Source organism: Salvia miltiorrhiza, chromosome 1 (assembly GCF_028751815.1).
Source record: "Salvia miltiorrhiza cultivar Shanhuang (shh) chromosome 1, IMPLAD_Smil_shh, whole genome shotgun sequence".
Classification (NCBI taxonomy): domain Eukaryota; kingdom Viridiplantae; phylum Streptophyta; class Magnoliopsida; order Lamiales; family Lamiaceae; genus Salvia; species Salvia miltiorrhiza.
Genome location: NC_080387.1, coordinates 51,633,871 through 51,705,699, shown reverse-complemented (window position 1 = coordinate 51,705,699; position 71,829 = coordinate 51,633,871). Strand labels below are relative to the sequence as shown.

The window sequence follows — 71,829 nt, the reverse complement described above, 5'->3', positions numbered from 1 at the left end:
TTGTACTCATGTTACACGAAAAATAGGGGGTCTCACTGGAGCGCGCCCCTATATATATATATAAATATTGAGTACGAGTGAAGTTTAAAATACAAAAAATAATTATAAAAAAAGAAAAAAATATAGTATTTTTTTATAGATTTATAAAGTATTTTATAATTATAACTTTCATAGATAGAGGAAATAAGATATATATATATATATATATATATATATATGTGTGTGTGTGTGTGTGTGTGTGCGCGCGCGCACGCGCGCGCATGTGTATTTGTGTAAAATAGTATATACTCTATCCGTTCATAAAAAAATTTATTACATTGCGAACTGTACGAGTATTAATAAAATTTAATTGAAATTGTTAGTGTAATGAGAAACTCATTTTAAATGTAAGTGAAGTGATATGTATTCAACTATTATAAATAAAAATAACAAATTTTTATAAATAAATAAAAAAATGCAGCAAACTTCTCGCTAACGGATAGAGCAATTAGTTTAAGATTATAATTTTTGCGGGAAGACTAAATATGATACTTCAAACGTCTCATTTCACCTTTGTTAGAATGGTGCGCTAGTTGGCTGGTGCGTCGTTGGCTGGTTTTCCTCGGTTTGTTTTTGTGTCGTTGGTTTGGGCCAAGAGACTTGGTGGTGATGGTTCGGCCGGAACCTCTGAAGTCTTCTCCTCCACTCATCCAATGTGGTATTCTTGTTTTCTGTTTTCCTCTTCTTTGAGGCTTTGACGTTGTTTGTCACCGGCGTTTGGGGTTTTTATTTCTTTCTTTTTTCCAATAAAATTTATAATTCAGCAAACGTCTCATTTCATTTGACTAAGTTTTTTTTTTGGGTTAATTGCCCCTAAATACACCACCTTTCATTGAATTCTACAATTGCACATTACCTTTAAAATTCGCCCCTAAATACACCATTTTTTCTTGAATTCTACAATTGCACATCACCTTTAAATCCGCTGCTAAAAAGATATTTAAATTTATAAATTAACACTTTAATTTATTTTTTGGGGATTTGTTAGTCATGTGCAAAAATAGAAAAAATATAAAGGTGATGTATTTTGGGGCAGATTTAAAGGTGATGTGCAATTGTAGAATTCAAAGAAAGGTGTGTATTTAGGGGCAATTAACCCTTTTTTTTTCGAATCGTCTCATTTAGTTTGGCCTATTTCGTCATAAATGTTTATTATAAAAAAATATTACTTTTTTTAATGATCGTGTCGAAAAGAAATAGGTCAAATGAGGTGGGAGACGAAGTGAGTATATATGTGTAAAATATATAGATTACATATGATGGGGGTGGTGCCATGTGTTGGGCCTTCATTATTGAATATTGGGCCCATTGGATGGCGGCCACTCGAATCCACCCAAAATTACGACTTCACGTATTCGTCCCCCAGATGGACGGCTGTGGTTTGCCCACTTTCATAAATGGACGGTCCAGATCTTCCCGATGCCATACAAATGATGCCCTTCCTCGATCTATCACTATTCCACTGCTTGCTTAGCACGCAGGCTCGGCTCGGCTAAAGCCTTGTTGTTATCTGGCTCCGATGCCCTTAATCACGCCTCTTCTTGTTAATTACGCGATTAGTGATTATAGTCTTGTTTTTATCGTTGCGTATGTGTTTTTTTGTATTTAATTTGCATCTAATAAAAGTGTGTGTGAATGTATTGTATTTAGGGAAAATACAATAGTATAATTCAATGATAGTCCTTGTTTTGAAATTTAACTCACTAAATACTTATTCTTTTTTTTTTTTGTTGAGAGTAAGACTAGAGACTATATTAATGATATTCAATAAATTGAAATTTTTTAAGTCTAATAATATGTGTCAACTTTCTTATGTCAAATGACCTAGGTTAAATTTGATTAAAATAAAAAATAAAAAATCGGTTCATTGAGTACGTGTTTGTAAATAGTAATTTATTTAGTTGAGTTTAAAAACAAGCTATTATTGGACTTAATTTGTATGTTCAACAGGGAGTACCATTTAAAGTCCTATAACTTATTTTTTGAACTTGTAATGATTGAATATATGACAAGGAATTGCAGCTCATTTGATAAGATATTATCTTTGCAATAAATACGTTAAGAATTCAAGATGCCAAGAAATAAAAATAAGGAACAATAAAAAAGGGAAAAGAATTAACAAAGAAAAATGAGAAATTAAAAAAATACTATCATAATATAAACACGTATTGATATACACATTAATTGGAGACCATATAAGAATGAGTTGTGGATTATTATTGGTGTTCAATGTAAGAACATATAAAGTGAATTTTTTTAATAAAGCATGATGGTATGGGAAAATCTTCTTGAAAGATCTATTTAGAGATTAATGGTCATTAGTTTGCCGAGATTTGACTTGGGTCATCTCGTTTATATTTGAATAATCTGATCTCTTTCCACAAATTATTCTATTGGTCCCTCACCTTGATTATCTACGCAATTAATTCCATAATGCGCATAGTAGCAGCCAAGAATTAGAGAATCTAATTATTATTATTTTTTTAACCATAATTCAACTCAAAAATCAATGATATTATTCATCACCACTTTCTCTCACGCTCACCTCACTCAAGCCTCTTAAGCCAAAATCCCAATTTCAGGAACTGTGCTGAGTTTCCACCATCAGTTTGCAAGTGTGTGTGTTTTAGAGAGAGAACTTCTCTCTCTATAATCGCGTGTGTATATATGATGAGCTCTGGTCCTCGCTCTCACGCGGACTTGCAGAGATCACTCACATCAAGCATAAAAACACAGGGAAAAAATCCTTTCTTCCATCTCAATCTTCCAAAATTCTTCAAAATCTTTCACCCCTTTCAAGAAATTAATCAACACTTAATCAATTTTTTTTCTTTCTTGATACAAAATTTATGATGATCCTTGATGGCCCTTTTCTTCTGTAAGCTCTTTTCCTAATTCAAAACCATTTTTTTTTGTTTCACAACCTCACAAAAAAACATTTCTTTACTTTTGGCCGCTTCACATATTTTGATCTCCAAAAAGATCACAACTTTCAGAAACCCTTTTCTATAGATTTCCCACCACGAGCTTAAACCATCAGCCCGTCTGAAGATCAAATCTTGCTAGTGAAAATCGATTCTTTTTCGTGAACCAAAAAAATAAAATAAAAAAATGCAAGACCCATCTCTGTATTCACAGATCAAAGCGCAAGTGCAGCAGCAGCAGCAGCCTCAATTTCCGGAGCAAGAACACCTCAAATGCCCGCGCTGCGATTCCACAAACACCAAATTCTGCTACTACAACAACTACAATCTCTCCCAGCCGCGCCATTTCTGCAAGAATTGCCGCCGGTATTGGACCAAAGGCGGCGCGTTGCGGAACATCCCCGTCGGCGGCGGCTCACGGAAGAATTCCAAGCGGAGCTCCTCCTCCTCCTCTTCCGCCGCCTCCTCCTCCCCCTCCGCCACCGCAAAACGCCCGGCCGCTGCCGTCGCCGCCGCTTCGCCGGTCAAGAACGAGAGCACGAGCAGCAATGGCGAAACGCCGCTTAAGGGAGAGAATTTCGTGGGGCAGTTTGGGAATTTATTGGAGGCGGGCGGCAGTTTCAGCTCGCTATTGGGCTCCAACGGGGGGCATTTTGGTAATTTCCTAGACGGGTTAGGAACCAGCGGGTCCGGATTGCAGATGTCGGATCACTTCGGCGATCCGGGTTCGGGTCAGAATGTGGATCCGCGGGTTTTAGAGGGTGATCTCAGCAACAATGCTGATGGATTCTTGAGCATCCACGGCGGAGACGGCGGCGGCGGCGGAGGAGGAGACGGCGGCTGTTGGGGCGGCGGAGGCAATGGTTGGCCTGATCTCGCCATTTACACACCAGGCTCAACTTTTCTGTAGTGTGAAAAAGGTGAGCAAATTTAAGAGATCAATCACTTATTTATTTTTATTTTCAAGAATCTCTTTATATATATATATATATAATGGTGGTGGTGATTGTGTCATAGTATTAATATGGAAGTCATTTGGTGATGGAGAGATGATCAACGCTAGCTGTGAGTTGGGATCCCTCATTGTCATTGGCCATGATATTAGAATTCTATAGGTTGATATATATATATATATCTTTTTCTTTGATGATTTTGTCATTTTGTGTGTGTGTTTTGAGACTTTGTATGAGCATTACTAATAGTGGAAGTGGAAGTGCTAATATATTATGAAAATAGATTTTCTCCATTTCTACTGGCTTTATGAATATCAATGCGACCCACACTTTCTTCAGTTTTTTTGAGTAGTGTGTTTGGTTGTAGTACTATTTAATTTGATGAATTTGATATTCTAACTGAGTGATATAGAATTAATTGAGCTTTATGGATAGTTTCATGCTATCTTGAGCTCTGATTGTGAGTTATGTTTTGAGTGATTCCAATAATTTAAAATCTATATAAAATGAATTTAAATCATATAAATTCAAACCAACTCCAATCCAAATGCAGGGCAAACTCAGTTGAATGTAATAAATAAAATGACATTGGCAACTTATATTTGCTTGCACTTTGAAGTATAGTTTGATAATATATATATATATATATATATATATATATATATATATATATATATATAGGGGATGGCTAGAATAAAAACACATTTTTTTTTTGTATAAAATAGGAGTTTTAAGATGATTAGTGTTGTGGAATGAGAAACTTGAGCAATATTATTTTTCGAGTTATTTTACGAAGTTTGAGTACTTTATATATATGGCAATTTTTTTTCCTTTTATTCATATTTTTATTTTTTTCATCCACTACACTTAACACATAAAATACCAATAACTTCTTAAAACTTGTGCCGAAAAGAAATTGTTCAAGCTTTGCGGGATGGAGGGGTATAACATTTTTCTTTAGCCGGATTGACATTACATTTTTCTCCTAGAAAGATGAGACATATTTGAACTTTTGCATTTGACTTATTTAAGTGTTAGTTGCATGTTATTTATGCATGCTATCTTTTTTTTGTTCAACACATGAGATTCTTGTATTAGCTTATTGTTGTTATATGATAAAGTGGAAATGTACCAATAAACTAAGAAACCGAGTGAAACACATTTTCTTAAATTCAATAATTTCCTTTCAAATTTCGCAAATTTTGTAGAAAATTTTTGTGTATCACGGGTCAAGATTAATGAGATATTATTCATATATGGTTCAATGCCCATAATTCGTGTTGCCTTACATATATTAGACCATGAGACTACTTCACATAACTCTTCCAATCTGATTGAATAGGGTCTTTATCTAAGAAGACTCCGTCCGCCAAAAGTAGACCACTTTTACTATATTGGGCGTCCGCAAAGAGTAGACCACTTTCCTTTTATGGAAATGGTCCCACCACCCACTTTAATATTTTATCCTTACAAACACTCTTTATTTACAAAAAAACTCACCTCAAATTCAATCTCAACCACACATCTCATAAAGTGGTGGGATCCTTTCTCCACTACATCAAAATCATCATCAATTTTATTAAATCTCGTGCCCAACAAAAGTGGTCTACTTTTGGCGCACGGAGGGAGTATTTCGTAAACATCCAAATAATGAGACTCCTCTGTATAAAGAGTGAAGTCAACGGTTATCTACGAATTTACACATATTATATTAGCAAAGAACGATGAATTAAATTTTGAATCTGAACTCACTTTTAAGTTATATGGGCCAATTAGGCCCACGTCCAATTCAACCCACTTAAATGGACCACTTATTAAATAAAATATCTCGATTTTGGATCAATCCAATGTAGGGCCCATCACTTTAATAACCCAATCCAAATAAGGATGACAATTTTATCTGCGGGTTCGAGTTGGAGAGGCGTGTGTGGAGGCTATTTTGTAGTACTATTTTTTTTTAATATTAATAATCTTTTAAAAGAAACTATTAGTAAATTTCTAAATGTGGATTTGAGTGAATTAGGTTGCCACTTGCCGGGCCTCGTAAGAAACAGATTTATTGACTTTAGACTTTTAGCAATTATGACTCCCATCATAAATGTGTTTATACATTTCACGAAAGAGAGGTCTGAACACGAATCTACCACTTCCATGATCGCTAAAATGGGTAATGTTGAATAATAAGTTCAATTGTAAAATTTGAATTTTGGAACTTGGTTTAATTCAGTAAACGTAGTAACTTATAATTTTAAATAATTGTTAAATGCAGTAAAATTCAAATTTCAAAATGAACTATAGTAATAGTAGCATAAAAAGATAGATGTAAAACGAACAATTTCATGTGATTTATATGTCCCAATATCTAGGTCTTTTTATTTCCTTTTTTTTGAGACGATGCTGTTTAATAAGCCTTTTGAGTTCAAAGCATCACCTTATTTTCTCTATCTTTCGCCCCTCAAGATTATGTACTTTATAATTATATTTTATTTTTTATCAGAATTGTGTATCTTAGTGCATGCTACAGAAATTTATTAGTTTCAATTTCAAATTTGTTAGAAAGAAGTTCTGTCCACAGAAAAAGTCAACTAGAAACTATTTCATTTTCTCAACAAAATAATCCAATAGTAGATAATAAAATAAATGAAAAAGGGCAAAATGAGAGTGGACAAAAGGGCGCAGATGGGCCCCAAAAATATTAATTAAGCTGAGTCATTATATAACATATAAATATTACTCCCTCCGTCCACAATTTAATGCCCTACTTGCCTTTAAAAATTTGTCCACAATTTAATGCCCTATTGTGCTTTTTGTACCTTTTTACTCTTCTTCTTTTCCTATATTTACTACCCTTTGCCACTAATGGACCCACCTTAAAACACCTTTATCATTTTTATATTCTATATTTACTACACTTTATCATTAGTGGACCCACTCACAACACCTTTATCACTTTAGTCAACTATCTTTATCACTTTAGTCAACTACCCTTATATTTCATGCACATCGCCTTTTTCAGCTTTCTTAGTCTCCGTGCCCACACCCAAATAGGGCATTAAATCATGGACGGAGGGAGTAAAATATGTAGGTTGAAAGCTTGGACATCATAAATTATTGCATGCGTTTGGTTCACTAAATCCAACCCAATTATTCTGTTTATATGTTACCCACAGGAGTCAATATCTTAGCCGCTTTCATTGCTAATTGCTTTTTTTTTTGTCCCCTCTACAGCTCTACTTGTAATACTCCATATATTTACTCAATACGGACGTCGACTTTATGAATTTTTTCTCCTCATAAAAAATATATATTCACAACTTTTTCCTATCAGAAGTTTAATATTTTGAAACATTTTAATTTTGAAAAAAATTGAAAATGTCAAGTTCGTTGGAGTGGAGATGTTATTTTATAAAGGAGTTGAGTCCGAGTTAAATAAATATAGTATTGAGTTTAACAACATTCAAATCGTATTAATTACTGTTAAGATCTCTGGTCGCCCTATTAGATTGATTCATGTCGAATCTCAAATGCTGAAACGAATTGTTTTTGCTATAAAAATTGATTTGATCTAGATGGGGTAATTAAACACAGTTTTTTTTTTCCCACCAAGTTTCTCCCATTTGGAGCCCTATCCGTTTCTAGTAATATCAATTGATGTCAACTGAAGTATTTATTATGTCATAATATACACGTCATATATGAATCAATTTTTTATGAGAGATTTCACATAATCTCCCATGTTTGGTGGTAAAGAGGTCTTCTTTATTGCCATACAATCCAGATTTGGGTCCACAGTTTTAAAATTATTTATTCTTTTACTAAAAAATATAAATTCAAACGTCGTTCAATGAAGAAAAAATGAATAATCCTGACTTTATTTTCTATACCTGATGTGTGTTTCTGCAAAAAACTTTTAATAAAAGTTGATATATAGTTCGTGATATATGTTAGTAATATTTTAACTTCCGTTAGCTGCCAGAATCAATGCATTACCAATTTGTTTTTTTATTTAAGCCCATTTGTAAATTCTAATGATGCTTAAATTAAAGAATAACTCGAAATATCTTTTTCCATAAACTATGGGCTGAGTAAACTTATTGATGGCCCGATCGAACACATATTGGGCCCATTTTACAACTTAAATAGCCCATGGAATTTGGGAAAGAAATGGGCACGCACTTCAAAATCTACATTTTTTAACGTATAATTCAAAATCTACAATGATCATGAACAAAAAACAAATTTTGCGGAAGTTTGTTTTCTACTTTTTTGTTGAAGTCCTTTTTCTCCAGGATTGGATCGGTTGGTTTGAAAGCCGATCAAAACCGAGCTTCCAATTTAGTTTCAGTTGATAAGATGCTTATGATCGATTGATCCGATCTATATGTATTTTTCAGACAATTTGATCGATCAATTGTTTTTTGCACACCAAGAATTTGATCGGTCTGCTCAATTCATATTTTTAATATAATTTAGGTAAAGTGTATGTAATGAGCTCAATTTAGTGGGCTAAGACATAAACGTAGCAAATCATTCTTTTTAATAAATTACAAAATTTAAAAATTGAATCATATTTGAGAGCTCTTAGTTACCTTTAGTCATGACATTACTAATATTAATTGACCATATGCATATAATATGCTCATTTATAGCCTATCTAGTATTTTTTGTTTGTGTAATTGATGAAGTAAAATAGAACTGAGTCTACAAAATCCTCAAGTTCCTACAATGATTTTCTACATCGCGCACATGTAAGTATGAATTTGGCTAACTTTATTTGAACTTGAACTTACAATAAGTAGATTCTCGCCCGGATAAATTATTATATTTCTTTTCGAAAAAGTATTCCTTTTAATAATAGATTTTATCAAATTATTTGAAGGCAATGTGCTTATATTTTCTATCTCAATAAATTATTTTGATGTTGGGCTTTGTAAACAATTTGCAAAGGCTTACTTATTAAATAAGAAGCCCACTATATCTTTAAGTGGACCGAACATATATATATATATATATCTTGAGTTTTTGCATGAGTTTTTAATATATTACTTGGGGCAGTAGAATTGACACAGTACATGATTATCATTTAGTTTTAATGCATGATAGGGGTACTTCCACGTCCCCACTCTTCTCCTATAAAAATCCTCTCCATACTTGCTTCAGTTCCACACCAACTCCAGATTTTCTCCACTATTAAATTCTCTACAACCTCATCACAATTTCATTTACATCTACAAATCTTTTGCCCTCAAAACAACTCAAAATCCCAGCTTCTTACCAAGAGTAGCAGGCGACAGTTCGTAGCTCAAAATCACAGCCCTGCAAAATTTACTTCATAACAGAACTCCTCATTAAGGTTTGCCCCAGTACACTTCTTCTCAACAAACAATCATGTTCATACACCACACATAAAAGCATAATAACCATTCTTTATTTACAATCAAACAGGACATTCATAAAAGATGAATAGCATACATGAAAGATCATATCTTGTATTTTTGATGTACATATGGTTGTTACAGAAACTGCACATGAAAAAGAAAACAAGTTTACAGAATGTCTATGGATTAATTGAACCTTACATGTATTTTCTTTAATCTTTCGCTATGTGTTGTTGATGTGGGAGTCGAGTCGAGGCGAGTCAGGGCAGGGGGGGAGCGAAGGCAGCGGTGCTGCTGTGGTCACCGCGGCGGCGCGGTTACTGCTGTTGTCGCCGGTGTGGCTGTCGTCGCGGGTAGAAGGAGAGAAGGAGGAGAGGCGGGATAGAGTCGGCGGCGACGGCGGTATTTCGAGCTGCTGGCCGAAATTCAGAGGGGAGGAAGAGGCGGTTTAGGGAGAATCGGAGATGGTGGTGATGAATCGCGGCGGCGGTTGCCTATTGGCGCCGTCCGTTCGTCGATCGGGAGAGAAGGTGGCTGAGCGACGCTGCTGCTGTGCCGCGACGGCAAGGCGATGCTTCGACTGCCTCTCCCTTGAAATCGAAGGAAAGGGTTAGGGATTTTGGGGATTTCCTTTTTGAAAGAGAGAGAAGCAAGATAACGGCGACATAGCTGTCGTCGCCGGCGATGGAGAAGTGGCGAGGTGGCTGGTGAGAGAGAGGGCGGAGAGAGGAGAAGGGCGTGTGTTTTGGTTTTGGTGAGAGAGAGAGAGAGGAGGCGTAGAGAGAAGGAGAGATAAGGGGGCTTTGACTTATGAATTTTTGGGCTTGTTTGCTTATTATTTTGGGCCTATACTTTTAATTCAAGTTGGGCTGATTTAATTAAAGAGTTGGGTTGCATGCTTGTTAAGATTTTTGGCTGATTTAAATTCTTTAAATCATGTTTTACTTAAATCATTTAGTCAAGTCCTTAATCAGTTGGTTAATTTGAATAATTTAATGGTCTGATTAATTAAACTCTATAATTTGAGTTTGATTGATTATTTGTGTAATTATTTACTTTATGTGATTCTAACTTTTGATATGAATTTTCATAGTGACTAATGCAATAAAAGTATTTTGATAATTTCGATTTCTAAGATTTTCAATTGAGTTTTGAAAATCCGGGCGCAGAATATTAAGATTTAGCAGCTTTGTAGAATCGTTAGCTCATGCGATATTTTAAGGCCTATTAAGATTAGATTATCTTGTAGGTCCACTTGATAGCAGGCTTTAGCATTGGCTTTACAAGGCAAGAGAATTTGTGCATCTTTTATCTACGAGCTTGTTCTATCAAGGTGGGTTGTTATTTTCCAAAGTATGTTTTGAGTTATTAATCTCTACTTATTTTATGCAAATGAATGTCCATGTAAAATGTTTTTATCTCTCTATTGTTTAAAGTGCTCCTATGTTCTCTAACGATCGGGTCCTAGCCGGCGTAGCGATTGGATCGCCTTGGTTAGGATTGTGTACACACAAGGGAGTGGTCCATTTCTGAAACATGCATGGTAGTGGACCTCTGTGGGCTGCTCCCACATGTTCACATTATAGGCGAAGCACCAGTAGAGAGAAGACTGAAAATGGATCCACAATTTATTTTAAGTATGCATGGAATGCTTTCAAATATTTCTATGTTATACTGTTCATAGCATAAATTATTCTTTTAAATGGTTTTTTCAAATGTTTTCAAATGGCTAAACCCACTGAGTATACTAGTACTCAGCCCTGCAATTGTTTTCAAAACCTTTTGTAGGTTGAGCGGCAGATGGTGCGAAGCTGAGGGTGTTGCTGTATTTTCACTAAGGTGGATATTATTTGAGATTAGCTATTTTAATATTCATAGCCTATTTAATATGAACTTCTGATGTCATCGCTTTCCTAGCGATTATTCCTCTCATATAATATTCGCTTAGTACTAAATGTTACTCCCTCCGTCCCAGGCCAATAGGCCCAGTTGCTTTCGGCACGGAGATTAAGAAAGTCACTTTTTGGTAGGTAAATGGTGTGGTCCACCAACAATTAATGTTTTAAGTGTTCTCTTATTTTCCTTAATCACATATGTTCACTTAAACGAATTTAGCAACAATCAAATGCTTCACAGAAATTGAACAGCCATTGCGTATGATTCACACAAATTCCAAAAATCAAGAACAAAAATTCCCTTATTTCGTTCTTCTTCAACTTTCAAAACTGAGAATGAAGAACCCTAAATCAAGATCTGCAAATGAAGAACCCTAAATCAAGAACTGAGAAATCAAACTTTCAGAAACTTTCTACCAAATCAAGAACCCTAAATCAAGAGCTTAGAGGCGGCGGCGGAGACGGAGAACGGCGGCGGTGGGGGCTCCGAACCGTCCACCGACAAAGAAGAGGCGGCGGCGGCACAGCAGGGGCTGTAGTCTTGAGGCGGCGGCGGATCTGTGTGGCCGGAGCTCTGGAGAGTCAGCAGCGCCGCTCGTCGTTGAGAGAGAGAGAAGGGGGAGGGGGCGGCGGTGACGAAAATGGCGAAAGGGAAGGGGAAGGGGAAGGCTTCCCGGAGAGAGAGAGAGAGAGAGAGAGAGAGAAGAAAAATCTGGGATGAATTTTTTTTCAATGAGTAGATTAGGGTTCATATTAAGGGGGTATATCTCATTTAATTAAGTAACTATTGATTTTTATTAAAGCCCTAATTATTTCCAATTTTAGACTGGGCCTATTGGAGTGGGACGTCCCAAAAAGGAAAGCGAGCCTATTGGAGTGGGACGGAGGGAGTACCTTATTGTCTCAAACCTCCGAACTTTTGATCCTGGTTGGGAGAATTTCTATCTTAATTGTCGTATTTATTATCCTTCAATTGCGACATTCATTTATTATGAATGTGCTACCCAAATATAAGAACATATCACCTATTATATTCAAGCAAAGTCTAGAAATCTCATTAAGTAGCACGTTTCCTAGTCTCTCACAGTTTTTATTTTCATTCGAGTTTCTTTTCTTTTTCTTTTTATTTCGAGCAGCTAGAAATTTTCATTTGAGTGTTGATTTCTTACAAAAAAAGTATCAAACCATTACGTTCGCTGCGATTAAAGTATTCCATCACTTACGTAAAAAAGTGTTGAATCATTGTACGAAAAGGGAGTGCAAATTTGAATGCGTGTACACGAACACTATTATGAAAAAGTAGGCTTTAGCTATAACATTTTCGCCCTCTCAAATCTGAATCACGATCAATTTTCATTATTCATTATGGAACAAAGCAAATTAAAAAAGCACCATGATTTTGCAAAATAAGATTGAATTGACTAGTTTTTAATATGGATCTTGACATCAGCATAATTTTGTTTTTTGATTTTTCTTGCAATTCCTGGTTTTCAAAATAAAAGTAGTTAGGACAATTGAACCAAGCTAGTAGCTGAATCAACCTACACTAAAGGGAATTTTATGGCCAATTTGGCGTGAATTAATTATTACTATGTTTTTTCAAATCAAGCAGATATATTAATGATACAAATAATAATACAATCAATCATTCGAAGACATAGTAATCATCAAGCAAATCTACGTATAGTCAAGTGTCAATTAATAAATATGCTGGTAAGAAAATCAATAAAAAATCCTATAATGTACAGTCAAATTTTAGTATAGTATTCATGTTAGCTTGCATGAGAAATAAATGAAGAAAATTGATGATTCTTAGTGGCATGCAACTAATTAAAATTTCTTTCTAGAAAGCATTGGGGTGAAAAGAGATTGCATTATGTAACTGACCAAAAATAACAATAAAAAAAGTCCTAACAAATTAATATAAAAATTAAATTAATTGGCTAGGATTGGGCAAACCAACGTATTGTGCATGGGTGTGCATATTATATTCCGATAAGAAATTGCAAATTGTCGAGTGCTAGAATCAAAGACCAGCCAACTAATTAACCACGCAAATAAAAGTATCAGCACCCTAACTATATAAATAAAGTGTTAAGAACTTGAGATGAATCTAGCTAATCGAGATATGTCACAATACAAATTAAGGTTATTGCCGTATAAGCACACCAACTTTCTACTAGTTATGATTAATTTTTAACATAAATTTTAAAAAATATATGAATTTATAGATTTGAGTTCAAAATTTTTGTGGGCCACTAACTTAGAGCGCTTTGCAAAATTAGGCCACATTTTTTCGGGTTTGCAAATTTGGGCCATTTATTATTAATTTCGGCGTAAGTGGGCCACATTTTAGGCCCGATCGAGCTATTTTACACGTCAGACGTGCGTGACTTCATAGTTGGAGCCCGAACGCTGATATGGAATTTATTTCATTCTTTTATTTGGCATATTTATATACATACACATGTAAAAATAAATCATAAAATAATCATAATTAAAAAACACAAATAAAAAATGTAATTAATTTTTTTAAATACACAAATAATTGCGCCTTTGCTCGACGACACATTGGAGGGTCGAAATTAAATTGTAGGAATATATATGTTCCTCAAGATATGCTAATGCACCGTACGTGTAGAAAAATATAATAGAGAATATATATATATATATATATATATTCCTCAATATAACAATAATTATTTGTTTATTTATAAAAAGACATCTTATACTATATAATAGGAAAATATTATTTTTTTCTTCTACAAGATAATCAAAAATCTCACTATTTGAATTTTTCTCAAATTTCTTTTATTTACACTCATTCTCATTATATATACATTCTTAAATGTGTTAATGGTGCGAAATGGATAGTGAAAATCAAATGTTAGCCACCAATTTAATCGAGTTCAAAAATTTTTGTAGACCACTAAGTTACGGCACTTTGCAAAATTAAGCACATTTTTTTGGGCTTGCAAATTTGAGTCATTTATTATTAATTTCGGCATAAGTGAGCCACATTATAGTTCGATCGGGCCCAAATGTGGCCCATTTACGCCGAATTTAATAATAAATGGCCCAAATTTACATCCCGAAAAAATGTGGCCTAATTTTGCAAAGCGCCTTAAATTAGTGGCCTACAAAAATTTTGAACTCTATAGATTCGAACATGATTTACATCTTCGACCAAATTAAATTTGACGTGGCGCCGCTCGTCGATTTTGATATATTAGGCATTTACTCCAAACTCTTAATAAGAACCCATTAAATTATTAGATGTAGTCCTTGGTTTGGAATACTTGTTAGATGTAGCTCCTGTTGTTGGTGACTTGTTTTTCCATGTAAGTTTCTCTCTAGCTTGACCATTTGGTACCTCTTGTATCATATGGAGTGTTTTAATAAAATATTTTTTTTGATAAAAAAAAAGAACCCATTAAATTTTACACGTCTGATTTATAGACATTGAAATTCCAACGTATCATATCAAATTTAATTTGATTGGAGCTAGATGGTAAAATTACTACAATCAATTAGTTCACATACACTTTTAAAATTCATGTTAAAGTCTGAATTTGTTTAAATTAATTTGGGTGTATTTATACGTCAATAAATCTACAAATTAGTTGCAAGTTTGGCTTATCAATTAGAGGGTGTTTGGCTGAGCTTATAAGCTCCTCAAAACAGTTTATATATAAGTTGTTTAAGAGTTTATAAGCTCCTTCAAAGTGTTTGACAAAATAAGCTCCTCAACAGCTTATAAGCTCCAAAAATAAGCTTCGAGAGCTTATAAGCTCCCCAAAAAATAAGTTCCTCTACCTCAACTTATTTTTTTATAATCTCATATGCAACAATCTTTTTACAAATATTTTTCAACTATAATTTATTATTTTCATCATATATCATTTAAGTTCATTTTTTTTTATTTTCTCTCTCTAAAAAAATATTTTATCTCTCTAGCCAAAAAATTCTTTCTCTGGCTTATAAGCTCAATTATCTAAACACTTTGACAACTTATAAGCTCTTAAAAATGACATCTTATAAGCTCTTGAAACATCTTATAAGCTCCAAGAGCTTATAAGCTCTTTAAAATAAGCTTAGCCAAACACCCTCTTAATTATATTGAACACGACAAGCGCTTAATGTAGTTGAACATATATAACTAATCGCTCTAGTAAAAGATTCAACATTTTTTTTTTATTTTTTAAATAATATTACTAGTCAGTCTTTAATAAAATAGAGTCGAAAAATATAATAATTAAAAAGAAATACGGTTGGCCAATGAGGTCTAATTTAAATGACAAAGTTGGGGCACCCAAAAATTCTCATTTGTAAGAGATCTTGAGTTAATCTCACCTGCATGTGGGTAGTATTTCCTCTTTTGTATGGATAGTGGCCTTGCATGTGTGCGATTATTTTTCCACATTTGTGTGGTGTAAAGGTCTAGCTCGCTTGCATATGCGAGTTCCTTATTTGATTATATAGATAACTCTTGTAATTCGTAAAAAAAAAAAGAATATTGCACTTGTTTGTTGTGTTGAACTAGCCAAGCAGTGATATTATCTTACACACTCATCGAGAATATTTTCGTGAACAATATATTCTCTTCGTGTACAATATTATTGTTATTTTGGTATGTCCACAATATTTTTACCATTTCCATTTATAGCAGTAGTGTCCCCAAATACTACTCACAATAATAGTGAGATTCAAATTTCACTCACAATAATACACTATTATCAACTACTTCCTCCGTTCCAGCCTTTTGTATCCATGGTTGTAAATACAACTAAAAGTGGATACAAAAAGTTGGGACAGAGGGAGTATAATTTATCACTTTTTTAAAACTCGTGTTATCCACAAAGTGGCAACGATATTGTAGACGGAGAAAATATTAGATATATGAAAATCATCATTTCCAAAAACCGTTATATGTAATGCAAAACGAATCTTGTTTTATCTTTAGTTATAAATTTTACTTATTAAGAAAAAAAGATAAATTGTCTAATATACCCCTCTTTCATTGTTGCATTTCTTTTCCGTTGAGAAATTGCGGGTCGAATACCCTTCATTTACCTTCACAAGTTGATTTCAATTTAATTTAAGAATTTGTCATACCTAAACCATAACTCGAAAAGGTTAATTTTCAAGATAAGATTGACATCCGAAGAATCAATCAATAATTCATATATATAATAAGAAGATATAAACTGCAAGACTGAAATAAGTAGTTGAAATAATAAGATGTAATGTCGAAACTATAGCTCTTTAGTGGCTATAAAATATATGCTAAAAATAGTAGAGATCATCTCTAAAACGAAGACTACTATGTCGATATGAATATGAAGTAGTACTAAATATTTAAAACTTATCTCATAATAAAGTGAAACAATGGGCACTTGTTCAATGCGTGTAGGAATTGGCAAGTTTTGTATTTATTTACATCACTAAAAAATTATGTTGGCCACCAAATGCACTTTAATTAACAACAATGTTTATATACTAAATACGTGTAATTAATTCACAAGCTTTTTCAAAATGCAAACATGCTGAATAGGATTCCAGTGTCCACCACTGGAATGATACTGCTTCCGAAAAAAGAAGCAGAACTATCATTCCTAAAAATTTATTGCAATCATCGCTAGAATATGATCACTAATTCTATATTGTTATTACATTGATTGCCATTGTTACATTTTTCTTATCATGGCGCACACACTTATAGTTATTCTGAAATAATAGTTTGTACTTTAATTCCATGTTAATTTTTTAACTTGAATTTACAATTATTATAAATATAAGCTATACTTATTTTCATTGTTCAGTTTATAATTTGGGTCAACATTTTCGAATGATAGAGGCGGGTTGAAATTTAAACTACCCATTTTCATAATTTATCTATCAAAACTACCCACCCTTATAATAAATATACTCAATTTATCCAAAATTAAAGTGATGTTGATAGGTTTGCAATGTTTTTTGTAAAGATTCTTACACTTTCTTACACAAGTACAATTGTATAAGAAAAGTGTGAGATTTGTAGTTAAAAATTGTACAAAATATGAGAAATATGCATTTAACTCTAATTACTGTAGATTTGAAAATTTGAAAAAAATAGGGCACGTTTGTATTATAAAAACATTAATATGAAAGCGAAAAAATACTAACTTATGCATATTATAAAATAAAAAACACAAAAACTCATGTGAAACCAGTTTTATGGTGAAACCGATTTCACAATGACACTACTTCAACATACAAATGATACTTTAACATTTTAAAGTATCATTTGTATGTTGAAGTAAGTATCATTTGTATGTTGAAGTAGTGTCATTGTGAAGTCGTTTTCACCATAAAATCGGTTTCACAGGAGATCGCCTCAATAAAAAAAAAATTGAAGCTGATGACTTAACTAGCCGTCGATAACTCTTAGCCGCTGTCACTAGCCGCGGGGATAATTTTCTAGCGGCTAAGGGTTATCGACGGCTAGTGATATATTTACATCTAGAAAAATAATCTACATCTAAATATATCACTAGCCGCCGATAACCCGTAGCCGCCGTCACTAGCCGCTGGGATAATTTTTCGGCAGCTAATGACTGTGGCTAAGGGTTATCGGCGGCTAGTTAAGCCATTAGCTTCGAAATTTTTTATTTCATAATATACATAAGTTTGTATTTTTTCGCCTTTGTATTAATGTTTTCATAAAACAAACATGCCCTAATTTTTTCAATTTTTCAAACCTACAGTGTATTAGGGTTATAAAATGACGTGAGTTAGCAATAAATGCTTTTCTCAGATTTTATACAATTTTTAATTAACAATCTTACACTTTTCTTACACAAGTACAATTATGTAAAAAATTTTATTTTACAAAAAACAATGCAAGTCCATCAACATCACTTTACTTTTAGATAGATTGAGTATATTTATTATATGAGTGGGTAGTTTTAAAAGATAAGTTATGAATGTGGATACTTTCGCCCGTTAAATGGTCCAAATGAAAAACAAAACAAAAAAAAGCTTAAGATTTAGCTACTAATAAGTATCACTAAATTGATGACTGGTTCTCAGGGACAAAGCTATAAATTTATAAATAGACAAGTAAATTTATATTGTTATATTTAAAAATATATTTGGACGGATAAAACTGTATTTATACATATAAAAAAATGCAATTTAAATATATAATATTTAGAAAAAAAATTGACCAGACAATTTGTCGAAGCATGTCCAGTCTTGAATGAGAACAGAAAAGTAAGATAAACTTCTTTAATCTATATTAAAAAGCTAATATTTCAATTTGAAATCAATTTCAAATTTATTTCAAAATTGAGTGACAATTTTATAGTTATAGTAGAATTAAAAATTTATTTATAAACTATATTTTTTTTCTTTTTATTTATCTTCTTATTGTTATTTTTTATTTCTAAAATTGTAAAATTCGACTAATTATAAAATATTTATTATGCATATCAAATTAAAGCTCACGATACGAGCTTTAATTTAATATATTTTATGTAAATATTTGATTTAAAATATAAAAGTTATATTTATTTGAAGATTAAAATTAAAAAAAAAAAAATATTTCATCACTCATATTTTTTGAAAAAATCTATTTTTAAATTCTTTTTTATTTTTATTTTCATTTTTAATTTTTTTTTACATTTTCATAATATTAATTTTTATTATTGTGAACTTTTTTATTTTTTATTTTTTCAATGTTCGACTGACATATATTTAATTAAAATTAATTTTATTATATTTATAAATATAATAATTAAGTTGGTATATATCAATTATATATAAATATAAAAATATTTTTATGTGTATTAATTGCACAAGGTGTGATATCTATCTTTAAAAGGGTCATATATATTGACATTAGATTTATATTTTTGGAAGTTATACTTGTACAAATTAAAGATTACTGTGTAAATAGACTGGTCAATATTTTAGATCACGTGCATCTAATATTTGGAAATGAGTGAGAATCAATCACGTGAATTCAAAATCTACCATATCGATAACTCGAGTATTAATATATCAATTTCAAACTTGAATCCCTTTGTCGTATGTAGACTACAGTGTGGGTCATTCATCAATTCAAGTATTTTTTTTATTCACCTCGCTAAGATAAAACAATTACTACTAAAATAGCAATAAAATCGACATTTAGGTTTCAGAATAGGTATGGTCCATAATTACTTCACGTGGTCAAAATGTTTATTGACTTATTCTCGAAAATAATGACACGGTAGCCACTCCTAATACAAATTTAAAAAGATAATGTTATAGTATATAATATGACCGACAACTTGTGCATATGTGGGATTAACATTATTTTATAATTTAATTATTTCGTTAATATAAAATTAATTAGTAGTATGAAGAAAATCGATCGACTATATATGGAGTAGTTATTATTATATTATACATTATACATTATTTTCTCTAATTAGAGTTGTATATGTTAAACATATATATGTGCATAAGAATGAGAACGACTACGAAATGAGTCACTATGTGCATAAGACACTACAAAAAAACGCTAGATTTAGCTACGGAATTAGCTACGGAAATTATTCTGTAGCTATTCTGCGACGGAATTACAACGGATTAGCTACGGAAATAATTTGTTGAATTTAGCAACGGATTTAACGACGAATTTCCGTAGCAATACTTTCGCTACGGATATATTCCGTCATTAAAGTCAAAAAAATTACTAATTTTTGTTAAAAAAATTTAGCTACGGAATAACCGTAGTTAAATCCGTAGCTAAACTAAAATTTAATTCGTAGCTACGGACTCTATCCGTAGCGGGATATTGTGACTTATTAGCTACGGAATGTCCGTAGCAAAATCCGTAGCTAAGACCAAATTTCAAATCTAAAGGTGCAGCCGCGGTTTTTCTTCTTCTCATTTTCCCCTAATTGCAAACCCTAGCGTTTCTCACTCTTCCGGCGCCGTTCATCCCGTCGCTGCGGTTGCTCCGCCGTTTCTCTCAAAGTCGTCGGTAGGTACAGATCACGACATTCACATCACGTTCAGTATCGTCGATCTCTATCTCTCTCACCATCTCATTCTCATTCACAGGTGCCGCCACCGTGCTCGCTCACCGTCGCAGGCGCCGTAAGTTTCTAAGGCTTGCCTCTAAAAAATTTGTATGTTCTATATGGCATAGGTGATCTGTTAATTAGTTGTTCCACATTTCATTTTTTGATTTATTGAGTGTAACTTCGATATTTCCCTTTTGCCGTCTGGGGAGCACTTGGGAGTTTTGGGCACAATGCTGACAAATTGCGCTTCTTTTCTGGTAAACTGACAAATTGCAATCCAGAAATCTCCATTACTTGGACTAAGTTCATTGTGTGATGAAAACAAAAGAATGGCAGAAGAAAAATGGAGGGTACTATTTGGTTTAGGACAGTGTGAACAAAGTAAAAGGCATGAAATAAATGTTGTGGAATATTTGGGATGTGAATTCATGTGAAATATATGAAATCTGTTTGGAATTTTTGTGCAGGGAACTAAAGTGGAAGAAGCCCTCATTGATTAGCAATTACTATTACCAATGAATTGATGCTTGATTTTGGCCATTAATTATTTATTAGTAGTTTCTTTTACTACTAAATATACTGCAACTGTGGAAGCTGGGATTCTTTTTGTTGCGAAATAGTATATTTTTTTAGGTTGTGTGTAAATATGTATTGGTGATCAGTTTTATATATTCATACAGGGGTTAAATGGAATATACTACTAAATATGCTTGTTTTAAGACTTACATGTACATTTCTCCTATATTTAGATGTCATTTTGCGAAGCTATCATCCGTCTATCTAATTTATGACTTTTCCAGCTGAGAGCACCTTTACTGAAGAAGATGTTGCCAATTACTTCAGGTAACATCTCTATTTTTAGTGTTGATTGGTGTTCCTCCCAATTTTAAGTTTGAATTTCTCTAATTGTTCGTTGGTTCTCTTTGCAGTAACTTTGGACCGGTGCAGGATGTGAGGATGCCGTGCCAGCAACAACGAATGTTTGGTTTTGTAACTTTTGTCAGTGCAGACACTGTGAAGTTAATTTTGTCCAAGGGAAACCCCCAATTCTTTTATTTGTTAGAAAATTTTCCTAGTGTTATGCATGGTAACTCAATGCTCTACTAATCTCTTATTAATGTGGGAAAAACTCAACTCTATAACATTTGGGAGTCTGTTTTAGGTTGTCTTAATTTTTTGCTGCTTATTACTTATTTTCTGGTGATTACTCGTGGTGTGCAGCACTCAAGGAGTTAGTCTGCCGGATAGCCCTTTTGCCTCTGCGGTGGCCAGCAGCATTTCAGCAGTTATATAGTTGAAGATACAAGATTATAGAGCTTATAGAGAGGTGCTGGTTTTAGAAGGCAACACCACTATATCGGGAGAGAGTAGTACTTCAGCTATGTCCGACATTGACAAAGAGCAGTATGCCACTCGCCTAGGAGATGTAGAGGAGCAGCTTCAAGAGGAGCGAGAAAGGACATCTCGATTAGAAGAACAGGTTAAAGTTGCAATGGAGATTATCAATCAGTTGCAAGGGCAATCAAGCAGTGCCACTAGCCATCCAGATCCACCACCACATGTTCCATGATTATACATGTGTTTTGATTTTGATATCGACTATCTCTAGGTGCTTGATTTTGAAATACTTGTTAGATATGTGATTTTTAAACTATTTTGGTTTGTGACTACTATTTCTAGGTGTTTGGTTTTGAAATACTTGTTAGACACGTGATTTTTAAACTATCTTGGTTTATGACTATTTTGGTTTATGACTTTGATATTGACTATTTTGGGATAATGAGTGTGTTGGATGTTGAAATAATATTAATTGTTGTTAGTTCTGCTAGAAATCGAGTATATAACAGGTTGTATTAAGGTAAATAAAAATTAAAATAAAAATTACAAAATTTTAGCAACTTAGCTACGGATTAGCTACGGATTTTTCCGTAGCTAAATCCAAATAGCTGGTGAAGAAACTCCTATCGCCGGATTCGGATTAGCTACGGATATTTCCGTAGCCATTTAGCTACGGATTTTTTCGTAGCTAAGTCCGTTGGTGACCGCTAGACGACGATTATGGCGACACACTCCGGCGAGGGATTTTCCGTAGCTAAATCCGTAGCTAACATTAGCGAGGGATCGGATTTCCGTAGCTAAAAATTTAGCGACGAGCGATATACCTACGGACGACATCCGTTCCCGATCCGTAGGTAAAACTGTTTAGCTACGGAATTAGTGTTTTTAGCTACGGAAATTTCCGTAGCTATTTTGCGCGAATTTTGTAGTGAGATATCCTTAAGGGGGAAAAAGAAAAAATCAATTTCACTCCTAACTCATTCAGTCTTCAATTTACAAACACTTTCTATTTTATTTAAAGATGTTAGATGTGTTCTTAAAAACAAAATCAATTGCTTTCACTAAACATATTTTAAATTTTAATAATTTTTGAAATTATAAAGAGATCGAACAAGCCCAATATATATATCAAGCTCTACAAAAATTCTTATTCATATTCTAGAAATATCAATATGTATGAAGCTGCTTTAAAAAAAATGTATCAAGCTCTAGAAAAATGCTTATTCATGTTCTAGAAATGTGTGGATGCCTAATATACTTGATATCCAAATATACTTCAATCAACGTATGATGCAACTGCACGAATTTTATGTGCAAGTAGTTGTTCCTATTCCAATATATTAATTTGTTCGATAATTAAATATATTGTAGCTTTTACGTATTGTCTGTTTGAATGAGCATATACTGATTTTTATCCTAGTATAGTGTTCGTGTCTATCGGATAATTAATATACTTTTTATTGAACTTGGGGTAATATATATTTTCTCGGATTACGAAAATTATACTAGGATTTTCTTTTATATAAATAAAAGAATATTGATAAATATAGGTAATATTTGAAATATTTATAAATTCTAAATAAAAAAATACTATGAAATCAATTCGAACTATTTTTTAATAATTATTTCTTATATCATAAATTTCGTTCTCACTTAATATATACAAATAAACCCAACCATTTAATATATCACTTTTTATCTACTCAATTCAAATGAATTCCTTCCTCCATTTTATACATTACTTAATCATTTATTAAGATCTATTTCCCAGATCGCACTATATTTTTTATGGACAACAAATTGAATTCCTTCACTTAGGTCGGCTCTATATAGGATAATATATAAACCGCTTTTGAAGCTGAATGTATGAATCCATGGAATTCGCGAGGATGTTCGAAAGTAACGCACAGATTAAATTCCTAACAATAACATTAAATTAAATAAATTAAATTGAAAATATCAAATTACACACAATGAATCTAAAACACTTTATTAGCCTTATCGCCACGCCACACCACATGGGAGCACTTTTGCCTTTTCTAGTTTATATTAAGATTACAATAGGTATAAATAAGCAATTCGTCTGTAAGTGGAACCTGTATACTACACAAATATGAAAAATTATCCGCGCGCAAATGAAATTGTTTTTTTGCCCTTTTTAGTTAATAGCATAGAGATATGAGTTTGAACCCCTTTTTTAAAAAAATAAGATATAATCCAGAAAATCTTTAGCATTTCATTAATTTTTTTATTTTTATTTTGTTAGAATCAAACGTTCAATTTTCAATCATTCAACTTAATCAGTGTGTTTATGCCATCTCAATTTGTACGAATATGAAACTCGTTAATATTTATTGGCAAAAAAGAAGAAGAAAACCAAACAATCACATGGCCTCTAAGTCTAACAAATCAACCTAAATATTGAATAGGATCATTTATTAGAGCACCCGCAGTGGGGACCCGATAAGGGGGGACTCGAGTCACCCAGCTATCGGGTCACCCACTGCAGCCGGCAGTGACTTGAGTGTGTCACGATAAATCGGGGCAGCCCCGATGTGTTTTATATATGGCGCGTGTTTTACACGCGCCTATTAAAAAAAATACAAATTCCAAATTTGAAAAAAAAACGACCGTTGGGGAATTAATATATATATATATATATATATATATATATATATATATATATTGCAAAAAACGGTCACCACCATTCCTTCCATTTTTTTTTTCTTTTTCTCTTCTTTATATACTCTTATCTTCTTCTTCTTCTTCTTCTTCTTCTTCTTCTTCTTCTTCACGCATCTTCACACATCTTCTCCGATCTCCTTCCATATTCTTCTATCTTCTCTATCAATTTCTCAAAAAAAAAAAAAATGGATCCATACAATCCCAATTGGTACGACCCAAATTGGGTTCCCGACCTCTCCGGCGGAGGCAATTATCATCCCGATTTGGGGGGTATCAATTTGGAGGAGGAACCTCGTCAAAGCGGCGAGGAAGAGTCACCGCCCGCCCACAGTGCGTCGAAGCCCAAGAAATGAGGGTGACGAAAGGCTATGTCCTTCGAAGAGAAGGCGCCGGCTCCTATGCTGGAGGAAGGAAGGGTCGCTCGACACACCTACACCCTCGAGGAGACGGACCTTATTGTCCGTATTTGGGCAGTGGATACCAACGATGCCGTCCGAGGTGTCGATCAAAAAGGAGAGGCATATTGGGGCCGGATTCTAGAGCGGGTGAACTCTCTCCTCGACATCGTCTTCAAACCCCGCCAAATAAAGGGACACTTCGCCCGAGTGGCTGCGGAGGTGAAGTTGTGGATGTTTGGGTGGAGGTTTGCGCGAAGTGGCCTTCCGGCCATTCTGACGACATGCTCCAACAGAAGGCCCAAGTCATCTTCCAAGGTAGGAGCCCCACTTCTAGCTCCTTCAACTACTGGAATGCATGGAGGACACTCCGAATCAACCGGAGATTCAAGTCCATGTACCTTGAGGGCGACGTCCATTCATCCAAGAGGACGAAGACGTCGGAGACAGGCGACTTCACCACCTCGGCGTCGGGCAAGGAAATCACGTCTTCCCGGCCAATTGGAAACAAGGCGGCGAAGGGGAAGGCGTCGCAAAGCTCGGAGCCTCCACCGCAATACACGGAGAGGTTGGATAGATCGGACGACAAGCTAGAAAAAATGATCGACGAGTACGCCAAGAAGAATGATCTGAAGAGGGAGATCCACGACGATCGGATCTTATTCATGAAGACTTCTGACATGATTCCGGAGTAGCTAGAATGGCACAAGCAACGGGTGACAGAGATCCTAGCTTGGGGCGGTGGAGAGTAGATAGGTTTTAATTATGTAATTTTTAATTATGTTTTTAGGTTTTAATTAAGTAATTTTTAATTATGTCTTTAGGTTTTTTTTTAATGCAATTTTTAGGATTTTTAAAATTAATGAAGTTTAATTTTAAGTAAATTATGTTATTTAAATTTGTGCAATTAAAATTAAATGAAAAATACAAAAATCAAAATTAAAAAGATTTATCAGATCACCCCACTGTAGCATCTTTAATCCAATGTGATTCGGATCCCCCTTGTATCATGTCACTCGCACTGTGATGCTCTTAAGTTATTAGCTTTAACGTTACACCACATGTGAGCATTCTTGTGTCTTTTCCGGTTAATGAAAAAGATGTAGTATGAGTCTATCCAAAAGTTTTAAGTTGTTTCACATCATATATATTAATATATACGTGGTTTCTTTTAAACGATATTTAATTCAATTTGTAGCACATTTAATTAACTTGTTATTAATTTTTGAAAAGTTTTATAGATTATACTGCTAATATTTTAAAAAATACAAATCTAAATGCAAAAATTAAAACTCAGATATTTAATTTAAAAGTAAGTCAGATGGGATAATTTATTTATGACAAAAATCTATGTACATCAGTACATCTAGATTACGTTGCATACACTCTTATGAGATTTCATTAATTTCTCAATAAGAATTGTTCAAATAGAAAAAACTTGATTTATTTAAAAATTTCGATCATAAAAAATGAATTTAATAATTTTACTGTTTTGTTCACATTGTAGCTACTATTTTTTTTTTAAATAAAAGATTCAAAACATAATTATTACTATAATATATACAAAATAGTAAAAGTAGCTAAATTCTTTATTCTATTTAATCAGTTTATAGATTGGCCACAATCTGACCAAATAACACCCACACCACATGGGAGCGTTGTTGAGCTATCCCCACATTATCTGCACTGACAATTTGCATTGTCTTTTTTGCGTGCGTGCGTGTTGTTTGTATAAGTAGTTAAAACACAATTTGAGATTAATCATAATTCTTTCTTTACTTAGATTAATCATAGTGCTATATAAACTATACAATCAACCAGGGGCTTAGCCCACTGGCCACTGGGTCCTCACTTAAGTGAAGTGACCCGGGTTCGATCCCTCTTGGGAACGAATTGGTGATTGGAGATATAAGGTGGAGTTTGGTGAATGGAGAGATAAGGTGGTTCTTGGAGTGGATGGGGAACTAACTACTAACATCTAACATGACTTTGACCGATCAAAAAAAAAAAAATATATAAACTATACAATCTATAATTTTATTGACCTTCTATTATAGTATTACGACGCTGAACATGTAAACAGTTCAATTTCAACTATCACGTCTTACTTTGTCTAATATAAATCATATAATTAACATAAAATACAATTTCAAATTATGACAAACCTAATCCCTTCATATAAAATTCAGTAACTTATCTTGACCACACACGATTGAAGCCTTTAAAATGACACCGGTTGCTAGGTGTACGTCCATATCCCCTCCTCTTTCAACCACAAAAAGAATTAAATAAAAAATACACAAAAACACAACTATTATAAAATTTGAAAAATATTCTCTCCGTCAATGATATTATTTCCACTTTTGATATTTTGGTTCTTCTATAATATCATTTTCATTTTCATTTATAGCAGTAAGATCCACAAACTCCACTCACAATAATACCTACTATTATCAATTATTATCCATCACTTTCTTAAAACTCTTATCGTGCACAAAGTGAAAACGATATTGTGAATGGAGAGAGTGTGAAACAACAAGTAAATCATCAATTACAAATTTAAATAAACATTAATAATAAAATCAGCTGATCTCTTAGGAGGTCGGCTGTACTATAAATACCGGGTCAACCCGCAACTTTTCTGATCCACCTCACCGTCATCATGCCCCATTCGCTATACGTAAATGAAATTTTTATTAACAATAAATGATATTGTTGTTAACACCGAACGATACTTTTATCAATAACAATGATATCATGCATATAAAATATGATATAAAATGTTATTTTTCTTAACAATAATTGATACTATTTTCAAATGCAAATAATACTTCGTCAATGATTCTCCCTCCGTTCCTCAAACATCTTTCTAAGGGACTAAGGGAGGGTGACACGAATTTTAATAAAAGTTAATGTGTATTTAATGAGTTGAAAATGGATCCCATAAAAGGTGAAAATTGTAAGGGTAATTGTTAGTGGAATTATTTTCAAAAGGAGGTTAGGAATATATTTCGGAGACTGACTAAAATAAAAAAGAAAGGAAGATATTTGAGAGAGATGATTTTTCTATAAAAATAAATAATATTTTATATAAAAATAAATGATAAATTACAAATGACACTTTTAATATATGCTAATTACATTCTTATTAACAAAATTTGATACTCTATGTTTTTTAGACCGAAATTTGATACTCTATTGGATGGACTAAAGAAGACGGGGACTGACTCGGACCGCAGTGTACATCAATCCTCCCCGGAGAATTTGCCAAATAAAATTACAAATAAACCAGTTTGAATTAATGTCTTTCTATTAATTTAGATTTGTGAGACCATCTCCGGTAAGTATTACGTAAAATTTGAATTTCGTTCACCAATAAAAAATGAAAAAAAATAATAATAAAAAAATGAATCGGTACTTAAAAAAAAAATGAATCGGGGATAACGAATAAAAAAAAAGAAATGATAAGGAGGGGCAAAATAGTAAAAGCAGAGGCACCGAATAAGAAACAACCAACGGCATATTCGCCCAAAGTTGTGGAAAGAGAGAAAGTGCGTTTCCCAGGTGGAATGGGACAGTTCAATTCCTTGAGAATATTCTCCGCGTATTTTACCAATTACCATAAATACCTGCCTAATTAAATGCGATCCTAATCTCATCTACTCATCGCCTCCAAATCCAACGGCTCAGATTCATCGATAACAACAAAAAAACAAAACAAATTCAATTTCGAATGTGATTTTGCTTTACTAAACCGCAGCCCCAATTGCGTAATATTCCATTGGCATCTTATTTAATTCACATCTTTTTGCAAACCCAATGTGACTCAAATGGGTGCATCGCACGGGGCATCAATCCCACCTATATAAGCCCCTCCCACTCTAAGCCTCAATTTCACCACAAAAATAAGAAAGCATAGAGAAAAAAGAGATCCAAGTCTCAAATTCATTTTCCAGAATGGCCGGAATTACGATAGTGTTCGACTTCGACAAGACGATGGTCGACGTGGACAGCGATAATTGGGTCGTCGACGAGCTCGGCGCCACCGACTTGTTCAACCAGCTCCTCCCCACCATGCCCTGGAATTCCCTTATGGTGACTCATCAACTTCCAATTTCACTCATTTCTGAAATATTTTATATATACTGCATTATGTATTTTGGAAAGTTTATTAATTTTGAGATTCCCTTTTTTGTTAAAAAAAATTTGCAGGATGAAATGATGAGTGAGCTGCATGCACAAGGGAAAACCATTGAAGATATCAAGGATGTTTTGAGAAGGATTCCTATACATCCCAAAATTGTGCCTACAATCAAAACAGCACATGCTTTAGGGTAATTATTTATTTATTTTAATTTTAAGATACTCGCAGCTGCCATTCATGAGCGTTTCGTCTAGTTTTTTTTTTTGCCTAATATGTAGCATTAATTTTGTTTTATTTTCAGATGTGATTTGAGGATAGTGAGTGATGCAAACCTATTTTTCATCGAAACGATTGTTGATCATCTTGGAATAAAGGATTGCTTCTCAGAAATCAACACGAATCCGAGCTATGTCGACGAAGAAGGGAGGCTCAGAATCTCTCCTTTTGTTGATTTTCAGACAGCCCCTCATGGCTGCAGCCTCTGCCCTCCAAACATGTGCAAGGTATATGAATTTTTATTACTACTATTTAAAAAAAAAAAAAAAAAAACAGATTCTTGAGAAATTCTTCATTTCGAATAAAATTGAAGAAAGTGGAGAGTTGTTTTCTTTTAATCAGCAGAATTTGTGATTTTGTGTCTGGAATATGCTGGATGGTACTTGTTTAAGAGAATCTCTTTTTTAAGAATTGTTTCAGAGAATCTTGTTCCACAAGGATTCTGTTAAATATTTTCTAATTTTTGAAAAGATAGCGACCCCACAAAATCTTGTCATTAATTTATAGTAACTTTTTCACAAGGCATAATGATAAAAGAATTTGAGATAATGACATAAGTCAGTATAATGTGAATAGTGTGAGCTAATTAGTTTGCATTGTTTTATTTGATGAAGGGCATGATCATAGACAGAATTCAAGCCACTTTAGCCAAGGAAGGGAAGCAGAGGATCATATACCTCGGCGATGGGGCCGGAGATTTTTGCCCGAGTTTGAAGCTGAGAGATGGAGATTTCATGATGCCGAGGAAGAACTTCCCGGTTTGGGGCTTAATATGCGAAAATCGCGCACTTTTGAGAGCTGAAATACACGAATGGATCGATGGAGAAGACATGGAGAAGATTGTGATGAAGCTCATAGAGAAGATCAAGATTCAAGATTCAGTTCAATTGTTATCAGTTGATTTCAAGATTGAGACAATGCCTATAGCCTTGCCCCAACCAGTCAAAGTTCACCAGTAGGATTCAAAAAATTATACTACTATAATTTGGGCTGAATTAAAAAGAAAATGTGGAAAGTTTTCAGCCCTTGATTTAGTTTGTTGCTTTCTTCTTTTGATTGTGAAGCGTAACGGATAGTTAGATTTTGATTGGTGTGTTTTGTGAAGAAAAAGGAGCATATTCTTTTGCTCCTCGTATGATACGACTCTAATTTGTGTGATGCTGAGACTTCAAAGTTGATGTAAACTTTTGGAAGTTGTTACATATGTATTTTTATTGGGTGAACTGACTAGTCCTTATAAAAGGTGAAAATTCATGAACCAATTAGCTTCTGTGAAAAAGAAAAAAAAAATCAAATAATTTAGTTTATTCACGTTGGTTCAAGTGGAAGATAATCTATTAGTTAAAGGCTTTAAAGTTGGGCTGTTGTTTGTATAGGATGGCCCACTTCTATGGTTGGTCCTGGAAACAAACCAAATAATTTTATTTAATATGTGATTCTATATTTCTATTTATAGCGCCTTCTTTCAATGTAGCTTCACATTTATAATTGAAAAATTATGTCCACTTGTTTGCGCAAGAATCAACTACTACATCTGATTCTCAAGTACCATACTCATCCACTCATCCTCTTTATAGAAGACGAAATTTTTACTAATCTTCGCCAAATTAGATAATCACTTAAAAAAAAGAAACCAATCATATAAATTCATTTTGCAATCACAAAAGGAAAAGCTGAAAAAGAAATCACTAAATCACAAATACAAACTCAAAGTTCCCATACTAACAATTCATCTAATTTCCAACCAGCAGTTCAATGATCATGGATATGCCGCAATCCAACCTCTTATAATTCAATAACCTCTTGCATAATGTCTCAACTTTATCGTTTGGATTAAGTCTCTTCAACTTTTTTATTTTTAACAATTGAATCTATAAATATATATAATTTTGAATCCAATAATATACTCCATAAGAAGTTTCCGTTTCACAACCCAACTATACCTCAATTTTGTAGTGGAAAAAATAACCACAAAAATAGTTACACAGGAGACAATCGTTTTAGGAAATCTAGGAAACAACACTAGGAAGTTGGAAGGAAGAAGAAGACATAAATTTCAAATTTGCATTAGTGAAAGAGACGAAGATGGGGATTATATTGGGATATGGATCTCCAAGGTGAATCTTGGTCGTCTCCATATCTTTTTACTAGCTCTGATGAAGACCAAATGTTCAAGATCTGCAAAGACAAGGAGGCCTTACGCAGGAGGCGATGCGGAAGCTTCTTCAAAACCATACATGAATAGATAGTTAACTCTGTGAGACATGGCATGAGGGAGACCACTGCAGATTCTTCTTCTTCCGCAGTTAAGTCCTCCCACTCTTCCCATTTGGGGCATGAGCCAAATTCTAGAATCTTGAGCTTGGGAAATGCAGCAACCACATGATTAGACGTGGACGAAGAAGATGAAGAATCTATTCCCATAAACTCCCGTCCCACCACCTTCAATTCCTTCAGTCCCCGCATATACAGAACTTCCAAGAAAGGTAGTTTCCCCAAAGCCGGCAATGAACACACCTCACTGAATTTAGAGAGTATAATCTGTTTTATTAAGTTGAGGGGCGATGACATCCATTGCGGAAGTCTGGACCCTTTATATCCCCTGATTTCAAGTTGTTGCAGCTTCTCAATATTGGGCTCCAAAGCTTCTATTACGTCCATCCACATTGATGATGCCTGTTCTCTTTCATTCATCTCATCCTCGAACGTTATACTCAGATTTCGAATGTGTATCTTGTTCCTTAGCCGTGCTTCTCGAGCATCCTCAACCAACTCCTCCGGATCACTACTACGTTTCAAGTGGATTTTCAATTTTAGATCTCCAGTAAGACGGTTTAATCTTTTCAACAATCCCAACTTGTTGTAACCAATTCCCACTCTGAACAACCCCAATTCTAATGTGCGGAGACCACTTAACTCACCTACTCCTTGAGGCAAACCATGGTTGCTTGCAAGAGTGCTCTCAATAAGAAGGTGTTGGAGGTTTTGGAGTCTATGGATCCCTTGGGGAAGTCCATTGAGATCTCTGCAGCCGACAATATTCAAGATTTGCAATTCAAACAGACTACACATGCTCTCTGGTAACTCCTTTAACAATTTATTCACACTTAAGTCAAGGTGTCTCAACTTAATCAAATTCCCAATATCTGCAGGAATCGCTTCTAAAGAGCAGTTTGCTAACAAGAGAGTTTGCAATTCAAGCAGACTACACATGCTCTCTGGTAACTCCTTCAATCCCTCATTTCTACTTAAGTCAAGGTGTCTCAACTTAACCAAATTCCCAATTTCTCCCCAAATCTCTTCTAGGGAGCACTCTGCTAACAAAAGAGTTTGCAAGAAGTAAAGCCTACAAATGATTTTGAGGTCTTCCTGGAACAAAGGAGTACCTCTTAAATCCAACCATCTCAAGTGAATCAACTTTTCCATTCCTTGTGGAGGACCATCCTGTAGTCCCCTATTAAATCTTAACACCCTAACACTTTTCAGGCAATCACAAACAAGGGGAGGAATTTTCTTGTCCCAATGTATACTTCGATAAACTTGGACCTCAGAAACCAATAAAGGATTACAAACTAATTGGCAACTTCTCTTTCTCATTTCACCTCTGTCATTATTCTTCCTAACAAATTTAGCAAAATCATGTACTATATCATGCACTTTACACCATTCTACTCCTATTTGTTCTCCCGATTCACTTTCCTCAAAGTCTTGAAACAAAGAACGCATTGTTAAATTGTTGAAGTACTCTCTCCCTTTAAGTTCCACTCCATCAATATCTCCAATCATAGAGCCTAAATACCCTAATGCCATCCACTCTTCTATCAGAATCTCAATATTGATTCGGCAATCTTTAGGATAAACAGCACAATATGAAAAACAATGCTTAAGAGCTGGTGACAATTCATTGTAGCTTAAAACCAAATGAGGAAAAAGCTCTACTTCCGCCTTCTCCAATTGCCATATTTCACTCTTCCATACATTTTCCCACTCTTCCCAACTATTCTTGAATTGCAAAAGACTTCCCAAAACATTTGCAGCAAGAGGCAATCCCTTGCACTTGCTAGCTATTTTATTCCCAACATTCTCAAACTCTCTACATTCCTCCTCACTCCTTCCTGAAAGGGATATGGGACGCATTAATGACCAACACTCTTCATCACTCAGCTGTTGTGGCCGGTAGATGTCTTCATCTAAGCTGCCCATCATTTTAGCTACCCTTTCATTTCTTGTTGTCACCAAAATTTTACTAGTTGGTGCGCCATATTGCAGATTGATTTTCAAGGGTTCCCATTTGTTGTAGTCTTCTGTCCAAACATCATCAAGGACAAGAAGAAACTTCTTTCCTGAAATACAATCTCTTAGTTTTTCTAGTACCAATTCCAATTGGTTGGTATTTGGAGGAATGGTTTCTATTCGCGCACACTCAACAATTCCTCTCGCAATCGCAGCCACATCAAAGGGATCAGAAACACATATCCAAATTGTTAATTCAAAACAATCCTTTACTTGAGTATTATTATAAACAAGCTGAGCAAGAGTTGTCTTCCCAATTCCCCCCATCCCAACTATACTCACAATTTGGGTATCAGCATCAAGCCTGATAAGCTTCCTCACAATATCATTCTTATTCCTCTCAATGTCTACCCCGTGAACTTTTTGTAGTTCAATCGAAGATGTTGATTGATCTCGCCCAGATTTAGGCACAGGAACAGTTGTTGGCAGCAACATGACAAAACTAAAATCATCTTTCTCCTTCAAAATCTGATCAAGTATAGCTTTCACACCTTTTATTTTCCTTGCAGTATCATGACGAACAACAACTTTGTTGAAACATAAACATGAAGATGGGATGAAAGAGCAGCATACCTTTTGCTTAGCCATCTTATGTTTGAGAAGAGCGTAGTTCCATTCATCCAAAAGGTCATCCATTTCATAAGCAGTATCTTTGAGCCTTTTCAACCAATTTTTGACGCTTTGATCCGTCACTCCTCTCTTTTCTGCATCATCCAACACATTTTTTATCGTCTCGAGCTTGTCGGAAAGATCTAGAAGCTCCTTCTCGACGCCTCTCACCAAATTGACCTCGTAGCGAATCTGATCTTCAATGATAGCTGCAACTCTCTCCACTACAACTGAAATTATAGCATCCGCCATTGTCACAGTTACCTCACTATGTATGTTTTTTTTCGTTGTTTTCTTCTCTTGATTGATGGTGGGAACGATCAAAATATTGTCTCGGTCTAAATAATTCACAATTTAAAAATTATTGATTCCATGTGCCCACTTACGCAAAGTCAACCTAAAGTGAATAGATGCAGTGAAAAAGGACTGTTAATTTGGCAGCTACTCAGAAATTTCAAGGATAGTGCCAACTGCAACTCATCAACATAAATTGATTGCAACAACATCATAGTTACCATTTGAGATTCTTGCCCTCTCGTTAATTTATGGTTTAATAATAAGAGATTTTTATTTTATGATTTTTGCATTCATATATTTATTTCCTTTAGAATATTTTTTTTTTTTTTATATTTTCAATAGATTTCGTCAATTGAAAATCTAGATAGAACAATACACATTCATTTTTCATTAGATTTCACTACAGAATGACATAGAATTTGTACAATTTATTTTAAAAAATAGTTGAATTTAAGTTAAGAGGTATTATTATATAGATTTGAAACGAAAATGACAAATTATAAAATAGTATTTATTTTGTTTATATAGGGCCATTTATGTAGGTGGTGGATCAATTGTCCCACGAACAGCAACATTAATGCCCAAGACCTGAGGTGTCTTGAATTCGAGTCCTCTCACTAATTTGAATTATTCATGTTGGTTCATTGAAGATAGACGTCTCGTAAGATATTTGGGCTTATTAATAAAAAGGCTTTAAAGTTGGTTTGCTATATAGATTGGGCTTTTATGATGGCCCACTTCTATTGTTGGTTTCCCACATTTTCGTTAGGGGTGTAAACAAATCAAGCCGCTCGCGAACTATTCGGAGCTCGGCTCGAAAAAAGCTCGTTCAAGTTCGTTTAGAGAAGCTCGATAAATAAACAAACCAAATTTGAGCTTAGTAGTATTCGACTCGTTAGCTCGTGAACATGTTCGTCAAGTGATTCAACTTGAAAAATATAAATTATTAGTAGATACAATTTATATTTATCCATTAAAATTAATAATAATTGTATTAAATCTCTAATTAATTTTATTTTTCATAAGAAAATAATTAATATATTTATTATTTTAAATAAAATAATTTATTTTTAAATAAAATAATCAATATTTTGAATATAAATATAAATTTAGAAAGTTCATATAGGCTCGATTAAGCTCGTGAGCCTTAAAGTATTCGGTAAGTAAAGTTCGGGATTCGATTCGATACTAAACAAACCAGAAGAGACTTAAATTATTTGATAAAAGCTTGTTTGAATTAAATATATGGTCGGCTTCTACTCATATATACGAATTAGAAAACTTAAACCCAGAAGACCACAAAATGATCACTCAACTCAAGATCAGTGCTCGTTAAAACATTCTAAGGCAAAAATCTAAAAGAAAAAGAGTATCTATCTAGTAAACAATATTGATTAAGGAAGAAAAAATACATGTCGTCCACAATCCAAAATAGCATTTGGAAATTTGCAGGGGACAATATTTTTTAGAAAACAACATTTTGAAGGAAGAAAAATTTACATCAATCAGTTTCAGAGGAGAGATGAAGTTGGAGTTTCGGATTATATTGGGAAATGGATCTCCAAGCTGAACCTTCCTTGTCGTCTCCATATCTTTTTTCTAGCTCTGATGAATACCTAATATTCAACATCTGCAAAGACGACGCCTTACGCAGAAGGCGATGCGGAAGTTTCTTCAAACCCTCACACCAATTGAGATACAACCGTGTGAGACATGGCATCATGCAAACATCCGCAAATTCTTCTTCTTCTTCTTCCGCGGTTATGTCATCCCACTCTTCCCATTTGTGGCAATACCAAAATGATAGTTTCTTGAGTTTCGGAAATGCAGCAACAACCTCATCATTAGACGTTGACGAAGAAGAAGAAGATGAAGATTCTATTCCCAAAAACTCCCTTCCCACCACCTTCAATTCATCCATTCCGTTCACAGAGAGAACTTCCAAGAAAGGTAGTTTTCCAATAGCCGGCAATGAACACACCTCACTGAAACCATAGAGATTGATCTCTTTTATTAAGTTGAGGGGCGATGACATCCAATGTGGAAGTCTCGAGCCCCCATATCCACTTATTTCAAGATAATACAACTTGTGATAGGGCTCCAAAGCTTCTATTACGTCCATCCACAGTGATGATGATGACCGCTCTCTTTCGTCCATCTCATCTTCGAATGTTATAAAGAGTCTTCGAATGTGTATCTTGTTCCTTAATTCTGCTTCTCGAGCATCCTCAACCAACTCCTCCACATCACTACTACGCCTCAACTGGATTACCAATGTTAGATCTCTAGTAAGATGGTTTAATTTTTTCAACAATCCCAACTTGTTGCAATCACTTCCTACTTTGAAAGAAGTCAATTTCAATGTGCGGAGACCGCTTAACTCACCTACTCCTTGAGGCAAACGACGGCTTGCAAGAGTGCCGTCAATAAGAAGGCGTTGAAGGTTTTGGAGCTTATGGATCCCTTGGGGAAGTATACTGAGATGACTGCAGTCTGTAATGTCTAAGGTTTGCAATTCAACCAAATTACACATGCTCTCTGGTAACTCCTTTAACAATTCATTCGCACTCAAGTGAAGGTTTCTCAAGTGAACCAAATTCCCAATTTCTCCCCCAATCTCTTCTACGGAGCAAAATGCTAAGGAAAGAGTTTGCAATTCAACCAAACTATATACGCTCTCTGGTATCTCCTTCAACTTATAATTTGCACTTAAGTCAAGGTGTCTCAACTTAACCAAATTCTCAATTTCTCTTGAAATCTCTTCTAGGGAGCACTCTGCTAAAGAAAGAGTTTGCAAGAAGTAAAGCCTACAAATCATTTTCAAATCTTCCTCAGACAAAGTAGTACCACTTAAATCCAACCATCTCAAGTGAATCAACTTTTCCATTCCCCGTGGCGGAGGACCATCTAGTCCCTTGTTAAATCTTAACACCCTAAGACTTTTCAGACAATCACAAAGTAGGGGAGGGGTTCCTTTGTCCCAATATATGCTTCGATATACTTGGACGTCAGAAACCAATGAAGGATCACAAACTAATTGGCAACTCCTCTTTCTCATTTCACCTCTCTCATTATTCTTCCTAAGAAATTGAGCAAAATCATGTACTATATCATGCATTTTACACCATTCTATCTGCTCCCCCAACTCATCACTTTTATGAAAGTCTTGAAACAAACATCGCATTGCTAAATTGTTGAAGTGCTCTCGCCCTTTAAGTTTAACTCCACCATTTTCCGTAACATTGCCCAAATAACCTAGCGCCAGCCACTCTTGTATTAGACATTCAACAGAAATTTGGTAATCCTTAGGATAGATGGCACAATATGAAAAACAACGCTTAAGAGATGGGGACAATTCATTGTAGCTTAAAAGCAAATGAGGAAAAAGCTCCAATTCTGCCTTCTCCAATTGCCATATTTCACTCTCCAATATATTCTCCCACTCTTCCAAACTATTCTTGAATTGCAAAAGACTTCCCAAAACATTAGCAGCCAGAGGCAATCCCTTGCACTTGCTAGCTATTTTCTTCCCAACTTCCTCAAACTCCCCACATTCCTCCTCACTCCTTCCTGAAAGGGATATGCGACGCATCAATGACCAACACTCTTCATCACTCAGCTGTTGTGGGTGGTAGATGTCTTCATCTAAGGTGCCCATCATCTTAGCTACCCTTTCATTTCTTGTTGTGACCAAAATTTTACTAGTTGGGGCACCATATTGCAGATTGATTTTCAAAGGTTGCCATTTATTGTATTCTTCTGTCCAGACATCATCAAGGACAAGAAGGAACTTTTTTCCTGAAACAGAATCTCTTAGTTTTTGTAATACCAAGTCCAATTGATCGGTATTTGGAGGAATGGTTTCTATTCCCACACTATCAACAATCCCTCTGGCAATCGCAACCATATCAAAGGGTTCAGAAACACATATCCAAATTTTTAATTCGAAACAATCCTCTATTTGAGTGTCATTATAAACAAGCTGAGCAAGAGTTGTTTTTCCAATTCCACCCATCCCAACTACACACACAAGTTGGGCATCACCATCAAGCTTCATCAGCTGCCTCACAATGTTATCCCTATCTTCATCCCGACCATAAACTTTGTCGAATTCAATCGAAGATGTCGATTGATCTCGCCAAGATTTAGGCACAGGAACAATTGCGGGCAGAGAGATGACAAAATTAAAATCATCTTTCTCCTTTAAAATCTGATCAAGTGTAGCTTTCACAATTTGTATTTTTATGGCAGTATCATGACGAACACCAACTTTGTTGGAACAAAACCATGAAGATGGAATGAAGGAGCAGTTTACCTTTTGCTTAGGCATCTTATGTTTGAGAAGAGCGTAGTTCCATTCATCCAAAATGTCGTCCATCTCATAGGCCGTATCTTCGAGCTTCTTCAACCAATTTTTGACGCTTTGATCCTTGACTCCTCTGTTTTCTGCATCATCCAACACATCTCTGATGGTATGGAGCTTGTCGGAAAGATGGAGAAGCTGTTTCTTGACGCCTCTCACCAAATTCACGCGATCTTCAATGAAAGCTGCAACTCTCTCCGCCACGACTGAAATAACAGCATACGCCATTGTCACTGCTGCTTGCACTTTTCTCACTCTCTATGTTTATATTTTCTTCTCTTGATTTGTGCGTGCTCGACATTCTTACAAGTCAAGTCAAGATGATGTTCACTCCTAATTGAATATGAAACGCCGGCGTTTCAGTCCGCTTGCAATCCAAAAGCATATTTTGAAAGTGGTAGTAATAGTCAATATCATAAAGTGTATAGTTTAATATCCCCATCCATATGAGATTTGTAGTTTTTTGAGATAAAAATACTTAGATACCCTATGAGAAATCAAAAAGTGGACGATGTAGATATTTCATTTGTTTATGAATTTTAAAATAAATGAAAAGCTGATTATACACTAATTATATGTACAAAACTCAAGGCTCAAGCACCGCTAAAACCCATTTATAAAAGGGATTTAAGTTTTTTAATACCACAATTTAAAAGTAAAACTCATTCTTCTGTATACCAAAAAAAATTAAAAAACTAAAATACCCTCAACTTATATCATCTATCTATTATACTAAGAGGGCGTTTACTTTTTATAATTAATAAAACTTTTTATGATTAATAAAATGGAGGATTGAGTATTTTTATCCTCAAGAGTAGGATTATTTCAATCCCACCTTTTTTATGGGATAAAAATCAAGCATAACAAGTATAAATGATAAAAATAATCAAGGGCCTTAGGATATCCCAAAGTTTCAATCCAACAAAGTAAACAAATAATTAACCTTACTATTTTTATCTATCAAAGCTAATCCTTCAAAATAAACACCCCCTAAAGGAAAGTCGCCTGTCAAGATTTTCCCGCCAAAATATTTTAGAGCAGAATTATATATTTATAATTAATTAAAATTTTCTCCCTATCTAAAAAAATAAAAATTTCTCCTTGAAATCGATGGCTAAACTTTTCATATGTCCAATGTTTCATATGCCCAATTAGGGATGTTAATCCAGCCCGAAACCCGTGGGCCGACCCGAATAACCCGACAAAAGTAGAGGGTTGGGGCTGGAAAATTGCAACCCAATAACAAATCGGGCTTATCGGGCTAGCCCGTTCGGGCTGGCGGGTTGAAGCGGGCCAGCCCGTCGGGTTGATGATTTTAAAAAAAAAAAACGAAATTAAAAATATTAAAATTTTAGGGTTTGTTTCAATTTCAAAGTTAGAAAATAGAAACTGCTCTGCCGCACCACCTCCACTCTTCTCTTCGTCTCTTCCATTCCTTCAGCCACTGCTCTGCCGCACCACTTCCAGCCACGTCGCCGCGCCGCCGCGCAGCGCCTCCCCCTCCGGCGCATCCATTCCAATCTGTCTCCCACCGGAGAAGCACGCCGCTTCCAACCTGAGCCAGCCCAGCGCCATCGCGCCTCCACTCCTCTGCCACCGCCGCGCCTCTTCCCACCTGCGCTGAGCGGCCATCGCCGGCTCGTCGCCGTCTGCTGCTTCTAGTCTGCGGCAACTGCTGCTCACTCCCTCAACTCCGGTAAGTAATTTCTGTTCTTAGTCTAGGTAGAAGTAGAACCGTAGATACAAGCACATCATCATAGTTCTTTTCACGAGAAAAAGTCCAGTCCAGACCTCTATTTTCCCCGCATTTTCATTTTCTTTGTTAATAATCGGATTTTGGAACACTCCAATTTACCTCAAGATTTGATAAATTTGATCATCAATTATTCAATGTATATCTCTCGTTTTGGATCTCTGCACGATGGAATTCCGTACAAATGGGACTCTTTTGCTGTTAATTCAATTTGAAGATGGTGTGTGTATTGAAATTATCTAGTGCAATATTCACGGGCTTCCAAAATTTGTGACTTATTTGTATCTGAATGTCTAATTTGAGGCCTCGTTCATTGTTATCAGAAAATAAGTATATTGTTGGTTCGTATCTTATTGCGTGATTTGCCAGTACTATGAATCTGAAATTTAGGTTGTCATCTTGTTGATAATATCAGTTTTCATGTTGTAGGTGTTAAAGATGGAGGACTCATCTCCAAGTGTTGATATGGAGAGTGGTGAAGAAGATGTCAAAATTGTTGACGATGCCAAGCTTAAGAAGAGACAAAAAACTTCTAAAGTTTGGAAAAACTTTTCAGAGGACAAACCCGACAAAGATGGAAAGAACATAAAGTGCAACCATTGTGGTCAAAGATGGAAATATGAAGGTACGAAACAAGGAACTTCAACTTTTAGTCGTCATATGTTGGTGTGTAAGAAAAAACCAACTTTTGGAGATGTGGGTGCTATGTTAAAGGCTAATAGTAAAGTAATTGATCCTAAAGTATGTCGTGATTGGATGACTAAGATATCAGTTGCACATGATCTTCCATTGAATTGGGTCGAGTATAAATATATGAGAGGTTTTATGCAGTATTTGAACTCAAATATAAAATTCATCTGTAGAAATACTCTTGCCTCAGATGTGATGGGTGTATATGAATCTGAAAAGAAGAAATTGAAGAATCGATTGAATGATATTGCTGGGATGTTGTGTTTGACTTCTGATTGTTGGACTTCTTGTACTAATTTGGGTTACATTTGTGTGACTGCACATTATGTGGATGAGAAATGGAAATTAAATAGCAAAATACTTGCATTTTGTTCTATGCCTCCTCCACATTCTGGACCCGAATTAGCTCAAAAGATTTATGATATTTTGGTGGATTGGAAAATAGATAGAAAAGTCTTTTCTTTGACTTTGGATAATGCTTCTGCCAATACTGCCATGGTGAAAATCTTGAAAACAAGACTTGATTTGCAAAATGCATTGTTGTGCAAGGGTGATTATTTCCATGTGAGATGTTGTGCACATATCTTGAATATTATAGTTCAAGAAGGGTTGAAGGTTGCTAGTGATGCTTTGGATAAAATTAGAGCAAGTGTCAAATATGTAAAAGCATCAGAAGCGAGAATGATTAAGTTTAAGGAATGTGCTAGGAAAACTGGTATTGAGCTCACTTCTTCACTTTGCTTGGATGTGGCTACACGTTGGAATTCCACATATTTGATGCTTGATAGTGGAATTAAATATCGCAAAGTTTTGTGCATGCTTGCATTTGATGATTTGGCATATAAGCATTGTCCGACAGAAGAAGAATGGGATAGAGGAGAAATAATATGTGAATTCTTGAATCCATTTTACACCATTACTACTTTGATTTCTGGTACATCTTATCCTACTTCCAATTTGTATTTTATGGAAGTTTGGAAGATTGCACGTTTGTTGGAGGTAAATGTTAGAAGTAAAGATGAAGTGGTGAAGTCTATGTCCCTTGCTATGCAATCAAGGTTTGAGAAATATTGGGAGGAGTATAGTGATATTCTATCAATGGGGGCAGTGTTTGATCCAAGAATGAAGTTGAAGCTTTTGGAGTATTGTTATTCAAAAATTGATCCTATTTCTAGTAGTGATAAAATCAACATATTGAAGATGAAGTTGCATGTTCTATATGATGAGTATAAGAGAAAGGGTGTTGGTGTATCTTTGTTCAAAGTTCCTCAATCTAGTTCTAGTTCTAGTTCTCAAGTTAGAGAACTTGAATTTAGAGAAAAAGGAGGAGGAGTAAGAAGGCAAGAATTGGGAAGATGATTGAATTTGAACGACAAAGAACTTGAGGTAAGTTTTATTTATTTATTTATTTTCAAATATTTGAATGTATTCATATTTCAAATTATACTAATTTATTCATGTACAATTATTTTTGTTGTAGGAATACAAAAGTTACAAAGGTGGAACTTCCGATTCAAAATCACTTTTGGATATTTATTTGGAGGAAGCCCCAATGGATGAGAAGGTTGAAATTGATTTGCTTATGTATTGGAAAGATAATGCTTCCCGCTTTGGAGAACTTGCTAGGATGGCATGTGATGTGCTTAGCATTCTCATAACGACGGTGGCATCCGAATCTTCCTTTAGCATCGGAGCACATGTTTTGAACAAGTACAGGAATAGGCTTCTTCCCGAAAGAGTTCAAGCTCTTATTTGCACACGTAATTGGTTACATGGATATTCCGATGGTAAGATTTCTCTTTTTGTTATTATGCTTTAAATTATCGAACTATATTATGCTTTAATTATATTATTTTCTTTTAATAGATGGTGAAGATGATGAGGAAGAAGACATGGATCAAGTTGGAGCACCGAATGTTATTAACGTTGAAGAAGAGTGTTACTCAAACATTTAGACTTTATATTTATTTTTGAGATGCTTTGTTTCTTTAATTTCAAACTATTGTTGAATACTTTATTTTTATTTTTTTAACAAGTTGAACATTTTATTATTATTAACTTATTTTATATGTCGTAATCTTGAATATTTTATATTTTTGCATTTCATGTTTGGCTATATAATTTATATATTTAATATTTATGTATATTTTATACATTATACATTAGATCATTAAGAATAATGTAATACAAATGATAATTTTATTTTTACACCTTTAAAACCTCCAACCCGATGGGCTAGCCCGAAACCCGAACGTTTAGGGTTAGGGTTGGAGATTTACAACCCGAAAAAACCTCCAACCCGATTAGCCCGCACCCGATTAACCCGGAACCCGATAGGGCTAGCCCGAAAACCCGATGGGCTGGCCCGATTGATATCCCTATGCCCAATGTCCTTTTACACCATATTTACTTGAAATTTTTTTTATTTTCTCCAATCTTCGCTCCTCCATCCTCTCTAGTCTCAATCTTCTCTTCTGGTTTAGTGTTCTGTCCTCCCCCCCCCTCTCTCTCCTTCTGATACATTAAGCACTGCACTGCATAGCACTGGAGGTGACAATTTCTTATCCGGTGAAAAAAAAAAAGAAACCATAATTTTTTTCAAAATTTTTGCTTGAAGAAAGTTATCTGTTCATTAGTCTGGACAAAAAAACCACTTTTGTCGAAATGTGATGGATCGTCCCAAAAGCAAGAGCAAGGGCCAAATTCAAAATGTTTATGTATTGAGATACATAGTCGCAAGAGAGCATAGTTGGTGGCAACATATCAAAACACAAAGTCAATCGGTAAAAAAAGTACCTTTTGGTATATGAAGATTTTCTTCCCGCTCCTTTTTATTTAATTTTTTCCGCGAATTCTTCTTCTTCCTTCTTCAGAGCTTATGTCTTCCCACTCTTCTCATGTGGGGCCAATCCCAAAATGTGAGTTGCTTGAGTTTGGGAAATGCAGCAACATGACTAGACGTTGATGAAGAAAATTAACTCTCTTCCCACCACCTTCAATGCCTTCAGTCCCCGCATGTACAGAACTTCCAAGAAAGGTAGTTTCCCCAAAGCCGACAATGAACACACCTCACTGAATTCATAGAGATGAATCTCTTTTAATTATGTTGAGAGGCGATGTCCCCTAATTTCAACAAGATTCAACTTCTGAATATTGGGCTCCAAAGCTTCTTCACGTCCATCCACAATGTTGATGCTGATGATGACGATGACGACAATTCAATTTTATCCATCTCATCCTCGATTATTATCTACAATCGTTGAATGTGTATTTTATTCCTTAATTGTGTTTCTCGAGCATCCTCAACCAACTCCTCTAGATCACTGTTATGTCTCAAGAAGATTTTCAATTTTAGATCTCCAATAAGACGGTTTAGTTTTTTCAACAATCTCAATTTGTTGCAACCAATTCGTAGGGGGTCCAAATTGGAGCAATAATGTTCAACGGAGATATAGATAATTGGTCCGAAAACTTGAGGTGGATAAAACATATTTAATCTCTAATAGAGAGGTTAGATATGTTGATGGACGATATCCTAGCATACATCCTGGAAAAGAATTTATTCTCAAAAAGCACATTGTTGTGACCAAAACATTCGATAGTATTGATATGAAGATACAATACAATTTCGTTGAGTTCAAAGATATAGAATCAAAGTTTGACAAAAAAGAAGAATTCGGTAAGCCTCAAATGATTCCTTTTCTTTATTACTATTACTAATTACTAATTACAACATATATTTCATGTATATTATTAACATGTGTATACTGAGGAGATGTCTTTGAAACTTTGGTACGAGTTGAAAATAGTAAAATGGTATCAATGAAAACCACATCGGGTACACATTCAAAAACAGTGAGAGACATAACTATCGTCAACAAAGAGTAAGTATTTTTATATGACATCATTATTTGTTCGTTAAATAATAATATTTTTTTTATAAAATACAAATAAAAAATATTCATAATTATTTAATCACTTTTAATTCTTTTCAATGATACATGAATCAATTTATGGACATCAGTCTTTGGGAAGATATGGCCATAAATGAAGGAGATAAGCTACAAAAAGTTTTAAAACAAAATCCAATTATTGTCATCACAAATGTCACTGAAAAAAAGTTTTTTTGCGTAAATCATGCACAATTAAAATTTTAATTTATATATTACCACCATGAATACAAAATACATTTAATTTATATATTAACACCATAAATAACAAAATACATTACATGTCAGGTGCATTGCAATTCCAAAGTACAGTGAGATCCGTATTACAAACTTCACCAGAATGTCCAGAGATTAACCATATGAAGAAAAGGTATGGGATAATGGAAACTCTTCTTTTAATTATTTATTTCATTAATATAGTAATCCAATCAATCATTTAACTTGTGTTATTTTTATGTTGTAAATGCAGATCATATTAAACTTATGATCTATTAAGGATAACAACATAAAAAATGATCCAAAAAATGACAAATGCAAAGGAAGTGACATTGAAAGACCTTAAAGAAAATTAGCATATAGTGTCGAAGGTATACCTAACAAATTGAATATGCATTCCCTATTCATTATAAACCTAATTTGAAGCAATAGAAATCGAATAGAATAATATTGTAAATGATTTGCTCCTTTTTTTTCTTTTCCTTTATCTATACTTATATATTAATTATCACAATATTCTATTTTGATCTTCCTGGAATCTTACTATTGTTTTATGGGAATAGTTCAAGTGGTTGAAAATAAAGCATAAATATGGTATAATTCCTGTAAAACGTGCTCAACATCACGCCCAAAGAATGTTGAAACCACAATATGCAAAAAATGCAACGATGAGATTGTTGAGACAGCACCCAGGTAATGACCAATACAAACACATAAAAAATTAATACAAAAATACATGTCATTAATATTAACATTCTTAACATACAATTCTCGGTTTTGAATAACCTTAAATGTCATACAAGGAGATTATAAAGCAAATATTACAATGTTCGATGAGGTTGCAACAGTATATGTAGGATGCTTGGTGGATGAGTATATTTCATCAATCAGTCACGTAAGTTTTTATTTTTTTCATCAATAGTCGTTTGTCAAAATAACAAGTATCAATTTTCAAAGAAATTTACCCATGATGATAATTTAAATATCTAATTTCTCAGGATCAAAACAATTTTGCATACTATAGAGGTTTGGTCGCTCAAAATTCAATAAAAATACGGTTTATGACTACTATAAAGCATGCAAAAGTCGATGATAGGGGAAAGCTAACTCTTATAGCAAGTGCAATTCAAAAGATAGAATGCGACCCGATGAAGACTGTAATGAATTCGATGGTACCATCAATTGAAGAATTAAGAGATCAGGAAGAAGGAAGGGAAGAAATAGTTAAGAAGGCACCCCAAACAAAGCAAAAAAAAGGAAAGAAAAAAATAGGCAAGAAGGTCAAATAAAATGGGAGAAAATAAAAACAACTAAAAAGACCAAGCAAACTGGAGTGTCGGAATTACAAGTGCAGCCTCATGAAGTGCAAGGAAGGGGGAAACGAAAAATCACAAGAAAAATTCTTGATGATTATATTGACATTACAAGCGATGAAGATAAAGATAATAATGACTGCATGTTGGAAAAATTTATCTCTGGAAGCAAAAATAAGAGAGAAATTTTCTCCACCCATCAAAGTCAAAGTAGAGAAGATTTAAATATAGATCACATTTAATAGTTTAGACTAATAGTAGTTGACGTATTTGCTTTTACTTTTTAATATTTTATTTACCAGCAATATTTAACTTTTTTAAAAAAATCAATAGGTATTTCAAATTTTATTCACAATCATTTTTGCATTGATATTTTGAGTATTGCATTAAATATGAAGTTAACTTGTAGCATAATATTATACTATCAAGCATAACAACACGTTTCATCTGCTAGTTTTATTAAAAGTATAATCGTATAAAAATCCTAGACAATAGAGTTTCATTAAAAACGTAGAACCTGGAAAATGTTTAGATGCTAAATAGTGAATATGCGGCGATTAATTTCCTTGTGGAGAATTCTTTGTGGATTTCTGTCGAACAAGGGAGATTCTGCTCCTACAGATATCTCTCTTTAGGAAGAAAGGCGATGATATATTATAGGCTCCTTTACACTCGAGATACATTCATGGGTAGTTTTGCTTATTTGGATTTTGCGGATTAAATTAGATTTAATTGAACCCAAAAGTCCAATCTATTTTACGTACTTGTATAGTTTGCATTTCGGTTCTCTACACAAGAAAGTCATCGCATACACATGAAAACAAACATGTCTATATTCACAAATAACAAAATTAACAGCAATAAGAATTATCTGATGTCCATCCTACTAAACAATTTTTATATATTAATGAAGAAAAATACATGCAGAGGAGCATTACATTGCACTAGTCAAATTGAGAGATAGAGATGAAGATGAGGATTATAGTGGGATATGGATCTCCAAGGCGAACCTTCCTTGTCGTCTCCATATCTTTTTACCAACTCCGATGAAGACGCAATAGTCAAGGATCGCAAAGACGAGGAGGCCTTACGCAGAAGCCGATGCGGCAACTCCTTCAAATGCAGACATGAATAGATAGTTAACCGCGTGAGACACGGCATCACCACCACACATTCTTCTTCTTCCTCCTCCGCCGTTATGTCCTCCCACTCCGACCACTTCGGGCAATACATAAATGTGAGTTCCTTGAGTTTGGGAAATGCAGCAACAACGTGAGATTCTATTCCCAAAAACTCCCTTCCCACCACCTTCAATTCCTTCAGTTGCCACGTAGAGAGAACTTCCAAGAAAGGTAGTTTTCCCATAGCCGGCAGTGAAGACACCTCGTGGAATTTAGAGAGTTCAATCTTTTTTATTAAGTTGAGTGGCGATGACATCCAACTAGGAAATCTGGACCCCTTATATCCCTTGATTTCAAGTTGTTGCAGCTTCTCAATATTGGGCTCCACAGCTTCTATTACGTCCATCCACAATGATGACGATGATGACCGCTCCCTTTCATCCTTGAATTTTATATGGAGTGTTTGAATGTGTATCTTGTTCCTTAATTCTGCTTCCCCAACATCCTCCACGTCGCTGCTACGCCTCAAGTGGATTTCCAATCTTAAATCTCCAGTAAGACGGTTTAATTTTTTCAATAATCCCTTGTTGTAACCATTTCCCACGTGTAACCAACCCAATTTCAAGGTGCGGAGACCACTTAACTCACCTAATCCGCGAGGCAAACGGCGGCTTGCAGGAGTGCCCCCAATAAATAGGTGTTGGAGGTTTTGGAGCCTATGGATCCCTTGGGGAAGTCCAATGAGATGACTGCACATTGAGATATTCAAGATTTGCAATTCAATCAAACTACACATGCTCTCTGGTAACTCCTTTAACAATTTATTCTCACTTAAGTCAAGGTTTCTCAACTTAACCAAATTCCCAATTTCTTCCCCAATCTCTTCTAGGGAGCAGGTTGCTAACAAGAGAGTTTGCAAGAAATAAAACCTACTAATGATTTTGAGGTCTTCCTTGGACAAACAAGTACCACTTAATTTCAACCATCTCAAGTGAGTCAACTTTTCCATTCCTTGTGGAAGAGGACCATCCAGTCCCCTGTTAAATCTTAACACCCTAACACTTGTCAGGCAATCACAAAGAAGGGGAGGAGTTCCCTTGTCCCAATGTATACTTCGATACTCTTGCACATGAGAAACCAACCAAGGATCACAAACTTGGCAACTCCTCTTTCTCATTTCACCTCGCACATTATTCTTCCTAACAAATTCAGCAAAATCATGTATTACATCATGCATTTTACACCATTTGATCTGCTCGCCCGAGTAGCCACTCTTCTCAAAGTTTTGAAACAAAGAACGCATTGCTAAATTGTTGAAGTAGCCTCGCCCTTTAAGTTCCACATCACCATTTCTAGTTATAGAGCCCAAATACCCTAATGCCATCCACTCTTGTATCAGACTCTCAGCATAGATTCGAGAATCTTTAGGATAGACGGCACAATATGAAAAACAATGCTTAAGAGATGGGGACAATTCATTGTAGCTTAAAACCAAATGAGGGAAAAGATCTACTTCCGCCTTCTCCAATTGCCATATTTCACTCTTCCATACATTTTCCCACTCTTCCCAACTATTCTTGAATTGCAAAAGACTTCCTAAAACATTTGCAGCAAGAGGTAATCCCTGGCACTTGCTAGCTATTTTCTTGCCAATATCCTCAAACTCTCTACATTCCTCCTCACTCCTTCCTGAAAGGGATATGCGGCGCATTAATGACCAACACTCTTCATCACTCAGCTGTTGTGGCCGGTAGATGTCTTCATCTAAGCTGCCCATCATTTTAGCTACCCTTTCATTTCTTGTTGTCACCAAAATTTTACTAGTTGGTGCGCCATATTGCAGATTGATTTTCAAGGGTTCCCATTTGTTGTAGTCTTCTGTCCAAACATCATCAAGGACAAGAACAAACTTCTTCCCTGATATACAATCTCTTAATTTTTCTAGCACCAAATCCAATTGGCTGTTATTTGGAGGAATAATTTGTTTTGTCACACTCTCAACAATTCCTCTTGCAATCCCAGCCACATCAAAGGGATCGGAAACACATATCCAAATTTTTAATCCAAAACAATTCTTTACTTGAGTATTATTATAAACAAGTTGAGCAAGAGTTGTCTTCCCAATTCCCCCCATCCCAACTATAGACACAATTTGGGTATCACCATTAAGCCTCAGCTTCCTCACAATATCATTCTTATTCTTTTCTATGTCTACCCCACAAACTTTTTTTAAGTCAATTGAAGATGTCGATTGAACTCGCCCAGATTTAGGCATATGATCAATTGAAGGCAGATGCATGACAAAATTAAAATCATCTTTCTCCTTCAAAATCTGATCAAGTTTAGCCTTCACATTATGTATTTTCTTGGAAGTATGACGACGAAAAGAAACTTTGTTGAAAGATAAGCATGAAGATGGGACGAAGGAGCAGCTTACCTTTTGCTTAGGAGAAGCAGCTTCAGCTATCTTATGTTCGAGAAGAGCGTAGTTCCATTCATCCAAAATGTCGTCCATCTCATACGTCGTATCCTCGAACTTCTTCAACCAATTTTTGACGCTTGATTCTTTCACCCCTCTCTTTTCTGCATCATCCAACACATTTTTGATCGTGTTGAGCTTGTCGGAAAGATCCAGAACCTCCTTCTCAACGCCCCTCACCAAATTGACCTCGTACCGAATCTGATCTTCAATGATAGCTGCAACTCTCTCCACCACAACTGAAATAACAGCATCCGCCATCGTCACTATTGCAGTTTTCTTACTTGTATGTTTAAGTGTTTTGGAGCTCCTTTTCTATGCTTTGCTTTGCTTTTGTTGATGATGTTGTAAATCAACGGATTACTGATTAATCTAATAAGTCCCATTTGCCAAGTAAAGATAACTTAATTTGATTTCATTGATTCCAAGTCCCATTTGCCAAGTAATGATAACTTTGCTTTCACTGAGTATCAATTGCGTGTGGTTTTCCTTTTATTTTTAATACTACTCTCTTTGTCTAAGAAAAAAAGTCACATTTAAGGTTCGACACGAATTTTAAGAAAATTGTTAAAGTGAGGGTAAGTGAAGTAAAAATAAATTTATAGGGATATTGCTGATTTAACCTTTTAAATTCCTTAATCCCAAATTAACTTTTGATGAAAATATTTTTAGCTTTAATAAATTTTAAAGTACTTTAATTAATTTTAAAATACTTTAATTATCCAAATTTGTTTGTATTTCTCTCTTTTGAAAACGACAAGTTTTTCAGATAATTAAGAAAAAATAATTATAATTATCTTTATTAATTTATAGATGATATGAATTTATTTGATATTATGAGATCAAGATGTAAATTACTATGATAACGTATGACAATAGTTAATATTTTAATTTCTTTTAACGAGTAAATATTTCTTGAGTTATGCATTGTTATGTATAGATTAAATTATATTAGTGAGTATATATTTTTTTGAAAGAAAAGCGATCCTTAATTATATACTCCCCAAATTATGCAATGGGTGAGGGTTTAATAATTAAGCAATAGATTAGGATTTAAGTAAGGAATAAAGTAGGGTGTTTAGCATTTATTGTGGTGGGTCAATGAATGACAAATAAAGTAAATAAAGAAGTCAAAAAAGGATAAAATTGTATAAAAAATAAAGCAGAACTCTTTTTCGTGAACAAAAAAAGAGAGGAAGTATGACTCTTTTTCGTGGACGGAGGGAGTATATTATTTTCAATTTTATTTTATTAAAGCACACTTGTTTTTTACTTGATTGTCTTCCTAGGTTATAGAGTCGGCATTATATTATTTCGCTCCGACAAATAAAACGACGAGCTTTATAAATGCATTATGATGTCGTTTAATATTATAGCAGAAGGTTCGTGTTATTTCACATTAAAAAAATATAATTTATATGATGAAAATAAAATATGTAAATATTATTATATAATTTTAAATATTTTTATTAATTAATTATATTTATGAAATTGACTTATTCATTTGACTATTATTAAATTTTTTAAAAAATCAATAAAACTATTAATGAATAAATGAAAATGTAATAAACTAATATTCATAATATACGTTTGAATAAAAATGAAAAAAATATATATAAAAAATATCCTAAATTATCTAAGTACGGATCGGAGGAAGATGAATTTTAAATTTTTTCTTGTTTGATTTTGACGATTGAGGATCTTTTCTTCTTATTTTTGGTTTGGAACATAATGTTGTTCAATGGAGTGGCAGATCGTCGTCATTTGTATTTCAATATAGTCATCAAACTTTTTTTACTACTCTTCTTTTTTTCTTTTGCGGTTCAGTAGGTTGTAATTCCATCGCGAATTTTACTTTCTAGACACTATTGTTTGTTTTGATTTCTCGGGTGAATAATTCTTTTCTTCCTCTTAAAAATGTGTAACTAATGTGTGACTAATGTGATTTTATATGATGAAAATGAAATATATAGATATTATTGTATAATTTGAAATAATTTTATTAATTGAATTCAGGAATTTAAGTTACTCATTTGTCTATTAAAATTTAAAACAGGAATTAATAAAACTATTAAAGAATAAATTAAAATGTAACAAACTAATATTCGTAATATACATCTAAATAAATTTGCAAAAAAATCTGTGAAAAATGTCATAAATTATCTAAGCATAGTTTAATATATTATATTTAAAGGATTCTAAATTAAAATAAGAATTTCACTTACCAAACTCTTCTTCCTTGTCAACTTTTTGTTCCACATCCTTAAACTCCACAAAATTATACTTCATCCGCCCCTAAGAGTGGGCATGATTGTTGGTAGCACGATTTTAATAAATGTTATTCGAGTGTTATTGGTGGAAGAAGAAGACCACTTTTATTAGTGGAAGAAAGAGTCTAAAAAAGAAAAATGCACATTATTGTGTAACGTGTCAAAATGGCAAAAAATGGCAAAAAGTGCATTAACGTATAATATTTTATAGGGTTAAGTACCCCCTCAATGTTGACCCCAAACTATCCCCTTTAACACCCTAAAGGGTAGGCGTTGTTTATTACCTCAACATGTCAAAACTGAACCAAACCTCCCTCCGTGTTTTAACGGTGGTTAACACCATTAGAAAAATGATGAACTTTTCTTTTGGGTAAAAAATGAGATATTTAAAGGCATAAATTTTTATTATCCCTCATTTTTTCGTTATAAATTTATCCATCAAAATAAATGCACCATAAGGTAATTTAAATCACAATATACTAAGAAAACTTATTTCAGCTCAAAAAGAAAAAAAAATTCTTACGAAATTAGGACCTTTGCTCATGTATGAAAATGCATCGGAAAGAAGTAAAGTTGAGTGGAGTATGATTTGGGACGATAAATTATTTATTTGTGGAATGATTGGATTGGTAGTGATATGAAATTAGGGATTTGTTGTTGGTGCGGCGCTGACTGTTTTGTAAGGAGGTTTGGAAGTGAAGAGTTGCAGCAGTTGTGCGTCTGTCTTTGGTGGAACTGGAAGGTGATGACCTCATTTTGCTCACTGCATTCATTTCCACTTGGATTGTTTTCTCGATGATCGAATTACCTCTGTGCCATGGAGGCTTGTGTGCTTGATTTTCATTGTGTAGCTCATTCCCTCAACTTGATTCGTCGCCTTCTTTCTCGAAAAAAACAAAAAAATGGACGAATTATATTTCAGCTCATGAAAAAATAATATCCGGTACTATTCTCAAATTTTCAAGGGAATAAAAACGAACACGGTTTGAATTTTTAAATAACCAAATAAAATGCTACTTTGTAGGAGAGACTTCACAACAGACCGCATAGCGCAGTGGATTAGCGCGTCTGACTTCGGATCAGAAGGTCGTGGGTTCGACTCCCACTGTGGTCGTTCTCCCTCTCTTTTTTTATACTACTATGTTTTGCAAAATCATATTAATATTAGTATTATTAACAAGTCCTTTAGTTTATCCATTCCTTTAAATTCATCAATTATAGACATAATACAAGAGGTGGGGAAACAAAAGTGCTCCCCAAAAATTAGATTTGTGGGCTAGGGGTGTGCAAACCCGCCCGAACCGACGGGTTTGGTCCGGACCGGACCATTGTATGTCTTCGGGCCGGGTTGGGTCCATTTTCTAGGACCGAATATGTTCCGGGTCGGTCCGGGTCAAAACCCGATCGAACCCGCCGAACCCGGAACCGACCCGGTCTCTTATAATTTTAATATTTAATTTATATATTTAATATTTATAATAAATATTATTGGATTTGTGGCTTCAAGCTGTCCATTTACAGATTTACTTATACGAAGTTACAATTGCATGAATTTTAATGACTTCTAAATTCTGTAGATTGCAAAAGAAAACATTGTTTTAGCTTAAGAAAAAATCATCTTCGATTTAGTTTGGAACATGAAAATTGTGAAAATTGTAAACCACATTTTTTCACGCAATTAAATCTAGTAATGGACATTTTTTCTTGTTTTGAGGAGAATGGAAAAAAAAATTAATGTCGAAGATTTTAATATTTTCACAGTTATGTTTTGATTTTCAAAGAATTATTACATGCTGCTTCGTTTAGAAATTAACCGAATTGAATTGATTGTTGGTGAATCTGGAATTTGTAGGTGTAAATAGGTACAAAAATAGGAAAAAAAAGGTAAGTTATCACCGGGTTTGACCCGGACCGAACCGGACCTGTTGCTCGGGTTCGGTCCGGTCCCGGGTCGGCCCGCACGAATGTTTCGGTCCGGGTCGGTCCATTTTTTTGAAATTTTTGGGTCTGCAAATCCGACGGGTCGGTCCGGGTCAGTCCAGGTCCGACCCGCTGCACACCCCTATTGTGGGCACAGCCGCACAAGACACGAAGCCAGGACCTGGACTATTATAATCAATAATTGTTTGTTAAAAAAGATATTATTAGTTACTTATATTTAGATTGTATTTTTTTTTTTAGTTTTTACATGTAAAATTATAATTTTATCCATGAAAATTTATTTCCAAATATAAAAATATAATCTCGCATGTCAATTTTTAAAATTCTAGCTTCGTTCTCTTATGGAAACAAAAACAAAGATAAACATTACGCGGGCTCGTTTGGTTTTCAATAAAGGATTATGTAAGATAATTTGTAACCAGGATATTTAGTGTAGATAATGACAGATTATTAATACTGAGTTGGTGTTTGCTATCATGACTAAATACAGAATATCCTGGTTTAAGCTAATCCTAGTATTATTAATCCTAAAAAATCTGGATTAATAATACTGGGCATGAGATTAAACCGAATCATCCGCATTATTACTAAATAATACCAAACACTATATTGATCTGTATTAAATTAGCTAATACAGTGTATTAGCCAATATCAAACACGGCCGTAGTCAATAATCATCCAAGAAATGTGTATGGCGTGCTATAATAATGAGTGTGGTGGTGGAACCTGATTGGCCCTCCCCACTTGGTTTATAACTTTATATATACTCCCTCCTATTTTATATATATGTCGTTTTAGTCATTTGCACATTTTTTAATAAAAAAAAATTAGACCCATATTAACCTCATTTAATGATAACTTTCTCTTATGGGGAAGCATAAACGAGAGGCAATTTAATTAATGCCTCCTTGTTTAACAAGGTTAATTATGGAATATAAAATTAAAAACGACAAGTAATATGAAATTAATTAAAAATACTAGAACGACATGTATATAAAATAGGAGGGGTACTTTTTAAATACTTTTTTTTATAATTATTTTCTTATTTAGCTGTTTTTTTATTTTATTTTTCTTTCTCTTTCTCTTCTCCTTGTTTTAATTTGGCGTCTTTGTTTTATAATTATTGTAATTTGTTTGTTTTCAGTGATTTATTTATTTATTTTTAAAAGATATACCTATATATCACTACAAAAAATGGCATGAACAATGCCGAAAATTATCGACGGAAAAAATCCCATCGAGAAAATTGCAAAGTTATCGATGGGAGCTCAATGTCATCATGAATCTATTACACATCCATCAAGAAATTTTAATTTCTTAAAACGAGTCTCACAAATTTGAATAGAAAGGAGTCTCACAAATTTGAAAAAGTAGTGATACTTGGCACGAAATAATTAGAGATACCATCATTTTCCAATACAGGAATCAATCAAAATAACCATTTCAAGCTTAGCTTACTTCTTTTTTCTCATTTTTTTCGTTTTTCAAGGGATACAATACACTGAGAAGCACTAATGATTCTTCTTGCAACTGGACCAATACTCAGCCACAAGGTTAGAAAATGATGATTCAATCTCCATAAGCTTTGAGGGCTCATCATACTCCACCATCTCCCCTGCAACAATTCAAACAGATTAACCATATAACAATTGTGAAAAATCTAATACACTATCACATAAACATACCATAAGACAAGACCATCACCATATCACTGTCTATGACAGTTGGAACTCGATGCGCCACAGTTATCACGGTACACTCAGCAAATTCCTCCCTTATTATCTTCTGCAAAACGGCATCTGTGTTGGAGTCAATGGAGGCGGTGGCCTCGTCTAGAACCAAGATCTTGTTCCTCTTCAGAAGCACCCTTCCAAGGCAGAAGAGCTGCCTTTGCCCCATGCTCCAGTTCTCCCCTTCATCACTCACTGCATCAAGTTTAATCAATCTTAGTTTAATACATTCTCTCATTGTTTGCAACATCAACTACTCTTACCAGAAGACTCCAGCAAGTTTGGCATTCCACTGATTGTTGACTTCAGTTGGCATTTTTCAAGTGCCTATAAATCAATGATCAAACATATTAATCAAGAAACTGAGATTGAAATGAATAATTTTAATATAGAATGTACCTTCCATATCTCATCATCAGAGTAAAGGCCTAATGGATCAAGATTTGTTCTAACACTTCCCCTAAACAACGTTGGCTCTTGAGGAATAATGCTGAGTTTCAGCCTCAAATCTCTAAGCCCAATGCAGCAAATATCAAGTCCATCTACCAGGATACGCCCGCTGTGAGGCTCAACCAGACGAAACAAAGCACTGATCAACGTCGTTTTCCCACTTCCCGTCCTGCCCACGACTCCCACTCTCTTCCCTTCCTCGAAAGTGCAGGTGATCCCCTTGAGGACTATTGGAGCATTAGGGCGATAGCGTATCTGAAAAGATCATACATCATCAGCTTCTCGAGTTTGTCATATCATAAAACGTACTCAATTCCTCACCTTCAAATCAAGCAGCTCGATTCTACCCTTGGAAGGCCACGAAGCCGGAGGTCTGCTATCTGCTACAATGGCTGGAGGTTCAGGTGGTATGTGCATATACTGCTTGATCCTCTCCACGGAGACGATATAGTTAGCCAAGCTACTATACCATCTCGACAAAAACACTTGAGTTCCAGTTAGCGCGAATGCATAAGAAAGAGAGAGTCCTACGAGACCTGGAGCAATATAGTTATTTGGAAAAACTACTAAAAAGATAGCAGAAGTGAACAAGGTAAGATTTTGAAGTGCTTCAGTTCTCAAAACGAGCCACTCCAAGGCCGCGTTAGAGGAAAGAAAGACTTTAGCATCTGTGTCGACAAGCTTAAGGTAGTTCAAGAAGAACTTTTCAGCAACCCCGAATGCTCTTATTGTTGCAACTCCGAGTGCTGTCTCGGATGCATAGTTCATAATGGGGGCTTTTGTAGTTCCATTGATTCTCATCAGCTCCCCCGCGGATTTTTGATAGTATCCCTTCATCACACACCTTGAATTTCACATAAAAAAAAATAACAGATCTTTTTGAACTATAATTTGAGGTTTCATGTCATACCTGAACATATTTTGCTGATATGACAGCAAATAAGCCAACAAAGAGAACTTGCCACGTGACGTAGGCCATGATGCCTATTGTCAATAGAATCTCAACCGCGGGTGCCATAACGAATTGGAACCCAATAGGGATATCAAAATCTAGCACCCTTAAATCAGACGATGCCTGATCAAGAAACACATGAAAAACACCATATTTTCAAACAGAGATCACAAGTAAATCAAAAGGTGAAGAATGCATGTAGGAGAAAGTCTTACACGCGTTAGAATCCTCCCGACTGGGGTGGAATCAAAGAAGAGCATCGGAGCATTGAAGATGGAGTTGGTGAAGCCGGAGAAAAATGATTGGGATGCTTTGAGTCCTAACAGAACTGCAAACAGTGATCTAAAATATACAAAGATAGCACTGAGTAACGATATCAGAGTATAAATCCCAACGACAAAGAGGCTGCTTTTCGCGGGATTTTGGACTGAAAACGCTAGCCAGAAGCTCGCAGCAGCTTGGAAAGCCAAGAAACCACACTGAGCTATAGAACTGCAGCACGCGTAGATTAATCCCTTTGAAACGTCAATGTAATGTGAAAAGGCTTTCCACCCTACATCTCCCACTTCTTTCTCCTCCTCCTCTGTCAGCTGAGTTTTCGGATTTTTTGCAATCTCTCTGTCTCTTTCTTCCTTATCGACAGGCTTATCATCATCCACAATCTGTTTCGTATGTTCTACGCCATGCTCGTGTTGATTTGAACCGTATGAATCATCAAATGATCCTATGCTGCTCATATGAGCAAACACGAGCTGCTCAAAGATCGTTCCTCCAACCAGAAGCTCCTTGTAGCTTCCAGATTGAGTAATTTGTCCTCCTTCTACAACCTATGGAAAAGCATTATATCAACACAAGCATCAAAATTTTCAAACCATTCATTAAAAATTTAAAATCAATTACCAGAATTTTATCCACAGTATTGAGAAACTCCACTTGATGAGTCACAAGAATCACTGTCTTCTTTGCTAGTGCAGTCATCACACAGTCCTGCAGTCGAACGACTCCTTCAAACAAATATTTTCTACCTATACAGACAATTAAAATAAGGTTATTGTTTCTTACATTGAAAAGGGCTGCTGCTGTATGTGCATCTACTGCACTAAAAGGGTCGTCGAGAAGATATATATCAGCATCATTGTATACAGCTCGAGCAAGCTGAACCCTCTGCTTCTGCCCTCCGCTCAGATTGAGGCCTCTCTGGCCTATCTCAGTAAGATCTCCATAATCAAAACTCTCGATATCTTTGTCTAAAGCACAAACTCTAACAGCTTCTTCGTATTTGGCCTTATCCATCGCCTTTCCAAAGAGTATGTTGTTGCGAATAGTCCCACTCTGAATCCAAGAGCCTTGAGAAACATAAGCCACTGATCCAATCACACTCACCTAAAACCAAAATCAGCATTCAATATTTTTGGTGAAGCAAACTTTGATGAAGAAGTAAACACTTACAGTTCCAGATATTTTGGGTATTTCACCAAGAATAGCATACAAAAGTGACGATTTGCCAGCACCAACGGGTCCACAGACAGCGATCTTCTCCCCTGGTCTTGCTTGCAGTGTGATGTCTCTCAGGGTTGAAGATGTAATGTCTGCTGCATTCCAACTAAAACAGCCACCGTGTATACAAATGACACGGCCTAAATCTCCTGCACCCGATTTTTGCTTGTCGTCTTGTTTGAGTTCATCTTCCAACAAAAATGCGTTAATCCTTTCAAATGAAACCTTAACCTGAATCAGACAAGATAGAGCTTCAGGTATGAACCAGACAGGCTGAGACATGGTCCTGAGTGCAGCCATGACCGTGAACACGGTGCCAGCATCCAGCAGCGCACTCTTGAAGAGCACGCACCCGAAGAAAATGGCAGAAGACACAATCGTTGGAGACATCCAATACAACACAGTGCCATATGTTTTCATATACTGAGTCTCGGATAGCCATTTGAACTCACTCTGCCTAAAAGATCCGACCAAGCTCTTGAAATGCTCTTCCCACGACTGCAGCTTGATGATCTTCATGTTGTTGAGGATCTCAGAAAACACACTCAATCTCTTGTCTTGAGCAGTCATGAATTGGGTCTGAAACTTCTGCAGCAGCTTTGCAAACGGCACGTTCATAAGGCCACAAACGACGAAAGGGACCAACCCCGGGACCACGCCAAGCCCTACAACCGAGGAGATCACAGCAATGGCTAGGAATAGCTGGACTACTGAAGCCCACCCGACATGGAACCACATCACGGTTTCTCCCATACGATAAGCATCAACCGAGATATAGTTAACTATCTCACCAGTCGAGTGCCTCTGCCTCCCTAAATTGGAAAGCTTGAGCTGCTTCCGGTAGACTGCCACCATTAGAGCTGACCTCATTCTCATGCCTATTCGTCTCGAATAAAAGTAAAACTGCCGGTAAGAGAGGGACTCGACAACCTTCAAAACAATCAACAACCCCACCAAGAAAACACCCTCCTTGAGATTTTTCATCTCAAGATTCGAATAGTTGACAAAAGCATAAAGGAACAACGGAGTGGCCACGACAGAAACTGTTCTAAGAAGCGCACAAATTCCAGCCGTCACCACACTTTTCCAATACACTCTTGCAATAGCCCAAAATGTAAAATTGTTCAAGTTTTTGGTGCCATTTTCCTCCTTGAGTGCACTCCACGCGTCGCCAAAATTCTTGTAAGCCAAAAGGGCTTCATCTTCAGATCCCAGAGAAGGAACATCATTAAGATTTAGAGTTCTAGAGTGACCTAAGCGAAGCAACGGATTTATCCAAGAAAACAACAATATACTTAACAACGATGCTTCATCTAAGTCCACACAATCTTTCTCCGAGGTTTTTACCAGTATAGACTCAGAGAAGCTACTGTCTAAGACTGGTTGAGATACAATTCCTCGAAGATTCCTCAAACCACAAAACAAAAGCAACAAATTTACAAGCCAAGGTGCTATTTCTAGAATCTGTATATGGCCCGATTTCACTAAATCTAAGATGTTCAATGCTGAAATCAACAGGAAAAATACAATCCACCAAGCAGATTTTAGGACAGCAACCAATCTTGGACCTCTAACTATCACAGAAATAGCTAAGGTGGTCCAAATGAGTCCCCTTCCAAAGCATACTAACCAGCTAAAACGACTAGATTCTTCGCCTTTGCTAATCAAACCACTATATATAGCAGTCCCATAGTATTCTATGCTCACAAGAGCACAGCCACCTAAAATTGCTATGTTAAACCAATCTCTTCTTCTCTCTCTAAATCTACTTCTCTTTATAACAAGTAAAACCACATAAAAGACAAAGGCAACCAATAGATTCAAGTAATCAATGATGATTCTCAAAGAAGAAGACAATCCCCTGTCAATAATTTCTCCATGCAACCAAGAAATTTCCCCTGTGAATGCCATTAATCACAGTAACTCATCAGCAAATTAGACACTTGAAACAAACAAGAGCTTCTATGCATAAATGAAACAAGAATTATACAAGCAATCAGCTATATATACAATTATCATGCCACCTTCTTAACATTTTATACGTTTACTGTTACTTCATGCAGTTTGTAAATAAGAATTAAATTTAACAAAAAACATGAAAGGGCAGAATCTAAGTGATTAGTTCAGAGGAATAAGATAAAAAGCCAGTCAAATTTAATTAACAAGAAGCAAGAAACAGCTTACGCCACAAAGCTATTGAGGAGGCCATTGTTTTGAAGTTTTTCTTTTTTACATCACAAATTGTAGATGAAGGGCTATTTTAATATATGCAGTGAACAAATGAGAATTGGCTACTTTCCACTGATTTGATTGCAGGTGTGAGGTGCGTAGAAAACTGTGGAAAAAAATTATGGTCGAAATTAAACTGAAGAAAATTTGAGAAGATAAATTGACAAAGGATAGTGAGGCTTAGATAGTTAACGGATTTGCCTTCAGTGTTTGACTTGTTGTGATTGACTGTAAACCTCCTCTAAATTTAATTAAATTGTGATTCACAAAGGATAGTCGGCCTATTGAAGTGGGACAACTTAAAATGAAAAATGAGTCTATTGGAATGAGACAGAAGGAGTATATAATAGTATTTTTAATTTAACTATGCTTCACTACGTAATTTATGGAAGATTTAAAAGCAATTGTACCTAGCCAAGCTATATCTTACTAAAGCCACTTTAATTAGTACGCAATACAACACGAAATGAGATTCAGTGTACCACACTTTATGTCCCACTTTCAATTTTATATGTTTTCATATATATTTTTTCTTCAATTTCAACTTTGTATGCTTTAATTTAATTTTGTGATTATTAATTAGGGTTTATTCCATCAGTCTAGGGTATATAATTATTTTAAATAAAATAATTTATTTTTAAAATAAAATAATCAATATTTAGAATATAAATATAAATTTAGAAAGTTCGTATAGGCTCGATTAGGCTCGTGAGCCTCAAAGTATTCGGTAAGTAAAGTTCGAGATTCGATTCGATACTTAACAAACCAAACTTGAGTACACCACTATTCGGTTTGGCTCGGTTATATGTGACCACATAATCAATTTTATACTCTTAATATATTCTCTCATGCTATATCAAAACATGTGTGGCGTTCCATAAAACACGACGTCGAATATTTAAAAGTTAAAACATAACGTAGTTTGGATCTGCCTTCTTGAAAAAGTCCTTATAATTTGCTTGATTTATATTTATTTATTTTCTAGCTAATTAGTTTTAGTTTTTATCACTAATATATTGCTGATCATTGATGACTATTTTTCTTTCATAATTATTATTTACTCATTATTTTAACAATTCAATTATCACTTTTTCTAACTGATTAATTACTTCTAACTTTTAGCTTATAGTTAATAAAAAAATTAATTATGCATATAATTTTATTATTAGGATTTGCAATTAGTTTTTGCTAGTGATAATTAATTATGTTTACTGTTCCTTATGATTTATAATTCATTCAAATTATATTCGTGGCTAAAAAGTTTTAATTGGCTTCGTTAGTCTATCAATAATCTTTCTAGTCATTTTTTATTTTCTTCTTACTTATCTATCCACAGAGAGGTGGTTTTGGGTACAATCGGGTGATTTTTGTTGCATCCTGATCCGAGCCCACATCATAACCCTAATCGTGTAAATGACATTATTTTGAGTGCAGATCAACTCAATGATATGATACATCTGATTGTACTCAAGTTTTTGTGATCCACAAGTATAACTATATCAACGATTAGATCGATTCAATCAAGACTAAAAAATGACTCCATGAGTGTCAAGATTCACCACAAGATTTGATCATAAAAAATTACTAAAATTGCATTACAGCATTATTACTATATCAAGATGGACTACCGACATGTGACGAACTGTAGAAACGACAGGTGACCATCTCGACTTCAGATGCGTTGTGCACCCTCTGCAAATCAACTCCAGAAACCACTAATCACCTTCTTTTCGAATGCTTTATAACCAATGACATTTGGAAAGGAATCCTGTGCTGGATCAACAAACAAACCTCACTCCATCATAAGGCGGCTGACCATCTTATTGCCTTCATTAATTTGGGAAACAAGAAGGATATCCCCATCCTTGTTGGAGTGTGGCTTTGCACGATTTGGTGTATTTGGAAAGTGAGAAATGAGTGCAAGTTCAACCAAGGCATGTGGAGAACAGAGAAGGTTCTGGCAGAAATCAAAACGAAATTCTGGGGGTGGTCGATGGCTTTCAATTTGCAGACGGAGCCGACTGTTTTTAGGCGTTGGTTGTTGGGGATGGATCTCAGTGGATGATGTGTTAGTCTTCCCTTGTCTTTCCTTTTGTGTCTTTTGTTTTTCTTCTCTCTCTCTTTGTTGTGCTCACCGCTCTTTGCTGCGACTCTGATTTGGGTACCCCTGGTATCTGATTTTTGCGTTTATAAAAGTTTTCTTTACCTGATCAAAAAAAAAAAACTATATCAAGATGGACACAAATTAAATTAAAAATAATATAGTATTGTATAATTGGGGGAAGTAGATCGACTCAAGACTCGACAACGACTCATGAGGTAGTGTCAAGATCCCATCGCCATGTGAAGTGGGCACACAAGAGATTTGATCATAAAAAGATAGTATATGCTAAAATTGAAGTGGGTTGCATTAAATCCAGTGGAAAGCTGATTGGCAGCCCCAACTCAAGAGATTTCTTTTTCTGCAAATTTAATATCACGGAAGGCCGTGGCGGAGTCAGAAATTTTGTTTGGAGAGACTGAACTTGAACTTTTTTTTTAGGTATTTCGTATATTTTAAGCATTTTCCTCGGGTTCGTAGAGTCGGGTTTCCTGTTTACCCACAACGGAGGAGAAGAGTAATAATAAAGAACAATATTTTCATAGATTATATAATTTCAATACATTACAAAAATTTTGGGGCATTTCATACATTTTAGACATTTTTTATTAAAAGACAAGCATAATAATAATAATAATAATAATAATAATAATAATAATAATAATAATAACGAACAACATTTTCATGGATTTTATCGAGTCGCAACTTTTAAATTTCTTTATTTAATACTATTAATTTATCAAAAAAAAATTACTCCCATGCCATTTTCGAAAATTCAGTTAAATGGCAGGAGGTCTCTCTTTCTTTTTGCGTTTTTCAAAAGTCGTTGTACACATTACAACTTACAAAGTCACAACTTCAAAACTTAATAATAGGAAAGGAAATAAATTGGGATTGAACTCAATTTTGTTATTATTAGTTAATATTCAAAATATTAATAGAAATTAGTTGTGTATGTAGCTACTAAGGGACTCTAAACCAAACATGCACCTCATTTGTGGTAAACATTGACAGAAAAACTCATGAACAGTTTTGAAGATTATCACTTATCAGTATGAAACTATATATACTGTTAATATTGTAATTTTATTACATATCCAAAAGGTGATATCATTTATATGCACATAGCTTGTATTAAAAAAAGAAAAAAAGAAAGGTGAAATAAGATACCATTATAAGCACATCATTAACAAAATGCACTAGTGAATCTTCTTGCAACTCGACCAATATTCAGCCACGAGGTTTGAAAATGAAGAATTTATCTCCATGAGCTTTGAAGGTTCATCATACTCCACCAACTTCCCTGCAACAATGCAACAAAATTCAGCATCATATCTCGTATTTCACTTCACAAGAACGTCTAAACACACGCGACGGCGAAGGAAGCATACCATACGACAACACCAACACCATATCGCTGTCTATAACAGTAGGAACTCGATGCGCCACAGTTATAACTGTACACTCAGCAAATTCCTCCCTTATTATCTTCTGCAAAATGGCATCTGTGTTGGAGTCAATGGAGGCGGTGGCCTCGTCTAGAACCAAGATCTTGTTCCTCTTCAGAAGCACCCTTCCTAGGCAGAAGAGCTGCCTTTGCCCCATGCTCCAGTTCTCCCCTTCATCACTCACTGCATCAAGTTTAACCAATCTCAGTTTAATACATTCTCTCATTATTTGCAACATTAATAACTCTTACCAGAAGACTCTAGCAAGTTTGGCAGTTCACTGATTGTAGACTTAAGTTGGCATTTTTCAAGCGCCTATAAATCAATGATCAAATCAGATTAATCAAGAAACTGAGATTGAAATGAATAATTTAATATAGAATGTACCTTCCATATCTCATCATCAGAGTAAAGGCCTAATGGATCAAGATTTGTTCTAACACTTCCCCTAAACAGAGTTGGCTCTTGAGGAATAATGCTGAGTTTCAGCCTCAAATCTCTAAGCCCAATGCAGCAAATATCAAGTCCATCTACAAGGATACGCCCGCTGTGAGGCTCAACGAGACGAAACAAAGCACTGATCAACGTCGTTTTCCCACTTCCCGTCCTGCCCACAACTCCCACTCTCTTCCCTTCCTCGAAAATGCAGGTGATCCCCTTGAGGACGATTGGAGCATTAGGGCGATAGCGTATCTGAACAGATCATACAGCATCAGCTTCTCGAGTTTATCATATGATTAAGATGGATTATTTTATCAATCATGCCTTATCACTCAAACCAAACACCTCCAAAAAAACTCGATTCCTCACCTTCAAATCAAGCAGCTCGATTCTACCCTTCGAAGGCCATGAAGCCGAAGGTCTGGTATCTGCTACAATGGCTGGAGGTTCAGGTGGTATGTGCATATACTGCTTGATCCTCTCCACGGAGACGATATAGTTAGCCAAGCTACTATACCATCTCGACAAAAACACTTGAGTTCCAGTTAGCGCGAAAGCATAAGAAAGAGAGAGCCCTACGAGACCTGGAGCAATGTAGTTATTTGGAAAAACTACTAAAAAGATAGCAGAAGTGAACAAGGTAAGATTTTGAAGTGCTTCAGTTCTCAAAACGAGCCACTCCAAGGCCGCGTTTGAGGAAAGAAAGACTTTAGCATCTGTGTCGACAAGCTTAAGGTAGTTCGAGAAGAACTTGTCAGCAACCCTGAATGCTCTTATTGTTGCAACTCCGAGTGCTGTCTCGGATGCATAGTTCATAACAGGGGCTTTTGTAGTTCCATTGATTCTCATCAGCTCCCCCGCGGATTTTTGATAGTATCCCTTCATCACACACCTTGATTTCAGACAAAAAAAATATATAACAGATCTTTTTGAACTATAATTTAAGGTTTCATGTCATACCTGAACATATTTTGCTGATACAACAGCAAATAAGCCAACAAAGAGAACTTGCCATGTGACGTAGGCCATGATGCCTATTGTCGATAGAATCTCAACCACGGCTGCCATAACGAATTGGAACCCCATAGGGATATCAAAATCTAGCACACTTAAATCAGACGACGCCTGATCAAGGAACACACGAAAAACACCATATTTTCAAACAGAGATCACAAGTAAATCGAAAGGTGAAGAATGTATGTAGGAGAAAGTCTTACACGCGTTAGAATCCTCCCGACTGGGGTGGAATCAAAGAAGAGCATCGGAGCATTGAAGATGGAGTTGGTGAAGCCGGAGAAAAATGATTGGGATGCTTTGAGTCCTAACAGAACTGCAAACAGTGATCTAAAATATACAAAGACGGCACTGAGTAATGATATCAGAGTATAAATCCCAACGACAAAGAGACTGCTTTTCTCGGGATTTTGGACTGAAAACGCTAGCCAGAAGCTCGCAGCAGCTTGGAAAGCCACAAAACCACACTGAGCTATAAAAGTGCAGCATGCGTAGATCAGTCCCTTTGAAACGTCAATGTAATGTGAGAAGGCTTTCCACCCTACATCTCCCACTTCTTTCTCTTCCTCCTCTGTTAGCTGAGTTCGCGGATTTGTTGCAATCTCTCCGTCTCTTTCTTCCTTACCGACATGCTTCTCATCCTCCACAATCAGTTTCGTATGCTCTACGCTATGCTCGTGTTGATTTGAACCGTATGAATCATCAAATGATCCTATGCTGCTCGTATGAGCAAACACGAGCTGCTCAAAGGTCGTTCCTCCAACCAGAAGCTCCTCGTAGCTTCCACATTGAGTAATTTGTCCTCCTTCTACAACCTATGGAAAAGTATTATCTCAACACAAGCAACAAAAAAATTCAAACCAGGCATTAAAAATTTAAAATCAATTACCAGAATTTTATCCACAGTATTGAGAAACTCCACTTGATGAGTCACAAGAATAACTGTCTTCTTTTCTAGTGCAGTCATTACACAGTCCTGCAGTCGAACGACTCCTTCAAAAAAATATTTTCTACCTAAACAGACAATGAAAATAAGGTTATTGTTTCTTACATTGAAAAGGGCTGCTGCTGTATGTGCATCTACTGCACTAAAAGGGTCGTCGAGAAGATATATATCAGCATCATCGTATACAGCTCGAGCCAGCTGAACCCTCTGCTTCTGCCCTCCGCTCAGATTGAGGCCTCTCTGGCCTATCTCAGTGAGATCTCCATAATCAAAACTCTCTATATCTTTGTCTAAAGCACAAACTCTAACAGCTTCTTCGTATTTGTCCTTATCCATCGCCTTTCCAAAGAGTATGTTGTCACGAATAGTCCCACTCTGAATCCAAGAACCTTGAGAAACATAAGCCACTGATCCAATCACACTCACCTAAAACAAAATAAAAAATCAGCATTCAATATTTTTGGTGAAGCAAAGTTTGATGAAGAAGTAAAAACTTACAGTTCCAGATATTTTGGGTATTTCACCAAGAATAGCATACAAAAGTGACGATTTGCCAGCGCCAACGGGCCCGAAGACAGCAATCTTCTCCCCCAGCCTTGCTTGCAGTGTGATGTCTCTCAGGGTTGAAGATGTGATGTCTGTTGCATCCCAACTAAAACAGCCACCTTGTATACAAATGACACGGCCTGAATCTCCTGCACCAGATTTTTGCTTGTCGTCTTGTTTGAGTTCATCTTCCAATAAAAACGCGTTAATCCTTTCAAATGAAACCTCAACCTGAATCAGACAAGACAGAGCTTCAGGTATGAACCTGACAGGCTCAGACATGGTCCTGAGTGCAGCCATGACCGTGAACACGGTGCCAGCATCCAGCAGCGCACTCTTGAAGAGCACGCACCCGAAGAAAATGGCAGAAGACACAATCGTTGGAGACATCCAATACAACACTGTGCCATATGTTTTCGTATACTGAGTCTCGGACAGCCATTTGAACTCGTTCTGCCTAAAAGATCCGACCAAGCTCTTGAAATGCTCTTCCCACGACTGCAGCTTGATGATCTTCATGTTGTTGAGGATCTCAGAAAGTGACCTCAATCTCTTGTCTTGAGCAATCATGAATTGGGTCTGAAACTTCTGCAGCAGCTTTGCAAACGGCACGTTCATAAGGCCGCAGATGACGAAAGGGACCAACCCCGGAACCACGCCAAGCCCTACAACCGAGGAGATCACAGCAATGGCTAGGAATAGCTGGACTACTGAAGCCCACCCGACATGAAACCACATCACGGATTCTCCCATACGATAAGCATCAACCGAGATATAGTTAACTATCTCACCAGTCGAGTGCCTCTGCCTCCCTAAATTGGAAAGCTTGAGCTGCTTCCGGTAGACTGCCACCATTAGAGCTGACCTCATTCTCATTCCTATTCGTCTTGAGTAAAAGTAAAACTGCCGGTAAGAGAGAGACTCGACAACCTTCAAAACAATCAATAACCCCACCAAGAAAACACCCTTTTTGAGATCTTTCCTCTCAAGATTGGAATAGTTGACAAAAGCATAAAGGAATAATGGAGTGGCCACAACAGAAACTGTTCTAAGAAGCGCACAAATTCCAGCCGTCACCACACTTTTCCAATACACTCTTGCAATAGCCCAAAATGTAAAACGGTTCGAGTTTTTGGTGCCATTTTCCTCCTTGAGTACACTCCACGCGTCGCCAAAATTCTTGTAAGCCAAAAGGGCTTCATCTTCAGATCCCAGAGAAGGAACATCATTAAGATTTAGAGTTCTAGAGTGACCTAAGCGAAGCAACGGATTTATCCAAGAAAACAACAATATACTTAACAACGATGCTTCATCTAAGTCCACACGATCTTTCTCCAAGGTTTTGACCAGTAGAGACTCAGAGAAGCTACTGCCTAACACTGGTTGAGATACAATTCCTCGAAGATTCTTCAAACCACAAAACAAAAGAAACAAATTTACAAGCCAAGGCGCTACTTCTAGAATCTGTATATGGCCCGATTTCACTAAATCTAAGATGTTCAATGCTGAAATCAACAGGAAAAATACAATCCACCAAGCAGATTTTAGGACAGCAACCAATCTTGGACCTCTAACTATCACAGAAATAGCTAAGGTGGTCCAAATGAGTCCCCTTCCAAAGGATACTAACCAGCTAAAACGACTCGATTCTTCGCCTTCGCTAATCAAACTACTATATATAGCAGCCCCATAGTATTCTATGCTCACAAGAGCACAGCCACCTAAAATTGCTATGTTAAACCAATCTCTTCTTCTCTCTCTAAATCTACTTCTCTTTGTAACAAGTAAAACCACATAAAAGACAAAGGCAACCAATAGATTCAAGTAATCAATGATGATTCTCAAAGAAGAAGACAATCCCCTGTCAATAATTTCTCCATGCAACCAAGAAATTTCCCCTGTGAATGCCATTAATCACAGTAATTCATCAGCAAATTAGACACTTGAAAACAAACAAGCAATCAGCTATATATGCAATTATCATATCCACCTTCTTAACATTTTATATGTTTACTGTTACTTCATGCAGTTTGTAAATAAGAATTAAATTTAACAAAAAAACATGAAGGGCAGAATCCAAGTGATTAGTTCAGAGGAATAAGATAAAAAGCCAGCCAAATTTAATTAACAAGAAGCAAGAAACAGCTTACGCCACAAAGCAATTGAGGATGCCATTGTTTTGAAGTTTTTCTTTTTTTTACATCACACAAATTGTAGATAAAGGGCTATATTTATATATGCAGAATGCAGTGAACAAATGAGAATTGGCTACTTTCCACTGATTTGATTGCAGATGTGAGGTGCATAGAAAACTGTGTACAAAAATTATGGTCGAAATTAAATTAAAGGAAATTTGAGAAGATAATTTGACGAAGGATTTCGGAGTATAAATTACAGTTTGAATCGACCAAAATTCTTCCCCCAAAAAAAAAATCCCAAATAACAGTTCTGAAATTCAAATCCATTTTAGAATGAAATTAGAGTAAACCACAATAGTGACATGCATGAGGCACAGATAGTTACGAGGGATTTATCTTCAGTGTTTGTTATGATTGACTCTAAACGTCCTCTAAATTTGATTAATTGATTTGTTTATTAGTGATTCACATTTTAGTTTAATTTACCAAATAAATTGAAGACCAAACAAGTTTTTTTGTAACTTGTTTGAGTTGCGATATTCTACCTCTATATTAAATCCTACTTGCATGCGGTAACCTTAATTAACATTAATTAGAATTTAATTAAATCTTAATTTAGGATCTAATTAAATTCTGATTACGAATTATTAAATTGTGATTCACTATACTTAAGGATTTTAAAGTCGGATTAATTTCTAATTAAAACCTGTATTAGCTTCTAATTGACTATTAATTGCCACCAATCAGTAATTAACTAATAAGACTGCACACGAAAATTCATATCAATTTGTATGGTTTAAATGCGAGTATACTCGTTGAATTATTAGATTTTTCAAAAAAAAAAAAAAAAAATTGTGCATTGAACCGTGCATTCGAAATGCATAAAAGTGTATATGCTTTCTTCAATAAATAGTGATAAAATAATCCCGTGAATGACACGAAACACAGCTTTATCTTGCCAAAGAAATACTTTAAAAAAGGAGAATGAATTTGGGGTGTAGCAAAAATAAAAAGAATATATTTTTGAAAAGGTGGGTAGTTTAGAATTCTTCCCTAAAATAATTTGATAGCGAAAGTAACAGTAAAAAATGGAACATTAAATTATTATTGTTTTTTATTGAAGAATCTTTGTAAGCAGATCGAGACTGGGATGAATGCCAAAATCCAAATTTGGATAAAGACAAGTATGATTTCTGCGTGATTGAGACTTGCCCATTTAATTATGTCTGTCGTTTTTAGCTGCATATGTTAGAACACAATAATGTTTCATGAAATTTCCCTATCACTTAGAAGGTTTACACCATTCAGACTTTCTAATATTAGGAACTGTCTATGTTAATTGATAAAATAAAATAATTAATTTAATTAATTATATAAGCTGCATGATTGATGATGCGATGGATAATTTCACATTAATCTTCTAATTGTATGATTATTTATCGTCCTAAATTTAATATTATTAATTAATTATCCTCTCATCTATAATGCAAAATTCTAAAAATACTACTTCATCCATCCACGAAAAAGAGTCTCGTTTGAGGTTGGACATAAACTTTAATAAATTGTTAAAATTGTTGTAAGTAGAATAAAGGTACAATTTATATGGGTAGTATTAGTACATAAAATTAGAACAAAAATACATTAAATAAAAGTACAATTTATAGTTCAATACAAGAGAAAATAATGATGTGATGGTTCAAAAAGTGAAATGAGATTCTTTTTGTGGACAAAATATTACTCTTTTTGTGGACGGAGGGAGTACTCTGTTTGTCCCACTATGGCACTATAACTATAAGGTATATTTAGTAGCTCTGTTAGAATAAATCAAGATAAACAAAATTTAGGATATGTATTGTAGATAAGGAGTGATTGGTATCGTATATATATTTTGGTAGATAAAATACCCCCTTCGTTTTCCTAAATAACTTCTTAGTTGGGGATGACACATGTATCTAGAAA

The 71,829-nt window shown here is 35.1% G+C and overlaps 6 protein-coding genes, 2 long non-coding RNA genes and 1 other non-coding gene across 10 annotated transcripts; 5 read left to right on the top strand and 4 right to left on the bottom strand.

The window, feature by feature from the left end:
* The first annotated feature begins 2,548 nt into the window (after window positions 1-2,548).
* Window positions 2,549-4,209, top strand: LOC130991819 (dof zinc finger protein DOF3.1-like). Its single transcript, XM_057916227.1, has 2 exons — window positions 2,549-3,883; window positions 3,981-4,209. The coding sequence occupies exon 1, from the start codon at window positions 3,151-3,153 to the stop codon at window positions 3,871-3,873; it is 723 nt and encodes a 240-aa protein (XP_057772210.1). The 5' UTR covers window positions 2,549-3,150; the 3' UTR covers window positions 3,874-3,883; window positions 3,981-4,209.
* Window positions 4,210-9,024: 4,815 nt separating this feature from the next.
* On the top strand, window positions 9,025-11,371 carry LOC130991827 (uncharacterized). Its single transcript, XR_009091187.1, has 3 exons — window positions 9,025-9,269; window positions 10,544-10,627; window positions 11,083-11,371. It is a non-coding gene; the product is annotated as an uncharacterized LOC130991827 (long non-coding RNA).
* Window positions 11,372-19,728: 8,357 nt separating this feature from the next.
* LOC130991812 (uncharacterized) lies at window positions 19,729-21,999 on the top strand. Its single transcript, XR_009091186.1, has 4 exons — window positions 19,729-20,202; window positions 20,283-20,318; window positions 21,046-21,088; window positions 21,175-21,999. It is a non-coding gene; the product is annotated as an uncharacterized LOC130991812 (long non-coding RNA).
* Window positions 22,000-28,403: 6,404 nt separating this feature from the next.
* On the top strand, window positions 28,404-30,241 carry LOC130991802 (inorganic pyrophosphatase 1-like). Its single transcript, XM_057916210.1, has 4 exons — window positions 28,404-28,758; window positions 28,876-28,997; window positions 29,109-29,310; window positions 29,698-30,241. Exons 1-4 carry the CDS (start codon window positions 28,621-28,623, stop codon window positions 30,040-30,042), a joined length of 807 nt encoding a protein of 268 aa, XP_057772193.1. The 5' UTR covers window positions 28,404-28,620; the 3' UTR covers window positions 30,043-30,241.
* A 909-nt stretch (window positions 30,242-31,150) lies between these two features.
* Window positions 31,151-38,947, bottom strand: LOC131009694 (uncharacterized). Its single transcript, XM_057937108.1, has 2 exons — window positions 35,787-38,947; window positions 31,151-34,327 (listed from the first exon to the last, which is right to left on the bottom strand). The coding sequence occupies exons 1-2, from the start codon at window positions 38,871-38,873 to the stop codon at window positions 31,151-31,153; spliced, it is 6,264 nt and encodes a 2,087-aa protein (XP_057793091.1). The 5' UTR covers window positions 38,874-38,947.
* Window positions 38,948-47,376: 8,429 nt separating this feature from the next.
* LOC130991781 (putative disease resistance protein RGA3) lies at window positions 47,377-50,581 on the bottom strand. Its single transcript, XM_057916179.1, has one exon. The coding sequence runs from the start codon at window positions 50,426-50,428 to the stop codon at window positions 47,516-47,518; it is 2,913 nt and encodes a 970-aa protein (XP_057772162.1). The 5' UTR covers window positions 50,429-50,581; the 3' UTR covers window positions 47,377-47,515.
* Window positions 50,582-53,477: 2,896 nt separating this feature from the next.
* TRNAR-UCG (transfer RNA arginine (anticodon UCG)) lies at window positions 53,478-53,551 on the top strand. Its single transcript has one exon. It is a non-coding gene; the product is annotated as a tRNA-Arg (tRNA).
* Window positions 53,552-55,673: 2,122 nt separating this feature from the next.
* Window positions 55,674-61,388, bottom strand: LOC130991772 (ABC transporter C family member 8-like). Its single transcript, XM_057916167.1, has 11 exons — window positions 61,192-61,388; window positions 58,960-60,905; window positions 58,573-58,893; window positions 58,411-58,497; window positions 57,726-58,337; window positions 57,469-57,633; window positions 56,880-57,389; window positions 56,508-56,813; window positions 56,372-56,435; window positions 56,064-56,303; window positions 55,674-55,993 (listed from the first exon to the last, which is right to left on the bottom strand). Exons 1-11 carry the CDS (start codon window positions 61,214-61,216, stop codon window positions 55,890-55,892), a joined length of 4,380 nt encoding a protein of 1,459 aa, XP_057772150.1. The 5' UTR covers window positions 61,217-61,388; the 3' UTR covers window positions 55,674-55,889.
* Window positions 61,389-62,729: 1,341 nt separating this feature from the next.
* On the bottom strand, window positions 62,730-70,124 carry LOC130991762 (ABC transporter C family member 8-like). Of its 2 annotated transcripts, XM_057916155.1 has the most exons (12): window positions 69,883-70,124; window positions 67,685-69,630; window positions 67,292-67,612; window positions 67,130-67,216; window positions 66,444-67,055; window positions 66,187-66,351; window positions 65,596-66,105; window positions 65,173-65,478; window positions 65,037-65,100; window positions 64,729-64,968; window positions 64,508-64,640; window positions 62,730-63,442 (listed from the first exon to the last, which is right to left on the bottom strand). In XM_057916155.1, exons 1-11 carry the CDS (start codon window positions 69,905-69,907, stop codon window positions 64,537-64,539), a joined length of 4,380 nt encoding a protein of 1,459 aa, XP_057772138.1. In that variant the 5' UTR covers window positions 69,908-70,124; the 3' UTR covers window positions 62,730-63,442; window positions 64,508-64,536. The 2 variants fall into 2 exon arrangements, with proteins under 2 accessions (XP_057772138.1, XP_057772130.1); XM_057916147.1 differs by lacking the exon at window positions 62,730-63,442 and having other exon boundaries at window positions 64,368-64,640.
* Window positions 70,125-71,829: the final 1,705 nt, after the last annotated feature.

Coding starts and splice junctions, on each gene's coding strand:
- LOC130991781 (XM_057916179.1), bottom strand. CDS start 50,428: ATGGCGGATGCTGTTATTTCAGTTGTGGTGGAGAGAGTTGCAGCTATC.
- LOC130991819 (XM_057916227.1), top strand. CDS start 3,151: ATGCAAGACCCATCTCTGTATTCACAGATCAAAGCGCAAGTGCAGCAG.
- LOC131009694 (XM_057937108.1), bottom strand. CDS start 38,873: ATGGCGTATGCTGTTATTTCAGTCGTGGCGGAGAGAGTTGCAGCTTTC. Junction 34,328..35,786: donor ATCTCTCCTCTGAAACTGAT/TGATGTAAATTT, acceptor ATTGTGAATTAT/TTAGACCGAGACAATATTTT.
- LOC130991772 (XM_057916167.1), bottom strand. CDS start 61,216: ATGGCCTCCTCAATAGCTTTGTGGC. Junction 58,498..58,572: donor CAGCAGCAGCCCTTTTCAAT/GTAAGAAACAAT, acceptor GTTCGACTGCAG/GACTGTGTGATGACTGCACT. Junction 56,814..56,879: donor TCGAGCTGCTTGATTTGAAG/GTGAGGAATTGA, acceptor TGATCTTTTCAG/ATACGCTATCGCCCTAATGC.
- LOC130991762 (XM_057916155.1), bottom strand. CDS start 69,907: ATGGCATCCTCAATTGCTTTGTGGC. Junction 67,056..67,129: donor ATACTGTGGATAAAATTCTG/GTAATTGATTTT, acceptor ACTTTTCCATAG/GTTGTAGAAGGAGGACAAAT. Junction 65,479..65,595: donor TCGAGCTGCTTGATTTGAAG/GTGAGGAATCGA, acceptor TGATCTGTTCAG/ATACGCTATCGCCCTAATGC.
- LOC130991802 (XM_057916210.1), top strand. CDS start 28,621: ATGGCCGGAATTACGATAGTGTTCGACTTCGACAAGACGATGGTCGAC. Junction 28,759..28,875: donor TGCCCTGGAATTCCCTTATG/GTGACTCATCAA, acceptor AAAAATTTGCAG/GATGAAATGATGAGTGAGCT. Junction 29,311..29,697: donor GCCCTCCAAACATGTGCAAG/GTATATGAATTT, acceptor TATTTGATGAAG/GGCATGATCATAGACAGAAT.